Here is a 72,089-nt window from a genome sequence, read left to right as displayed (position 1 = left end):
CATATCTTTGTCTTTTGAACTACGTGAGTTGGTTGATATTACCCTTATTGAAATATGGAATTATTCAAAACGTAGCTATGACGCTGCCCAAATTTTGTTAGAAAATCATTATAAGACTTATAATCTCTAAGTATTCAAATCTTAATAACTTAAGTTTTAAAGCTTGATATTCTTTCTTGAATGTTTTGAATGGATTAGTAAAGAAAATTATCATAGTAGTTTGCTACTGAAACATGTGCACAAAATCTTAGACTTGATGTTCTTTCTTGAATATTTTGGATTAGTTAGTCAATAAAACTATCATAGTAGTTTGCGACTAAAACATGTACACAAAATCCTTGATTATTCTTGGACCAATCTTTGTAATAAACCCATTTTTATATAAAATTATAACTTTTTTATATAAAAATCATGTTTTGACCATTTTTGTACAAACGTTTTGTAAAAAATACATAAAACATATAATTTTTTTTAAATATATATGTATTATTACTCTTGACCACATTTCATTTAACCAAAGCCATTTTAATTTCATTTTTCATATAAAACTTAAATAAGCATTCCAGATTGTCATTATTATTTTATATAAAAACAAAAATAAAATATTCTTGGACCAATCTTTGTAATAAACCCATTTTTATATAAAATCATAACTTTTTTATATAAAAATCATGTTTTGACCATTTTTGTACTAATGTTTTGTAAAAAATACATAAAACAAAAAAAACACACACACACACATATATATATATATATATATATATATATATATATATATATATATATTATTACTCTAGACCACATTTCATTTAACCAAAGACATTTTAATTTCATATAAAACTTAAATAAGAATACTAGGTTGTCATTATATAGTTAAACATATGACAACCTAGAATGCTTATTTAAGTTTTATATGAAAAATGAAATTAAAATGCCCTTTGTTAAATGAAATGTGGTCTAAAGCAATAATACATATATATTTAAAAAAATAATATGTTTTATGTTTTTTTTTACAAAACATTTGTACAAAAATGATCAAAAAATGATTTTTATATAAAAAAGTTATGATTTTATATAAAAATGAGTTTATTACATAGATTGGTCCAAGAATACTTTATTTTGGTTTTTATATAAAATAATGACAAATTATGTTCATAAAAGTTTTTATACATAATGAAACACTAGTGGTGTTCAACACTTGATATAATGATATGTATGTAAATGACTTAAAGACACATTTTCGTGAACAAATGTTATATAACATCATTTGAAACCAAATATAGTAGAAATGGATTATTATGGTTTTCGTTTAGTAATTGTCTTTGTTGTATAATTGTGTTTTTAAACTATGTGATTTGGTTGATTTGACGTTAGTTGAAATATTGATTTATTTGTAGAATTAAATTATCATGATTTTCGATTAATAACTACTTTCTTCATATCTTTGTGTTTTGAACTAGGTGAGTTGGTTGATATTACCCTTGTTGAAATATCGAATTATTCAAAACATAGTTGTTACGGTGTCCAAATTTTATTAGAAAATCATTGTAAGGCTTAAAATCTCTAAGTATACAAATCTTAAAAACCTAAGTTTTAAAGCTTGATATTCTTGCTTGAATGTTTTGAATGGATTAGTAAATAAAACTATCATAGTAGTTTACGACTGAAACATGTGCACAAAATCTTAGACTTGATGTTCTTTCTTGAATATTTTGAATTAGTTCGTCAATAAAACTATCATAGTAGTTTGCGACTAAACCATGTTTACAAAATCCAAGACTTGATGTTCTTTCTAAACATACCCTTGATTATAAAAACACTTGGATTCAATGTTATAAACATAAATCTTTTTACTTGTATGTATTTTACAAGGGTCAACATGTTGCATTTTTATACTTTTATAATTCATGCGTCTAAACACACTTTTGATTACAAAAACATATAGAGTCAAAACCTATAAAGCTCACCAACATTACTGTTGATGTATTGTTTTCAAACGTATGTATCTTAAGGATCTTAGGAGCTGGAAGACACACCCTGTGTGTCATGGAATAATACATTTCTTTGGTTGGCTGATCTTTTAGGTCTTTTGTTTCATTTTGACTTGCGTTGGTAGAACTTGTTCTAGTATTTATCGGCTATTAAATTGACGAAAATGTAAATTTCTCGTACTAAATTTATGGAATAATGTAATGTTTGTATTATTCAATATATGTTGTGAATTGTGATCGAATGTTTACGTCGCAACCCGACGTTTCAGCCGTCAGTCGGGGTGTGACACAAATAGTTTTCGTAACTTTGATTCTATAAATGTGATGTTTTACCTTAATTAAAAATGAATTTTTTTTTGTGAAAATGGCACTTTACACTGCATATCCCTTAAGAGAAACACCCATCTGTCCCTAACACCCTTCTGTATCCTTCCAACCAACTTTTTTTCACATTAGCTTATTTCACATTAGCTTAATAGACATAGTATTTACTAAAGTAATTCACCCTTATTTGTATGCATTAAACATACATTTTAACTGTTGAACCTGGATTGCTTCTTTCAATTTCCTCCCCATAAGACCATAATTTTCCATAATATTCTGTAAGGGTCCAAACCTCTTGATCACCTTCGGTTTTAGTTGTTTAATAATTATCTTTTATCGGTGCAAAATTTTGTTAGTATAATACCCTCCTATACATGCATATGGCACAATTGAACCTTGCTTGTATTTTATATCATAAATATGGTCGCTCTTCAATGACTTGATTTAAAATGAGACCTCATTACTTATCCATGAAGCTTATAATCTAAATTTTTTTTTGGAACCGACAATTTTATTAAAAGGCAACCCCTTAACAAGGAGCTAAAGGGTGCCAAAAGTTAAGCCTATAATCTAAATAGGCAAACACCTTGGACACTTGTCATTTTTTCATGAAATTAGACACTTGTCACTTTCAGGTAATTTTAAATTATTTATTATCCGTATGTCACTTTTATGATTTTTTTATTCAAATACCATCTACCAAATGCCTTCTCATAATAATAATTATTATTTATATACTAATTATGTAGATTTGATCCTGTGTCGTAACCTTCTGTTTTAAACTTCCTATATTTAACTTGTATACACATAATAATTAGATTTATATATGTAATGCAATCCTCCTCTCTAATAAATGAAGGTTTTTTTTGCCACTTGTCAAATTCTCAAAAGTTTTGCCACATGTAATTTTGTGGTTTTTTTTAATAAATTAATTTCACATGTCATTTTGTGTTGCTTTGTATTAAATGAGATTAATTAATTAATTAATGCATTTATTCTATTGATTGTGTCACCCCAAACTTAAGCTAATTATATATACTTTCCAAAATAATACCATGTTTCTTATATGGTATTAAAATTTACCATATAATTACCAAACTTACACCAATTTCCTGACACATATTGATTGGCTGCTTCAAATTCAAACTTTAACTTAAATCATAGAAGTCAATTTATATGGATCAAAAGTCATTTGAAGTTTAAATGTAACCTCTTAAATAGTTTTGATAGAAAAATAATATATTACAATAAAAAACAAAATGAAAGTGACTCTATAATTGATAAATTCAATGTAATTCACTATAATCCATTTTGATTTAATACCATTTTTAGTTTTTTTTAGCAATTAAGCTTTTATTTTAATCAACTCATATAATACACGGGTCTCACACTTAGTAATTATAATAGATGAATTAATAAATGACAAAACTTCTCATTAAGAGAGATAATGTTTTCACTTGGCTTTTCTCTCTATCCACTTAATTAATTGTATTTTTCCTTTTATATCATTCGGAAACTACCCTTTTTTTATTGTTATACTTAAAATTGATTTCGACCCTTATTTTGATTTTTTCGAAATTTTAATTTGATTTTAAGCATTTGATTTGGAAACTCACTCCTTGATTTTGGTTTCCGACCCTTAGTTTTATGTTTTATTTATACTTCTGTCTTTTTTGCTTTATTTTAGTTCCGATATTATTTATATATGATTAAAATAAAGTATATGTGAATAAAAAATATATTTAGAATTTTGAAAAAAATAATCATATAGATGTTATACCAACACCATAGGGACGTAGTATTATGAGAGCCAGTTGAATATCTTGTTTTGATTTATTTAATGTCATGCCATATGGTAATAAAATTATTTAATATTTTATGAGTGGTGTAATCTAAACTTGTGTCACGGTCAGAAACACAATAACGGTCACCGACAACGATTAGAAATAGCTAATTTCACGATGCATTATTTAGAAAAAATTTGTGATATGTTTTAGTTTGAATAATTTTGTTGGACAACATCTTACCCGAATAGGGTGAATGTTTTTTTACCGCTACTACTGTATCGCAAGAACTGTTATTTAAACTCACGGTCCATAACAACTATTTTATTTGTGACCGTGTTATAGCAGCTTAGATTACACCAGTAAAACATTACTTTTTTTTGTTAGCGTATGACATAACACTTAATAAATCAAACAAATCTTTAACCGATTGTGATAATACTAAGGGGGTGTTTGGCAAAAAAAAAAATTATTGCTTGGTAGCTTATTGGCTAATAAGCTAATAAGGTAAAGTGGAGTAACTTATTAACAAAATAACTTATTAGCGGTTTCCCACCACAATAAGTAATTTTTTTTTGAACGACAACTTGATTGGTTAGGTGTTAGTGTTAATACTCCAATTCTTGTTAGCACCAATGATCGAACCTGGCATCCCCATTCTCCCATATTAAGAGGCAAAGTCTTTTTATCCAAACACTTTTTTTTTAACTTATAGCGGTGCGGAACCACTAATAAGTTAATAAGCTCTTTAAATAAGTTTAGCCAAACACCCTCTAAGTCTTTGGTGTTGGTATAACATCTGTATGATTTTTTATTTAATTTTTTCTTCAAACATTTAAAAAAATTGTTATTTATATATACTTTATTTTAATATCATATAAATAAAATCCGAATTAAAATGAAATAAAAATAATAAAAGAAAAAGAAAAAAATAAAACCAAATATAGATCGGGTTTCAAAACCAAAATCATGGATATAGGTTTCTAAATCTGATGTAAACAAGCCAAAACCAAAATCACGGAAAAAATCAAGTTAATTGGTTAAGGAATAATAATCAAGAAGAGGGTTTTGAATTTTGATGACCGATAATTTTAATGGGGAAAAATACAATTTTTTATGTGGATAGATAAAAAAAAAGGTGCAAGTATCAACGCTCTTTCAACGATACGTACCTTCCTTCCAATTTTAAAAATCTTAAGCTTCAGGTAAATTACATTGTTAATTTCCATGATTGTATAACGCCTGTGCTACTTTCTAGACATAAGCTGCAATCAGCCATGGTAAGTTTGGACGACCACTTCTTGATAGCCCAGGAAGCCTTCTTGATATTCCCATTTTGTATCAGGTACAACTCCCTTGGTTGGTTTGGTTATTGTCATTGTATGTGAAGTGGTGGCATCAGGAGCAAGTATGAAAGAGGCATTAGAAACTACAATTTGTCATGTAGGTTTGTTGATGTTATGATTGTTGAGTTTGATGCTTATTATAATGATTGCATTTTTCGTAGGGGTCTGTCATGCAATTATGATTCGTATTTCTTCCCTTTTTACCGTTAGTCACGATATTCAAATTAAACTATTTTATGACTAAATTTCTATTTATTTTTGAGTGCGTCTTTTGAATTTTCTAAGAAGGCTTTATGCTCTTCTTTGATTATGTCGTGCAAATAGGAGGAATAAATAGATCAACGTTTGGGTTTCTGCTCCTTCAATTGTTAGTGCTATAGTGCTCCTGTTTCTTCGGTCTTAGAGTTGGTAAATTTGCTCCAATAAATTTCATAATATTTTCTAATTTATTGGGAAATTTAGCGTTTATATTACACAGGTTCATATATTATTTCACTTCTTTGGTGGTTGGTCATGAACAAAACATCTAAGTTTCTAAAATATAATTATGTGCAAAGAAATTATTAATTATAACCTCTATTAACTTTCAAAGTTGTTTTACGATGTCCTAAGATTAATGAAAAAAAGGAGGTTAAGTATTCAAACATTTGATATTGAAGAAACAATGACATTTGCAAACTGGCTTTTCATATATGAAAAGGAAAATTGATGGTTTAAATGATGGCGAGACAATTATTAATAGCCCGGATGATTTTCTCATTACAGGTTATTGATCATATTGGTTCATTACTTGAATTTGTCTATCCTTATATTCTTCAAAAAGCCAAGAATCCGATTTTTTTCAAGAAAGAGCAATTCTTGCACCGAAAAATGAAGTCGTTTAAGAAATAAATGATAATTTGTTATCAATATTTCCGGGAGCTGAAAAATGAATACTTAATTTCATATAATTTGTCTATCCTTATGTTCACGGTGACTTTTATGAAAGTTTATACTCACTTGATGTTCTAAATGGTCTTAAATCGTCAGGTTTCCCAATTTATAAGTGGGTATTAAAAGTCGATGTTCCAGTTATGTTACTAAGGAATATTGATAATAAATGCAGTTTGTGTCAAGAAACGAGGCTATGGGTTATAACATTGGATAATCATGTCATAAAAGCTGAGATAATATCCAAGAGTAATATAGGAAACCGTATTTTTTATTCCACAAATGTCTTTGACGCCTTCAGATAAACATATTCCTTTCACTTTTCAAAGAAGACAATATACATTCAATGTATGTTTTGCGATAACAAAAAACAAGATTCAATTTGTGATTCAACTAATTTATTTATAATATGTCATTATTTTTTTAATTCGTATACAATGAATTACTTATTTATTCATAATGTTGTTTGTATTTATCTCTAAATTTTACTTAAAAAAATCTTTAATATTTACACTTTAATATTTAACTTTTATTTTAATCAACTCGTGTAGTATATGAGTTTCACACCTATTAACCTATAAAACCTAATAAAATTATAAACTGATAGGCCACTTATAAATTTAATGACCTAGAATAGGGAGAACTTCGTGTGTGTGTGTGTGTGTCTATATATATATATATATATATATATATATATATGTGTGTGTGTGTATGTGTGTGTGTGTGTTTCTAGAATATTATAATATCAAGCGTAATATCTAAAATATTCTCAATATACAACATGATAATAATCAAGAACAAGAAAAACTAACGAATCAATGTAGACACTACAGAGAGAGGGTTGAAGATGATGTGTTGTGTTTGTCAAGATGACAACATTCTAACCATTTAAAAGTAAATATTCCATCAATTTAGACTTTGGGACAAACGGTCAATTATTTTAATTATTCTAACATATAAAAATTGATTATAAACGATTAAAAATGTTGTAAATTGTAGGGTTGTAAACGAACCAAAAGTTCAACGAACCATTCAATGAGAAGTTCGTTTATTTAATAAATAACGAACATGGTCAAAAATTTACGTTCGTTTAGTTAAACGAATGAACATGGACAATGGTCTCGCTCATTCATTTATGTTTGCTAACGTTCATTTACATGGACAATGGTCGTGCTCGTTCGTTTGTTTGGTTAACTTAAACGGACAAACATGAACAAACCCTGTTCTTGTTAGTTTGTTTCATTTACAGCTCTAATAAATTGTTTTTGGACAAATATGATATTTTGAAGTTTTATAAAAAATAAATATGATATTTAGAAACAAAATAAGATTTGAAACCTAAATTTGATAAAAAAATAAATAAATAAATAAATAAAAAAAATTGGAAAAAAGTGATATTAACCCAAAATTTTATTGATACCAGGCAACCCACATGCATATTAACCAGTCATCTTGGACCCGCTCTTAATCAAGCTTTGATTGGAGAGTAATTACTTTGTGATGATAAGAAAAGGCTAGTCAAAAGAGCACCACAAAACGAAAGTAGCTTACCTCATATGACATCCCACTTACGTAAAGTGTTCATATATGTTCTGTCTATTTTATGCCAGGATGAATTATAGCATTTTTAATATAAGTCTTTTTTTATAACTAATTACTCGATGGTAAACTTTATAAATAATAAACAAAATATTGTTAGGGTTTTATTATTGAATCATAAAAAAGAACACATTTACAAAAAAGAGAGAAAAACAATATAAATAGGAAAACTAAAAAGATTAAACCTAGCTGTAGGGCTAAAGTGTCAAACATGGCCGAAACCAGAAAAGCCTAATAACTTTGTTATGTTAACATTCCCCTCAAACTCATAATGTAACAACAATAACAATAAGTAGTGAGAGTTTGTTAGACAAAAAATTAAACCGATGAGTACTCCAGGCTTTCATAAATATATAAATATTCTGCATTGTGGATGAAATATGATGAAAATAAATAGTTCCCTGCTGAAAGTGGTGACAAGTGAAATAACAATCGATCTCAATATGTTTGTCCACTCATGAAACACCGAATTTTTGGCAATCGTTATCGCACTCTCGTTGTCATAGTGCAAAGGGGTAGGATGATAAATACGAACACTCATATCTGCGAGAAGCCATCATAGCCAAACAATCTCGCAAGTAGAAACAACCATAGCTCGATACTCATATTTTGTAGATGAACGAGAGACAACATCATGTTTCTTACACTTTCACGGAATCAACGAATCTGCAAGAAAGATACAATACCCAGTAGTAGACTTATGGTCATCAACATTGTTATCCCAACCAACATCACTATAGGCATGCAACTCAAGAGAGGAAGTAGAAGGAAACTCCAGACTGTGAAACTGAGTACCATGAAGAGATCTCAAAATATGAAGAACAACTACCCAATGAGTCGTTGAAGGAGCAGTGACAAACTGGCTAACCACATTAACTGCATGAGCAATATCTGGTCTAGTAATAGTAAGATAGACGAAACTACCCACAATGATACGATAAAGGCTCGGATCTAAGAAAGGAACAACGTCAGTTGGAGAATACTTGACATTACTCTCTAGAGGGGTATTAGCTGAATAGTTATCCGAAAGTCAAGCGCGTTCAAACAAATCTGAGACATACTTCGTCTGAGATAAAAGATAACCCTTTGTATATTGAGAAACTTCAATCCCTAAGAATTAACGTAGTAAACCCAGGTCTTTCATAGCAAAACGGTTAGTCAAATCATGATTCAAGGATTCTATACTGTGACAACCCGAAAATTTTTTGCTTTGAAAACTCAGTCAGTCAACTCAACTGAGTGTCAGACTCATTGGTAGTGAGTTCTAGCCTGGTTAAAGGTCATTCTAAGGAGTTTTAAGCCTAGTACATTCAAGTTATGAGTGTTAGGAAATACCTGTTAGCTTCACTGTACAACACTAAAGCCCTAAACTCCAACATGTGGAGTTTACGGCCGTAAACATGGAGTTTACGGCCGTAAACTCAACCCTGGCTGGAAACTCCCCTATAAGACTCCATCCCTTCATTTTCTTTCATTATTTCATTTCCAACTCAAGAACACTTCCAAATCCTCTCAAGTATCATCGAGTTCATCATCTTAGATCATCAAAAACGTAAGTGTTCTTTCCTTGATTTGTTGTTACACTTCATCTTCTAGTTACACTCTTTGATTTCATCCATGAAAACATTCATTTTAACTAGATCTTCAAATCTTCAAGTTTCACCAAGAACACCAAGAACACACACTAGTGTTCTTGGCCAAAATCGACCATTTCAAGCCTCCATATCGTAAGTACTCTTCCCTATACTTGATATCTAGTTAAGACTCATGCTTAGAGCCTTGAAATCATCAAGAATGAAGGACCAAAAGGAGTTTACGACCAAGCCATCTCCCATGGCCGTAAACCCCTATAAGTGTGCCATTTTGGCCATAAACTCTTCCTAAGGCTTGGTATTGAGGCTAGAACACTCCCATGTGCTTTGTAAGACCTTGAATCATCACCAAACTCATCATTTAGAGAGTTTACGGCCCAAGAGTAAACACCTTGGCCGTAAACTCCAAGTATGGTCAAGTTTTGGACCTTAAACACATCTAGACTCTTGCTAAACCTTAGAACACTTGAACCCTTGAGACTCCTTACCTTTAAGACCCTAAATGTGACCATTTAGAGAGTTTACGGCCAGGAGTAAACTCCCTGGGCCGTAAACACCTCAACACTCTCCATTGAGTTGGTCTTTCTCATCCTTGTGTAGAGCAAAATTCCCTCAAGCTTCCCTAGCCTTCAAACACCCTCATATGCATATTTGACCATGAGTTTACGGCCGTAAACTCCCTTGGCTGTAAAAACATGGCCGTAAACACCAAACCATGGCCATAAACACCCTTTAGGTCAATCGCATGTGATTCCAACACTTGGTCAAAGTGTTTCCTAGTCCCGTGAGGTGTTTCCTTACATTTGGTTGCTTCCAAGCACTATATTTATGTCAATATATGCCAATGTATGTCATATAGGACTTGTTGTATCTCGGGACTTCATTCGTGGAACTTCTCATCCTTACACGCGTATTTGTTGAATCACCCACATCAGGTGAGTTCATACCCTGTAATGAATATTTTAACTGTTTTAAATGCTTTTAAGGGGGGGAATACAAGTTGAACACAATGATAATTGTGTAAATGTTTGCTATAAACATCTTTCAAAAGATTGCTTATGTTTTTTATAAGTGATCAAAACATTTCAAAAACTCTTTTAAAGTTATGTTACTTTATAGTTTCACAAAACTCCGTTTTTAAAGTACAAGCATAACTTAGTTGATAAAAGAGTCTTTTCAATAACAGTTCAAGTAAAACATTAGTAAACTATAATAGGTATAGTGTAGGAAGACACTACTCACTACTTCTAGTACAATGAAGAATACAAAGAGTCAGTTCATACATGAGTCAGAACACACTATTATGAGAAACATTTCACACTATACACTATACAAGAGAGTATACTATACACTAGTTCAGAGAGAACATTACTACACTATGACTTACTATACAAGCACTGTTATACGATAAATTAATGTGACACACTATTTAAGGATACAACAATACAGTGTTGTATCATATTGTAACCAGAGTCTCCTGGAGGGAGAGCGGGCATCTTGTGTATAGATCTATATGGGACAGACACTCCCACACCCTGACTGCTAGCTACAGTCCCAGCCGATAAGGCCAAGGGGTGACAAATGTCACCTCACTACATATGACACCGGAGGGTCATCTTTTATTCAGTCGTCGATCAACATGGTTACATACGAGTTCAAATTTAAACCTTTAATTAACCAACTTCGGATTAAAGGCAAAACGACTCCCCGGGGTGTATTGTACATTTAATACTACCTGGAGTCTGTATTTTATCACTTTATAGCCAGCAGTGTCACTGCTGAGGAAAAACATTATTTTCCCTATTACATTTACTTTGTGATCTTCTCACATATTCATTAATGTATAAACTATATTTAGATAATGATAGTCTCACTTAGGAAAATACACACTCATACAAGAAACAAACATACATAACATTTGAGGCCTTGGTAGAAGGCTACGTTTAGTAGAAAGGACCATAATGCTAACCTTATGATTCCTTAATGTATACATCAAAGGATACATATATATCAATAGGATCTGGCAGGTTATAGGATGTGTGCTCTCCGCTTCATTTCCTGTTCCTTGTTTGGTTGTGGGCTTGGAACAAATTCACCCAGTCTATTATCTATTCGATTCTAGATATATATGTCCAGTATACATTTAGTCATCATAAGGGTACCAGGTATGGATCAAGTCATAGGACACAGAGTCAATGCACAATTTTCTAGTACAAAACATACTTTCCAAATCAGAACTTTTGGTATACAAAACTAGAAACTTACCAAGTAAGGGTTTAATCCATTTTATTAAACCAGTATAAACTTAAAGGACGTTAGGTGATTAACCCTATAATACTTTAGTTTATACATGGCGGTTATATATCATTAATACCCAATAGGTAGTTGGATGTGTGCTTTCCGCCTTACTTCCTGTTCCTTGTTTGGTTGTGGGCTTAGGGCAGATTCACCCAATTAACTCTCTATCCGATATTAGATCATATATAGCGAGTATAAACTAAGTGATTATAGAAGTAATCACTGTGGTCACCATTTTATTATAAGAAATAAGGGTTTTCTTAAAGAATCTTTTCATTAAATATAAAGGAACCATTACAATTAACTCCATGAGTAACAAGTGAACACGCCAGAGTTATATACAACGATGATCTAACAAACAATGAGATGTGTGCTATCCGCCTTACTTCCTGTTCCTTGTTTGGTTGCGAGCATAGGGCAGATGCACACAGTCGATTGTTTGTTTACTCTGAGTTTTATATCACTTGTATCCATTTAGTACTCATAGAAAGGATTGTAGAATCATTTTTACGTATCTTTCATCAAAGTAGGAAATATAGGATTTTATAAGAGGAACAGGCGAACTTTTCTAAACAAAACTTACAACTTACTACATTTTTCAACTACATTTTCAACAACATTTTACCACAACGTTTTACAACTTACTTACATCACTAAAATCTTATGAACTCACCAGCTTAATTGCTGATCAACTCTTTCAAATAACTTGTATTCTCAGGAGCCTAGTAGACAGGTACTCGCGCTGGGAATTCAGAAGATGGAGCAATATAGCTTCAAGTCTTGATTGTTATTTGCTTATGTATTCTATGTTTTGTGAACACACACTTTGTAAACACTTTCTTTCTAATGAAATGGTTGCTCATTACTTTGCTTACTATGATGCATGTCTTGTGATACTAAACATGACGTCCTCCACCCCAGAACGTTTTCGTCGTTCCGGTTTTGGGGTGTGACATATACCATGATGATCATCACAAGTAATAATCATATCATTAACATATATGGAAATAATGATCCGCCTACACTTGTACCTTTAACAAACAAAGCAGAATCATGAAAACCATATTGAAAATCAAGATAATTAGTTACTATAGAAAATTTCTCAAACCAAGTGCGAGGGGCTTGTTTGAGACCATACAATGCTTTCCGATGACAAAAAATTCACCTAGCCAGTGAGCACTACTTGGAGGAGGAGACATGTAAACCTCCTCATGAAGATCACCATTCAAGAATGCATTTCTACCATCCATTTGATAAATCTTCTATTGTTGAATAGAAGAAACAACAATCAGAATGTGAACACTTGTCATTTTTACAACTAGAGCAAAAGTCTCTTAATAATCCATACCATATTCTTGCGAGAATCCTTTTGCAACAAGTTTGGATTTATAATGTTCAATAGACACATCGGACTTGGTTTTGATCATATATACCCAACGACCACCAATTTTGTGTTTTCCAGACAGGAGCATAACTAAATCTCATGTATGACTCTGATAAAGAGCTGCAAATTCCTCAACCATAACTTTTTTCCAAAGAGGCTCAGAGACGACCTCTTTGAAGGAAGCTGGTTCTATGAGATGATGTATATTCCTAATAAAGGAGGCAAAGGCTGGCGAGTAAGAGGAATATACAAATTCTGGAAGCTTGGTAGAATTTCGAGTACGGGTAGGTCTTAATGTGGAGGTTCTTGAGCAAGTGGGGGTTCTAGAGCAACAACAGGTGGGGGTACTTAAGCAACAATAGGTGGGGGTTCTTGAGTAACAAAAAGTGTAGGATCAGAAGCTGGAGGGCTAGTTAAAGTAGGGGAAGCATATGAAGAAATGTCATCACTGCCAATGCTAAATGGATCAATAACTCGATGTTCTGATTGGGTCACGTTGTGTGACTGAACAAGAGTGCTATAGAAAGGAATGTGTTCTAAAAAGGTGCAATGTAGAGAAAAATAAAATTTTTTACTTGTCGGATCGTAACATCGATATCCTTTTTGACCAATACCGTACCCAAAGAATACAAATATTTTGGAGACAACTTGATTCACTCAGCGTAAGGTCGTAAAACAAAGCATGTACACTAAAATACACGCTATTCAGAATAATTAGGAAGTTTTCCATCTAGTTTATCATAGGGAGACATCCACAAATTATGTGCAGTGGGAATGTGATTACTGACATATGTAGCGGTAAGCACAAATTCTCCCTAAAAGATACTAGGAACTCGAGAGAATAAAAGAAAGGATCATGCAGTTTCGACAAGGTGACATTGTTTTATTTATGAAATACCATTTTGTTGAGGAGTATATGTACATGATGATTGGCGTATAGTGTCATCAGATGTAAGTGACAAAGTAAAATCATTAGAGGTATATTCTCCTCCCAAATCACAACAAAAATATTTTCCAATAGCGGAGTGTTGAGTCTTGATTGTGGATCTAAATTCGCTATATATGGTGAAAATTCAGATTCACGCTTCATAAGATAAACCCATGTATAAGGAGTGTAATTGTATATAAAGGAAACATAGTAAGTTGATCCTCCTTTAGAAGAAACCGGTAGGGGACCCCACATTAGAATGCACAAGATGAAAAGGAGCAGTACAACAAATGACACTTATTTTTAACGGTAGAGCATAAATTTTTTCCAATTTGCAACCACAACAGTCAGAAATAACATGGCTGTCGAAATGACCTAAAACACAAATAGATGCTAAAAACTGTAAACAAGAAGATGACACATGTCCCAAACGTGAATGCCAAAGATATAAGACAGAAGACGAATCACCCAAATGAAAAAAGACATAAACACTATTGGCAGTGACATCAGACAAATCAACACTAATGGTAGCAACATCAGACATTTTGAGTTGATCTGAGACATATAGTTCTCCGAACATACGGTCGGTCCCAATTACTCTTTAGGAGTGAGAATCAAGAACACAACAGAGAGAAATGGTAAAGAAAACCCAATAACCAGATTTACACAACTGACTAATTGAGACAATATTTAAAGCAAGTGTGGGAATATAATAGACATCACTAAAAGATACATAAGGAGTGACAATCAAACCAACACCTTCTATAGGCATAGGTCTAGAGCTAGTAGACATGACTGAAACGGATGATCCATAAGACAAAGAAAAAAAGGATGAAAAGTAAGGTGACATATGATGAGATGCACTATAGTCTAAGATCCATAAAGACGAAGGAATACCTAAAGTACTAGATGAGGAAAGACCTGAATGAGATGTAGATGCAAACATAGTTGCATTATTGAGAGCAATTAAATTTCTGAATTGCTCAATAACTTGAGGATCCAACGTAAAAGATGACGTGGTAGTAGCATGAACATTAGTTTCTTGTGAAACGATGGCTGAAACAATACAGATGATATATCTTGTTGTTGTTTTGCCTTGTTCTGTCACACCCCCGGCTGGCAGCGGAAATGTCGGGACGTGAGACATTATTAATGTGGTACATAGTTATTGAATATATTGAACAATACACAAAGACCTAACAAATAGAGAACAAATAGTACTTCCCACCAATCCCCTTGAAGACTTCTTCCATTACACTGCCACTTATGTTGCTCATTTTCCAAAGAATACATGTGGTTTTGAAAACGTCAACATAATGTTGGTGAGTTCATAGGTTTTTATACCTTTAGAAATAATTTTGTATGATTATACTAGGATAGTTTATTTTTGTTCTTAAATATATTTACTATCTTTATTATATTAGTTTTATAACTCTCTCTTGTATTACTCTTTTCGTATATTTAGTATATAACTTTTCTCCTAGGATTTACCATCCCTTATCGCACATTGATGCATACTATAACTACTTCAAGACGTTCCCCTCTAGGTATTTTGAATAATTAAGGCTGGCTGAACAATGTTACAATGAATTCCTATAATCAAGTTTTTGACTTGATATTTGCCTCGCATGACGATTCATTGGATGTCGTAATATAGTTTAGAAAGTTATGCATGATCTGATACGACCATTAAGGTTGTACCTAAAAACCCCACGTGGGGGTGTCAGTCCCTTATAGATATATACATATCTTTCTCGCTCACTTAATATTAAACGATTATAGGCTAGGGTTAGCTGAAAACTAATCGACTAAAGGATTCATAGTATCGTTCTCATTTAACATAATTTTGTTTAGCCATATGGTATGCTTATTGTTCTTTGATCTTTTTATCCATAGTTTTAATCTCCATTGTTTTTGACTTGATATTTTCCTCGCATGACGATTCATTGGATGTCGTAATATAGTTTAGAAAGTTATGCATGATCTGATACGACCATTAAGGTTGTACCTAAAAACCCCATGTGGGGGTGTCAGTCCCTTATGGATCTATACATATCTTTCTCGCTCACTTAAGATTAAACGATTATAGGCTAGGGTTAGCTGAAAACTAATCGACTAAAGGATTCATAGTATCGTTCTCATTTAACATAATTTTGTTTAGCCATATGGTATGCTTATTGTTCTTCGATCTTTTTATCCATAGTTTTAATCTCCATTGTTTTGATTTCATTCCATAATTATACCAATACATATTTACTTATATATACACACACATATATATATATATATATATATATATATATATATATATATATATATATATATATATATATTGAATAGCAGAAGTGCTACTTAGTAGTAGAAACTCGGAGAGACGGAGATGAGACTATTTCATACCTGCTAACTCCTAGGATGAGAAGTGGGTGTGTGTGTGTGTCTATACATATATATATATATATATATATATATATATATATATATATATATATATATATATATATATATAATAGTTCGGTTAGGATATTCGAGCAGAGTAATGACTAGCTACTATGTTATCTTAGAGAATTGGTTAGCATAACGAATAGGTACTATGTTATCCTAATGATTTGATCAGCATAACGACTATCTATAATATTACCACAAAGTTTAGGCAGAGTATCTAACATTTATAATATTATCCTAAGACTTTGTACATTATAACGACTAGGCATAATATCAATCCTAACGTTTCATTTGTTTTGTAAATTACTAATATAATGTAAATAATAATATTTTACAAAATCAATAATATAATATTTTAACATGCACCCCCCCCCCCCCCCGGTAATACTTTTGAAAATCGTAAAAGTGGGGCCATGAACTCACCCTCAAAGCATGAATTGCAAATTTGGTGCAACGTCAGGACTTGGAAGCTTAGGGATTGCTCAGGAGAGGGAACCGCTCGATCAGAGAGAGTGGTCAGGTTTGAAATGGTGTGAGGAATGGGTCTATCAATCCTATCTATTTATAGAAAGTTTTTGAGGTGTGCGTCGTGCAATTTAGGGCGCGATCCATGCAGTGTGCATGTTGGCCCCATCTGTGTGTTGACACGTGTCACTCTCTCGTTGGGCCACGTCTTCCGTATCTTCGCGAATCCGGCGTCAGGGTTCGTGTCGTGCACATAGCTCGAGCCGCACACCCATCATAAATGTTTTTATAAATTTTGTATCTCTCTCGTACGAGCTCCGTTTCTGACGTTCTCTATACCCACACGTAAGTCTAGACGAGTACTACAACTTTCATTTAGATTGTTTTGGATAATTTCGACTATCAATTTTACTCTGTTGTTTTGTGGGGTGGTGATATTCTAAAATTATTTTACAAAAATCATAACTCCTCCATAGGGTCCACGGTTTTGGCATTCTTTGTCTCAAAATTCTTATCTCGAGGAGTACAACGATTTTCTTTTTTTTGACTTTAGCCAAAACTCAACCGATCTCTTTGTACTCTTTTTACATTGTAAAATTATTTACACAGTTGAATTTTATGTATGATAAAAATCATATCTTCTCCATACAAAGACAAATTTTTATGAAGTTTAAATTTTTGGAATCGCGCCGTCGAGTACTTACCGAATATATTAAAATTTCCTTATGTTGACACTACCTTTTGCACACTTATTTTCGAGCATTTTAGTCTAAATGATCGTATTTTATGAATAGATACAAGCATACCCGCATATATTTATTAATATATTATCATATTACATTATTATATTATTATAATTGTTCATTTTTACCAATTTCTAACGTCATTTGGTGACGTATTTTCCCTCAGTTGTCACATTCAATCGATCTTTTTGAAAAAGTGAGGATACTTGTTTTTTCATTTGATCTTCCTGTTCCCAAGTGTACTCTAGTCCTCGATTAGAGTTCTATCGTACTTTAACTATGGGAATATGGCTTTGTTTTAAGTCTTTGGACCTCTCGGTCCATGATTTTGATTGGCTCCTCGATGAAGTTTAGTTTGCCATTGACTTGAATCTCATCGAGGGGAATGATAAGTGTATCATCGGAGAGACACTTTTTGAGATTCAACATATGGAATATGTTGTGCTTATTGCTTGAGTTCTTGGGGTAACTTAAGCTGGTAGGCTACTAGACAAATCCTTGCAAAGATCTCAAAAGGTCCTATGTACCTTCGATTAAGTTTACCCCATTTTTGAACCTTATAACTCCTTTCCAATGAGAGACATCAACATTACCTTGTCTCCAACTTGGAATTCAAGGGGTTTTCGCCTAATGTGAGCATATCTCTTTTGGCGATCACGAGCAATTTTCAATCACTCTCGGATTCGCACGATCTTCTCTGATATCTCATGTATGATCTCTGGAACTGTTACCAAGGTATCCCCTGCAAGTTCCTTTGCTAGTTGAATGTCAACGACTTCTGCCCAACAGATCGGTGATAGTTATTGTTGTAAGAGAAATCAATGAAGGGCATATGAGTATCCAAATAATTTCCAAAGTTTATCACACATGCTCTGAGCATATCCTCCGGTGTCTAGATTCTTCTTTCTCTTTGACCATCTATTTGAGGATGGTAGGTCATGCTCATATCTAGGAGAGTAGCAAGTGATTTCTACAAGGTTTTCCAGAATTGAGAGGTAAATCTGCTATCTGTATATGAGATAATGGATAATGCTACCCCATGCAACTTGACTATCTCTCGAATGTATGTCCTGGTGAGTTTCTCCATTTTATCTATTTCCTTTATTGGTAGGACATGGGTAGACTTGGTCAATCTGTCAACCGCTGCCCATATATTGTCGTAGTCACTAGATGTCTTTGGTAGTTTCATTACAAAGCTCATCGCAATTTGTTCTCACTTCCACTCGGGAATTTTCAGTTGTTGTAGTAATCCTAAGGGCCTTTGTTATTATGCCTTATCTTTAGAGCAGGTCAGGAACTTGCTCAGATACGTAGCAATTATGGTCTTCATGGTCGGCCACCAATAAAGATTCTTCAAATCTAAGTACATTTTGTCTTCTCCAAGATGAATGGAGTATCTCGTTTTGTGAGGCTCGTCCATGACTAGTTTCCCAGTACTGCCGATTTTTGGAACCCAAATTCGGTTCATGAAGTATCTTGTTCCATCATCCCTGAGTTCGAGTTGTTTCTTTATTCCTCGTAGGCACTCTGTATCGATGTTTTCTTCCATGAGAGCCTCATATTGGGCATCTCGAATCTTTATGGTCATATTAGATTGGATAGTCATCGTAAGTGCCCTGACTTTACGAGGTTTAGCTCATTCTTTACAGCTCAAGGTATCGCCCACTACGTTGGCTTTGCCTGGACGGTAACATATCTCACATTCATAATTGTTCAACAACTCTAACCATCTTCTCTGACTCATGTTGAGCTCCTATTGATTGAAGACGTGCTGAATACCCTTATGGTCCCTTTAGACGGTTCATTTCATTCCGTAAAGATAGTGACGCCAAATTTTTAAGACAAAAACTACTGCTCCCAACTCGAGGTCGTGGATGGTGTGGTTATTTTCATGCAACTTAAGTTATCGTGAGGCGTAAGCTATAACCTTCTATCGTTTCATCAATACACATCCTACTCCTTGATGTGAAGTGTCACAATATACGACGAAATCATCAGTGCCTTTTAGAAGGGACAATATTGGTGCACTCCAAAACATTTCCTTAAACCTTTGGAAGGTAGTTTCCTGTTTGTCTCCCAAAACAAACTTTATCTCTTTCTGAGTTAAGGTTGTGAGAGGTTTGGCTATCCTGAAGAAATTCTCTATGAATCTCCGATAATAAACTGCGACGCCTAGGAATGGGCGCACTTCAGTTGGTGTCTTTGGCGCTTCCCATTTCTTTATTGCCTCTATCTTGGAGGGATCGACATGAATTCCTTTACTGCTGACCACATTGCTTAGAAAGTGCACTTTTCTAATCCAAAACTCACATTTATAGAATTTGGTGTACAATTTTCTTTCCTCAACAATTTTAGGATCATCTGTAGTTGTTGACCGTGTTCTTCTTTGGTTCGTGAGTAGATTAGTATATCGTCGATAAATACAATCAAGAATTTATCCAAGTAGGGTTTGTAAATACGGTTCATGAGATCCATGAAAATAGTTGGCCATTGGTTAAACTGAATGGCATGACCAAGAACTCGTAATGACCGTAACAAGTTCTGAACACGGTCTTTGGAATGTTTTTTCCATGACTCGGAGTTGATGATACCCAAATCTTAGATCGATCTTCGAGTAATAACTGGACCCTTGTAGTTGATTGAAGAGCTCGTCGATTCTAGGGAGTGGGTATCTATTCTTGATGGTCGGTTTATTGAACTCTCGATAGTCTATGCACATACTGAAGGATCCGTCCTTCTTCTTGACGAATAGTACTGGTGCTCCCCAAGGTGAGAAGCTTGGTATAATGAAAACCTTTGTCAAGAAGTTCCTATAGTTGGCTAGAGAGATCCTACATATGAGACGGTGCCAACCTATAAGGTGACTTTGCTTCTAGTGCCGCTCTTGGAACCAAATGGATTTGAAACTCTACTTGTTGTATTGTCGGCAAGTTGGGTAGATCCTCTAGAAATACATCAGGTTAGTCATACACCTAAGGTTCATCCTTGATCTCTTTCTTCTTATCCATCTCATCAACAACATGAGATAGGAAGGCATAATACTTCTTGTGCAGATATTTCTTGGCTTTCATGCAAGATATGATCCTAAGGTTCTTGCCGAGTTTATCTCCATAAATTATTAGTGATTTCCTGTTTGGTAAAGGAAGGCGCAAATCTTTCTTGAAGCATAAGATCTCGGCATGATGAGAGGATAGCCAATCTATTCCTATTATGACGTCGAAGATTCTAATATGCATGAGGTTGGTGTGAAAGGCGTGATTATTTAACGTTAGTATGTAGTTTTCTAATGTTTCTTGGATACCACCGATTTGGCCATTAGCCATTTCTACCATACAGGTTTCTCTAAGCTTACTGGATTGATGCTTTAGTAATTGTTTGGACTTCGGAGTGACATAGATTCTATCGTCACCCAAATAAAAAAAATATATATTTACGTACAAGTTGTTATTTCTGAACATATTAGTAACCACAGCTGGATCCTGGATAGCATCTCTGGCACTTGTGACAAATGACCTACCTCTGGTATTCCCTCATTGGTCTCCTAACTTCAGGAAATTCTTCTTAAAATGCCCAATCTCTCCGAACTCGTAACAAGCTCTACTCCTGACAGGCGACGGCTGTAGTGTCTCATTGATTCACAACATGTGTTGGTGCGGGTGCTAGGAATTCGCATTTCTAAACGAGGTAGCTCCTCTTTCCATAGTTGTTGTAGACCCAACAGGCACCGGTATGGTGATAGTAGCACTGGTTGCACCTTGGGGTATTCCCCATATACAATCTTGGGGTGATAGTAGCTATTGTCGTTGATTGAGTACCAACATATGCTTTCACCTTTCTTGCTTCTTCTCAGATGGTTGCCTCGACCTCCCCCTAAAATCTCTCCAAAATTTTCTATTATTATTCCCCGTCTCAGGGAGGTCAACCTTCTGAACCATAGTGCCATGACGTATTTCATGGTTAGTCAGGCTAAATGCCAGCCGTTTTGCATTATCATATGAAGATGGTTTATAAGCGGTGACTAATCTTTGGATGGGTTGGGGCAGACCCTGGATATTTCTTTCTATCTTTTGGTATTCCTGGGTGACCATTCTAGTGCAAAGGGTGGTGAGATCATTGAAACGGTTGGTGTAGGTGGTTATGCCAGCTTCTTTCATCGTCAGATTCCACAATTCCTGCTCTAATTTCTACATTTCCTCATGGGTAAAATATTCCTCTATCATGAGTTGTTTAAGTTCGCTCCAGTACATGGCCATAGTTTATGTGTAACTATTTCACCATGATAAGGCCACATCCAAAAAAGTGTAGGAATTAACGAATACTACCTTACAGTCCTTCGTGCATTAACTAATTTCGAATACTAACTCTATCTGTTTTATCCATCGTGTTAACTTAACTACTCTGTCGTTACCATAGAAATTTCGACTTATAATTCATAAAATCTTTATATGTATAGGGTCTTGGTGGACCTCGGTTATCACCTAGAGACCTATCACCTCCAGTTCCTCCACCCGATCTTATATTATTGACGACTTCAAAGTTTGCCATTGTGTTGGCAACGCGTTAGGCTACCAGTGCTTCTGTGACAGTCAGGTCAATAGTTATAGAGTCTAGGTTTGTCTGGGGTCCTTGGTTGCTTCGGATTTTTCTTGCTAGTAACATGTATCTGATCCTGTATTAGTTAGTATTAAAGTGGGTGTTAGCCAATAGGAACCCTTGTTAGTCGTTCATATAGGATATTAGTTGCGAGAGTTAGAATACTTTGTAGAAATTTCTTTACAAATTGTATGTGGCAAGATATTATGAATGTTAATCTGATAAGTTTGTTATATCACACAAAATCATTTCATAAAGTAACACATTTCTTTCATGAAATCTAAAATTTTCATATATACATATGTTTCGATTACATATACTGATTTTTACACTGTGATTTCAAGAATTAAACAAAATGTGTGGTTATGACAGGAAAAGTAAGGTATTTTACACCAAAAGAGATAGCAGGTGTACTACTAACTTGCTTACAAACTTTTCTGTAAACCCTAACCTAAAAATATCGCTCCTAGCAATCATTGCTAGAGCCATCTACCAGAACCCAAAATAAACAAACAAAAGCGATATCATCTGCGCTATCTGATGGTAAAGGACATCAACCATCATGTTGGATGCATATGCCCTCGCCTTGGACACTAAATGTTACATCCCCATATTTTCAGAATCGATTAAAACTCTTTCTTTATCCTTTAAGTTGTAGTGTTACGGAAAATCCTAGTCCAATGAAAAAAATGAGAGAACATAAGTTATTTCACTTTATTAAAATACCATGGATGTCACCATTAGTATCCAAACATAGGTTACATCATAAAAATAAAAAGTTCCTTAAATACTAATATAGACTCATATTTTATTCACTCAACATCCTAACTAGATTCCAACAGCCTTAGTTTTGCTACCTGTGATGCATATAAATTGAGTACGTGGGTTAGGTTATGGGAAACCTGGTAAGATGCATAGGGTTTTCAAGCCCATAATAATTTAATTATAATTAAATCATAATGACATTCTTACAAAGAAACATTGTAGGTGTATATAGTATGATGTAAGACCACATACTCTGCCTAATCGATTCTCAAAAATCCTAATTGAACGATCATGTGGAAGAATCACCTTACCTGATGAATCGTCTAAGCAACGTTTTGACTACACAACTAGGGGGGGGGGGGTCCTTGGCCAATCTAAGTGATATATAGGCAACCAATGTTTAGAGTAATTGATCAATATGGCATCCCCTTCTATCTACTTCCGTGGGTTATAAGTCCATACAAGTAATGTAATTCACTAGACCGCATAGAATAGTCAAGTGTTGTCATATACTCTGGTTGATGACCCATTCATACTTTCTAGTTGTCTGATCTAGACCCACCGTTTCTGGTCATCCAAGAAGAAGAGGACTACTACACTCCGCTCTCCTCTCCCACTCTACCCCAGAATGAGACCTATCCGATATCTAACTTATATGGAACTAAGTACTCTTTACAAGTCCTATTTTTATACCTAAACAAGACTGTAACTAAACGCAATCTATTTCCAACACAGTTCCTACTATGCAGTACTATTATAGCTATACAAATAGCATAGAGTATAATTAATACAGGCGATTCAAGGTTAGGGCAACGCTTCGCCTTAACACCTTATCCTTTTTAAACGACCTAGATTAAAATGGAACTGAGTCTTAGTCTATTTTCATATTCATCGTGATGATAATAACGATAGTCTAGATTCCTCAATAATCGCAATGTCTACATCAATATCTATCAAATAAGGAATAATTGGGTAGCATCATATTAGAGGTAGGGTCCATTTGGTATAAAGAGTATAGTATTTGGAAATCCCACTTTATACACCTCACTAAATCCAGCCTAGACATCAATCCCGTAAGGAGAGCAATCAGTATTTTGACTTGGAATCACTGATAAATCTTATTTATAGGTTCATTATAACGATTATGATTATAAATATAAGTTACACTTAAATTAGGATAAGTGTAACTTAACTTGCAATACTTTCTAACAATAACCGGTAATTATGCGTTTAGAACTTCGACCCAAAAGATTCAAATCTCTGGCTGTCTAATGCTGTAGGGCCTTGCTAAAGTAATCATGAACTAAGGAGTAAATGGGCTAAGGGTATGAGAGAGTTCTAGAGAGATTGGATGGAATGGTGGGAGAAATGGCTGCAAATGACGTCCTACTCATAGCTGGAAAATTGAAGGGAGGTTGCACTTCTTTCTAGGCGTGCCACACCACTTTTCAAGTGCATTGGTGTGGCTCCAATCATGGGTTGACACGTGGCAAATTTTGATGAGTTGTCGGTACATGCCGCACGCCTTGTTGGTGCGCTCCCAAGCACATGTATTTTTATTAGTTTTTTTTTTCAAATTCATAACTTCTTATTAAGAGCTCCTTTTTTATGTTCTTTATATCCATGCATAGCTATAGATGAGATCTAGAACTTTCATTTATACTCCGTCAGCAAATTATCAATTTATTTTTAAAGTTATATATTTTTAACAACAGTAGACTGTTAAAGTCTATATAAAAATCATAACTTTCTCATACGACATCCGTTCTTGACTGTCTTTATATCGACGGAATCATATCGACGAGCTTTGCAACGTTCATTTAGTTTGTTTTTCCTAATACTCGATCGATTATAATTTCGTTTTCTAAGTCGCATACTGCTACGTTGAAACTTCGAAAAATCATAACTTTCTCTCATGAAGTCAGATTTAGGCGTTTTTTACATGTACAAGTTTGCTTTTTCGATTACTAAGATTTTTTCAGTTTATTTATCCTAAATAATATTCTATTTTCAATATCCATTTTATCCTATTTATTACGTTTCCACGTTAGTTTTTACACAAATATCATATACACCTAATATCTAATAAATTCACAATAACACACACACACACACACACACACATATATATATATATATATATATATATATATATATATATATATTTATTTCAATAACTTACTTTTATTTATTCATAGAAAATTTCAATCTCTGAACGACATACATACAGATTCATAACTATGCATAGCAATAAACGCGGGTTTTACAATTAACTCCCCTTTAGGATGATTCCGTCCCGGAACCATGAACTAGCAAACAAATGTGGATAGCGACTCTTCATGCCACTTTTTGTCTCCAAGGTGAGATTTGGCCCCGCCGAATGTTTCCATCACAGTAGCACTAAGAAATTCATATTATGTCGTATTTTGCTTCCTCTTGTGGTCAACGATTGATTTAGGCCCTTCAACTAGCCTATTATTCTCATCAATTCTTAATTCTGAAATTAAAATCAGATCATATTCTTCTCCCAAGCACTTCCTCAAATAGCAAACATGAAAGGTGTTATAGATACCTTCCAGTTCAGATGGCAATTGAAGCTTATAAGCTTGTTTCCCAGTCTTATGAAGTACTTTGAATGGACTAATAAAACAGGGACTTAACTTCCCACATTTTCCAAATCTAATAAGTCCCTTCCATGGAGAGACCTTAAGTTACACTTGATCACTGACCTCAATCGTTATAGGTCGTTGCTTCATATCTACATAGCTCTTCTAATGTCTTTGAGCATCTAGCATTCTCTCTCAGATGATTTGCACTTTATCATCGACCTATTGAACTATTTCGGGACCCACAAAGTTTTTCGCTCCTGCTTCTAACCAACAAGACGGTGTACAACACTTCCTTCCGTACAATGCTTCGTAAGGAGGCATCTTGCTACTTGAGTGATAACTATTTTTGTAGGCAAATTCTGCTAATGGTAGGTGATCATCTCAGCTACTAGTGAATTTTAAAGCACATGCCCACCACATATCTTCTAATGTTTGGATATTCCTTTCACTTTGTTTGTTCGTTTGTGGATGATAGGTAGTCCTCAAACAAAACTTCATACCCGTTTATTTTTGCAGACTCTTCCAGAACCTGGAAAAAAATTGACTATCTCTTTCTGACACGAGTGATAAGGGTACTCCATGAATTTTAAAAATCTCCATCATGTAGGTTACTGCCAACTTCTTCATAGACTAGTTTTCTTGTGCGGCTAGAAAATGTGCACTCATTTTCAATCGGTCTACTATAACCCAAATCATGTAATGGCCCTTCTTCTTCCTTTGCAAATTGGTTATAAAATCCATGGTAATGTTATCCCACTTACCCATGGGTTCCGGTAGAGGTTCCAAGTCTCCATAAGACTTCTGATGTTGTGCTTATACTCTTGAACAAGTCACACATTTAGCCACGTAAGTTTCTACATCGACCTTCATAGTTGGTCACCAGTAACACGGCTTAAGATCCGAATACATTTTGCTGTTGCTTGGGTGTATAAAATACATGGTTTTATGAGACTCTTCCATAAGAAGATCTCGTATTCCGCCCATTTTGGCACCCAAATGCATATTTTGAATAACTTTAACCCTTGATCGTTTTCTTCGAATACTAATGTCTTTCGTAGACCTTTTTCTTTCTTTGCATCTTTAGCTAAATATCTTTTCTGAGCTTCTTTGGTATTTTCTATAATCGTTGAAATCATCTTAATTTTCAAAGATCTAGCTCTTTTCAATTATGGATTCACCTTTCTACTCAACGCATCAACTATAATATTTACTTTAACATGGTGGTAAAGTATCTCACAATCGTACTCCTTTAGTAGCTCCAACCGTGGTATCTGCCTCATATTCAATTCCTTATGTGTAAGGAGATATTGAAGGCTTTTATTATCTGTAAATAGTTTTCATTTGGTTTCGTAAAGATAATGTCTCTAAATCTATAGGGAAAAAACCATTGTTGCAAACTCTAGATCATTTGTTGCATAGTTTTGCTCGTGGGTCTTCAATTTTATTGAGGCATAAGCTACCACTTTGTCTGTTTAGGTAAGGAAACATCACAATCCAATTCTATAAGCCTGACTGAATACCGCAAAGTATCAATTGCTTCCGGTAAAACGAGGATTGGTGCTTCACATTGTCGCTTCTTTAATTCACTGAAAGCTTTTTCTTGCTTCTCGCTCCAAGAGTATGTAACTCCCTTTTTGGTCAGGGATGTCAGTGGAACCGCAATAGAGGAGAAGTTTTGGATGAATATGCGATAGTACCCCACCAATCCTAGAAATTTACGAACTTTAGTGGGACTCTTTGGCGTTTCCCATTTCATAGAAGCTTCTATCTTTGCTGGGTTGACCATTATGCCCTTCAGGCTAACCATGTGACCCAAGAATTGTGTCTCTCAAATCCAAAAGTCACAGTTAGAGAGGTTTGCATACAACTTCTCCTTCTTCAGGACTTCTAATACTTCTCAGAGATGTTTACTGTGATTTTATTGTTCTTGGAATAGATCAAGATGTCATCTATGAATACTATTACTGATTTATCAAGGAAAGGTTTACAAATTCGATGCATCAAATCCATGAATTTTGTTGGAGCATTTGTTTGTCCATATAACATAATAAAGATTTCGTCGCATCCATATCTCGTTCTAAAGGTTGTCTTTTCAATGTATTGCTCTCTTATCTTCAACTGGTGATAGACTAACATGATATCAATCTTGGAGAAGATGGTTTCTCCTTGTAATTGGTCAAACAAGTCATCTATCCTAGATAAGGGGTATCAATTCTTTATCTTAGCTTTGTTTAGATCTTGATAATCAATGCACATTCTCATCATACCATCCTTCTTTACAAATAGTACATGAGCTCCCTAGGGTGATAAACTACGTCTTATGAAAACTTTGTCCAATAATTCTTGGAGTTGTTTCATTAACTCTTTCCTTTCCATAGGCACCAAACGACACATTGCTTTTGCAATCGACGTCGTGCTTGGAAATAAGTCCATTATGAACTCTACCCGCCTCTCTGGTGGTAATCCTAGTAAATCATCTGGAAATACCTCAAGAAAGTCATGCACCACATGTATATCAGTCATTGCCTTCTTTTCCTTCTTTGCGTTAGTCACGCATGCCAATAATGTTGTACATCCTGTGATTAGGCATTTTCTATCCTTCATAATCGTAATCATTTCCAAACTTTATTCTGCTTTTATCACTGTACACCGAGAATGGCTCTCTCCCATAAGGATTGATGCGTACCACCTTCCTTCTATTGGATTTTAGTTCAAAAATAGTTTCAAAAAAAATCATAAAATTTCAAATGAAAGACTTCAAATTTTCGAACATAATAAGCTAGTTACAACAGACCAAATATCATATTACAAGTTTTTGAAAGATTTAAACAACAACCAAAGAAGATATGAAGAAATAACAACCTTTGTAGTTCTTTGGATCCTCTTGGGAGGCTAGGAAGTTGATGAAGAATAATGAACTTTAGAGACACCAACAAGAACTCAACTTGATGTAGATGCTAGTCCATAAACTCTCTTAACTCTTAAGCTTGAAATTTATAACCAATATGAACTTCAAGAGTGAAAAATTATGCAAGTGCTCTTCAATTAAGTGAATCAAAAACTAGATAGAACCTAAGTTCAAGAGCACTTACAGGTTTATGCATGCACAAGTAGAGCCAAATGAAAGCCTCATAAAGTGTATCTTTTACACAAAGGGTTTTAAGCCTTTAAGAAAATCCATACTCCTAAGACATGATGCCCCCATGCTTTAAAGAAAACTTTTAGTTTTTATTAAACTAATCAAAAGACCATCTTTCTTTTCTTCCCTCTCATTTTTGATTTTAAGATACAAAAAGAAGTCATGACTTTTATATTTTATAAAACAAGTTTGTAAAATATAAACTTTGACTTTTTGGTAAAAGAAAAAAAAATTTATCTAGTACAAAATGTTATGCATGATATATTAATTCATACCATATGAATTATGTAAAGTTAGTTGCTAACAAAAATTATTATTTCCATGAAATTGATAATATCTAATTAATTATAAAAGTGTATTGAATATTTATTAAAATCAATTTCTAATAAATAATCAATTGTATTGTAACGCCCCATTTTCACAAGCAAAAATTTTCATTTTATTTGAATAAATCTTCCCAATTATAAATCCATTATAGAGAAAACCGTTTATTCCAAATACATTTATAAATATTAGAGTAATATCAAAGCGTAAAATATTCATTGTTATTGATGAATCTGTACAGTCACACCTTCACCTTCCCATGATGACCGAATATACCTGAAACAATAAAAAACTGGGTAAGCACAAAGCTTAGTGAGTTACCCCCAAAATACTCGATACGATAAACATACAATCATGTATAACGATCGCTCTTCGGGCCTTTGGCTTGACTCGAATGCCTCGCAGGCCTTCAGTCTATCCGAGCTCGAATACCGGGGTTTGTTTGCCTACCGCCTCAACCCAAACGCTCCTTCCGAGCCTCAGTGCCTTCGGCTTATAGCCGACCCACACCGGGTATCTTGGCCTACAACACAAAGCAGGACCACCTGAACCCACCACTACCAAATATCGACATATAAACAACTAAGGATCAAGTGGGCACATAATACATGCAAACATCAATCATACAACTCACTACCGCCTACTAGTCCTCTCAGAGCATACAGTCCCTCTACCAGCTGACCTCCATGAAATGCGTAACCATAACTGACTAGAGGTGAGATAGCCGCCTAAACATATGATCCTACTCTTGAGCCACAACCAAATAAGGAACATGTAAGAAGGCCTAGTTCAAGAGTTACTAGCCTATCCTACATGACCACAACCAGTCCCTAGAGGACTCCACTAGATGATAACTAGAAAGTACATATAACATATAGTTCTACAAATCACTACAGCAAAGCAACATACTTGATACCCGTTGAGTTTTGTATACTACAACATCCTATGGTGCACATACAACCCTAAATGCTTTGGATCTATGTTTTCTCTAATTATACATGCAATATTGTTTCCAAAGCATTAAGCCTACAACTAGCATACAATTGACATAAACAACATAGAATTGAGTTATAGAGTTACCTATTTGTTGTAACTTGTAGTTTTGGCCTTTAAGAACTTAGTGCCCCAAATGTTTCACCTCAAATGGTTCACAACACACCTTGGACAAAGGATGAATTTTGAGAGAGTATTCTTGCACTAGAAATCGTCTCCATGAACTCTTGGTCGATTTTAGCTATGGGGTTCTCTATATATATGTTAGGAATCCAAGAGTCATGGGTAAACTCTAATCCATACTCTTGCGCTTATTATCCATGATCCATGATCCAAGTGGGCTAACTCTTTATGGATTCTTCCATAAACTTAGTCCATCATGTACCATAAGCCCAAAACATATATATAACTAATTTACAAAGTTAGTCCCCATTAATCTAATTAGTCTCTTTTGATCACTAAATTAATTCCAAATTAATTCTTGATCAATACTAATTAAAGCATATGATTTCATATTAATACATTAGAACTTATAATATATTAATAAATCATAAATAACCTCTTCTCAAAAGTCCATCCTATCAAATTGTCATGGTGATATGCAACCCAAATGGACCATGCTACTCTCGGGTCAAGTACATACCAATTATAGTTATGGGCTTAGACACCTAATCCAACAGTTTCCCACATGGATAAGTCTAATAACTATTATTGCAAGTACGACTCCAAAATCCCGATTAGCAATCGTAGCTCTTAAAAGCCGCTATCGAACTCTAACCTAGTCAATGACGCGTCCATTAGATAAGGGATCATATATTCCTCCATTCTAGATATCGTATGGACTGATACATGGATTATAATCATTATCTCTGTCCATCTGTTGTTTCCTGATTTCCGATTTATGATGACTGACTAATTGAACAAATCAAATCAGTCTAGGCTTGGCCAAGCGCTTCGGGTTTGCCATCACTAAATCATCGAAGGGCCCACATATATCACTTTTAAGAACTTAGTGCCCCAAATGTTTCACCTCAAATGGTTCACAACACACCTTGGACAAAGGATGAATTTTGAGAGAGTATTCTTGCACTAGAAATCGTCTCCATGAACTCTTGGTCGATTTTAGCTATGGGGTGCTCTATATATATGTTAGGAATCCAAGAGTCATGGGTAAACTCTAATCCATACTCTTGCGCTTATTATCCATGATCCATGATCCAAGTGGGCTAACTCTTTATGGATTCTTCCATAAACTTAGTCCATCATGTACCATAAGCCCAAAACATATATATAACTAATTTACAAAGTTAGTCCCCATTAATTTAATTAGTCTCTTTTGATCACTAAATTAATTCCAAATTAATTCTTGATCAATACTAATTAAAGCATATGATTTCATATTAATACATTAGAACTTATAATATATTAATAAATCATAAATAACCTCTTCTCAAAAGTCCATCCTATCAAATTGTCGTGGTGATATGCAACCCAAATGGACCATGCTACTCTCGGGTCAAGTACATACCAATTATAGTTATGGGCTTAGACACCTAATCCAACAGTTTCTTACATGGATAAGTCTAATAACTATTATTGCAAGTACGACTCCAAAATCCCGATTAGCAATCGTAGCTCTTAAAAGCCGCTGTCGAACTCTGACCTAGTCAATGACGCGTCCATTAGATAAGGGATCATATATTCCTCCATTCTAGATATCGTATGGACTGATACATGGATTATAATCATTATCTCTGTCCATCTGTTGTTTCCTGATTTCCGATTTATGATGACTGACTAATTGAACAAATCAAATCAGTCTAGGCTTGGCCAAGCGCTTCGGGTTTGCCATCACTAAATCATCGAAGGGCCCACATATATCACTTTTATCCCTCTAAGGGTAAAAGGAATGGATAAACTTCGACTTAAATGCTTGCTTGCACTTACTCATCAAATCACACACAATAATATGTTTTATAACACAAATTTACTGGTGCGTTTACATATGTCAATGTGCAACCGACTTGTAAAATACAAATCACACGTCTTGGTTTCAAGAATATAAGATATTATCGTCTCACAATCACTCGTGATAAAATCCATGAAGTGATTCAGATGAGCGTGGGTTTAATCCAATACTCGAATCTTATTCCAGGAGTACTCATGAACACTGTAGCAAACTTGTGCTATGTCTAAACGCCTTTAGACAACCTACAGACCCATTCATGACAGTCTAGCTTCAATACCTACTTCTAAAGTATGATTAACTGTGGATGGTTTAAAGAACCTAGTTATTCGGGAAGTCAAAACATGCAAAGTGAAACACAAGAATAATCGAATCCAATATGGTCTCAGAACTTATGAATATAAATAAAACACCTTTTATTTAATCACCATATTGATTACACATTATTAATTGTATAATGTTTCGATTTATCAACTTAATACTTGAATTAACACAATAGTTATCCCATTCTCCAAGCATGCACACTATGTTTACCTATGGTCATTTCTTTGTGAAATAGATCAATTGAAAAATTTCCAACAATGCTCATTTCACAAATCCAAATCCTTATTGCAAGTGTAAGAATTCCAAATTCTTGTTACTGCTAGAAAGTGTTAGATTCTAAACTATCATGCAGTGATTCTTTTGTTATGTCTAGGTACCAAAAGTCACAGAGACTCGACCTACGATATTAAAAAAATATTCCTTTGGAGATTGTTACAAGGCAATTCCATGGAAATGAAGTCTCAAATTTAAAGTAAAGTCTCAAATTTAAAGTACATTCCTTTGAACATCCTTCTTGCATAAAAGTTTCTAACCTTCTCATTTATTCTTCAACTCCCAATATGGAAACATTCTATATTTGCCATACGACAACTCATTATTAATAAACTCCTGTCTATTCATAATAATGTCAATATGGTCCATCCATTACTTTACTTCCAACTGTCCTTAAGCGACCAATCCTTGGCGAACCTAAGATTGTCCTTAACAGTGTTTAACAACTTTAGTCATATCCGGTTTTATCCATTTTCCCTCTTAATGCCCTAGGCATTTGGAAAATTAGAACACGAGAATATTATAGCATATGCAATCGATCCTATACCTGAAGCATATGGGATGCGATTCATAATGTCTAACATAAAGACATGATACTTGACCAGTCTTTTGCTATAATATTTCTATTTGCCATGTTCTCACAATTCGAATTATGAAGAGGGATGTCATAATCATAATCGAATTTGAGAACGTAATCAATATTTCCATATAGAATATCCTTATGTCGAATCTTTTCAACATAACATTCATATATGTCCTTGACTAAATTTGATTAAAACTCAATCTAAGCTTTTAGAATTGAAATGAAGTATAAATTCCTCTCCCTTAATTATAGCAAAACAACTTTTCAAACCCTGCAAGTTTGCGAATTGAAACCTTTGTTTTCTATAATTAACATTGCCAACTTGCAACACTTACCATAATAATTATGATCCCACTAGCATAATAATTATTATCTTCCTTGCATAACACTTATGCTCCCACTAGCTTTGACATGTACCCAAAAATCAGATGGACTTCTAGAAATCAATACTTATTGACTTTCCTTACCAAAGTTCAAATTTTTGATACGAGATGCTTCGATATGACTTTATCTAGGCTTCTCAAAATCATACACCTTTCCGTACATAGCTCATATGTGTCTTAACTATTCATAACTTACAACAATAAGTTCCGAATGTTCAGATTATTTGCCATTTCTCACAATTCGAACTATGAAGAGGGATGCCGTAATCATAATCGAATTTGATAATGCAAATATCACAATTGCTATCTCCTTAAAATCTACTTAGTGAAAGCGTTTCCTCACAATCATTTTCATGAATTGGAGAGAAACCTTACGACACTTAGATTTTATGATGTATGTGTTCCTATCCATGTGAATTTGTCATAAACATAATCACAAGACAAGGTTAGTGACAAATCCAAACTCATATGAGCTGAACTTGTTCAATCTTAATTTCATGCCACCTGGCAGCACAAGGGCCTACCATTGCTTCCTAGGTTGTTATGCAAACAACTGAGAACTTATAGAACTCACATGCATAGTCAACTTTAATTGGAATGGGCACAGAAACAAGAAAATGTCAACAGGATAGGTTAGAAACCTCAAGTCGTGTGCTAGTGATAAACAACAGGTTTTATTCTTGATTAGTTCTTAAAACTTGTCAAGAGATTTTAAGACTCCGACTGACTTCTTGACATATAAGACTCTCTTGTCAAGAACCATTCCTTTACCAATTTCCACCATGAAAAACGAAATTGAGTATTAAGTTTTAAATGAATTGAAATTCCTAGATCTTTTGAGATTCATTGAACTTTTCAATCGCATGTTTAAATCTCGATTGTGCACTTCAAGTTTGTGACTGGGATGTCGAGGATCACAAACAAGGTGTGAATAACCATGCAAATTAGCTTGGTACACCCAATGTTACAAATCACCTAATGAATGTGCCAGTTAACCACACACGCTCCATTGATCTATGATTAACATTAAGCTACCCTTTTCCACGCACTGTCAGTCCCAGATTAGTGTGTCGGTTAACCGCACACGCTCCACTAACGACTTAACAAGGTGCAAAGTGCAATTTCATGGGTTAGCACGAAATTCACATTTTTCCTAAGCAACTAAGATTGAGAATTTAATAAAAGTTTAGTTACTTTATAATTATCATTATACTTATAATGAGAATTAGAGTCCTATCTTACCCGTTCGGCTAACGACCTCCACCAGTCAAGGAAGCAGTGGGTGAGAGTGGACACGCATTAAACTTCTATTTTATAGGGAGTAACCTTATACCCCCATTATAGACCGACTTCGTGAATGAGGCCTACTAACGGTAAGATTGACTTATTCTTATACATATATATATATATATATATATATATATATATATATATATATATATATATATTATTAAATCTATAATATTATAAAGTATAAGGGTTGAATTTTAACTTTTAAAACTGTAGGGTTTGGAAATAAAGTATTCAAAAGTGAGAATTTACAAATTCCAAAATTTGAGGGCAAGTTTTGAAACGTGTCAAAACTTTTGGTTTCCATAACTTATGAGTTTAATATGGTTTTTATGAAAAACTTTTCATGTTCCATAACTTGAGGGCAAGTTATGGAAGTCTTTAAAACAATTCAAATTGACTCTTAAAAATGAGACCTTTCATTTTTCCATAACCTATGAGTTTTAATGACCTTTTAAAAGAAAACCTTTTCATTTTTCATAACTTGAGGACAAGTTATGGATATCATTAAAATCATTTCGATCATTATTTTAATTAACATAATAATCAAATAATACATACATGATCTAGTTAAACTCATAAGAACAAGCTAATTCATATCATCAATCTTCAAGAAATTAGCCTAACCATATAAACTAATACAAATCTTGAAATTATGACAATTATCTTTTAATTGGACAAGCATGATCATTACCTTATGAAAAAACAGATTTCATGGTTCAAAATACAGTTTGGGGTAATGATCCTAATCCAATTTCTGGCTAAAACTCGAAATTCTGCACACTGGAGCCCAACTCGGTGAGTACATGAACTGGACTCGTCGAGTTGGTCCATTTCTGAGTGGACTTGACAAGTCACCCAGTGGACTCGGCGAGTTCACCAGTCAGAATGCAGAAAAATGATTTTTCCAGCTTTGAAACTTAAGCAAGCATCAAATATAATAGAAAATAATCCTCGGCTCTGATACCACTGTTGAGTTTTGTATACTACAACATCCTATGGTGCACATAGAACCCTAAATGCTTTGGATCTATGTTTTCTCTAATTATACATGCAATATTGTTTCCAAAGGATTAAACCTACAACTAGCATGCAATTGACATAAACAACATAGAATTGAGTTATAGAGTTACCTCTTTGTTGTAGCTTGTAGTTTTGGCCTTTATGAACTTAGCGCCCCAAATGTTGCACCTCAAATGGTTCACAACACACCTTGGACAAAGGATGACTTTTGAGAGAGTATTCTTGCACTAAAAATCGTCTCTATGAACTATTAGAACATTAGGAGGCCGATTTTAGCTATGGGGTGCTCTATATATATGTTAGGAATCCAAGAGTCATGGGTAAACCCTAATCCATACTGTTGGGCTTATTATCCATGATCTATGATCCAAGTGGGCTAACACTTTATGGATTCTTCCATAAACTTACTCCATCATGTATCATAAGCCCAAAACATATATATGACTAATTTACACAATTAGTCCCCATTAATTTAATTAGTCTCTTTTGATCACTAAATTAATTCCAAATTAATTCTTGATCAATACTAATTAAATCATATGATTTCATATTAATATATTAGAACTTATAATATATTAATAAATCATAAATAACCTCTTCTCAAAAGTGCATCCTATCAAATTGTTGTGGTGATATGCAACCCAAATGGACCATGCTACTCTCGGGTCAAGTACATACCAATTATAGTTATGGGCTTAGACATCTAATCCAACAATACCAGGATACAAATCTAACGGATCTCCATAGCATAGCAACGTACTCGATATGAACAATCCAAGGAATGCATGACCCTGTATACTCATAGGTGAGATAGACACTCGAACATGTGATCCTACTCTAGAACCACAACCAAAACAAGGAACAAGTAAAAGTGCCTAGATCAAGAGTCCTTAGTCTATTCTACATTACTATATACAATCCCTAAGGCATCACTCTACTAGCAGATAACCAAAACTAGTGGGTCGGAATTGGTGCCTGTGCCATACAGGTATAGTGAGGCGAACTCACCTGAAATGAAGAAACCCGAGAACACTATGATATGCTCCTTGCTACATAGCTTGTTCTCACGGATCTAATAACATTAGAACCATATAAAATTTTAATCACCAATCAAAACCCTCAAGTTTGACCTAATGTCAAACTTGGTCAAAAGTAAACGGTCAACGGAGTCAACAAAAGTCAAAGTCCAAGGCTAGTTAAGTACGCCCTGCGTACTCAACTTATGCCCCATGTACATGGGATGGATTAGTATGCGCCCATCATACGAAAATTACTCCCAGCTACTCGAGCTGGTTCCATCCTTTTCATTAAGCACTTATTCCCTTAAGGACTTTTCACCCAAACTCAGATCTAGCCTCAGAACATTGTCTTAAGTGATAAACTTTCCACCTTTATGACTTTCCATGGCTAGGAAGGTCAAAAAGCTAAAACCCTAACTTATTAATCAATTAAGACATCACATCTGTTGCATGGAAGGGATAAAAGGACCAAGATCACATTTTTATGGTTCCTAATAGCTCCATAATAGATAATGTTTCCCACTTTATTCATTAGAATGGTCCCAATAAACAAGATCTAGCCTTTAAGTCATAAAGGGACCAAAAGTGAATCTTTTTCAACTTAATCCATTAAGTCCAAGTCTCCAACCTTCAGATCTGAATCAATATGTTGTTTAGATGGATAAAGTTTCCAACTTTATCCCTAACTAGGTCACAAACTTCCAAGATCTAAACTTTATGCACTTAAAGTGACCAAAATCTCATAACACCCAAAACAAGCTAGATCTAACAATTTCATCATCAAGATTCAAACTTTATATCTCGAGAAGAAAGTTCAAGGTGAAAATGTTCTGGATCTACAAGCTCCAATGCAACCAACATTTCTTTAATGAGTTCCTTCTTCTCCAAGGTGCACCAAGAACACTCACAGCACTAAAAACAGGGTTAAGGTTTCAAGAAAAGGTGTTGGAGAGGTGGAGGCTGAGAATGGAGTGGGTTTGGGGAAGTTAAAGAGCTTAAATAGGGCTCAAACCACGACAATAGGATTTAGGCACTGGTCACGTATGCCCAGCATACTCCTGGTACTCCTAGCATACGCGACTAACCCAAAAACCGTCATAACTTCAAACGGTCGTAACTTCTTCATTCCAACTCCATTTTCAACATTTTTTATATCCACGGAAAGATGTTGAAGAGCTAGACAATATTATCTAAATATCTTGGAATAAAAACTTCTTGAACAAAAATCTGCATTTCTTGTAAGAACTCGGCCTATGACTTTTCCCTTTTTACTATTCGACCCAAAGCACAATTCAAGGGTTAGATATCTCAACCATCATTTCATTCTTCCATAAGGTCTAATATTTACCTCTCTAAGGCCCAAAGCTTTTACACAATCGACTTCCAGCCCACAACCCTGAAATAAGAATTGACGGGAAACAGGATGTTACAATTCTCCCCCACTTGAATTAGATTTCTTCCTCGAAATCAGCTCTCGTTTCCACTTCACGATGCAACCCCTCACATCAGCCAAACTAACCGAAAACCCGCAGATTTGATTGGCTCGAAACCTCCTCGTCCAAACACTGTCATGCTAATCCAGCACATAAGTGTACCATCACGAAGAGAACCAACTGGTCAGATACCAAACTATGACATGCTCATACTTTGCTCCGATAACCCTGCTTAGCTATCTACTGACAACACACAGGCTTAAGCTTGATCCTTTAACTAATAAAGGCACGCAAGCCTACCCCGGATCCACTAACCAATAACAAAACTCGGGCCACCATAAATTAACTAATCCTACCAGGTCTTCGGGCCGTGACTCGGACCTCCAAGCCCTATCAAACAAGAACAGAAAAGGAAGCCCTCATCACATCCCTCGACCTGGGCTCTTAATACCCTATAGTCTAAAGCACAAGCATGCCCTACATATGATGCCACAAGTAAAACTGATACGACTTGAAAGAAAATCCAACAGATGACGATGATCTTGACGTAAAACCGAAAGATGTAGTTGCTGCGCAGAAGTCTTGAACTTGGAGAAATCTAACTGAGAACTGAACCTTGGCACAAGGTCTTCCTACTACGCGGTTCCATTCTCCCTACTTCAAATATACTGGAATTTAACAACTTCGCAGTCCGTAGGTTCCCTACTACTTGATGCCAACCATTGATATCTACATACATAGGAGAATCTAAACCCACACAACATTCACAAATTCCATCACGCATAAAATCGAGGATAAGATAATTAATCCATTTATAATAATAATTCAATTAAAACATAACGAACAAGACAATTACATTCAATTAATCATCCAAGGTTATAACTGAACTTCCAGACATAAACATGAATTACAGATAAATACCAATACTACAACAATTTCTAAATAGAAGAAATGCTAACTCAAATCTTGGTCTCCGAGACTCTGACCGTCCCAAGACGATCTTCAGGTAAATGCCAAGTTAGGGGTGAGGGATCCAACACCTCATCGAAAACGAGAAAAGGAAATCGAGCTCTGATGTGGCCTTCCTAGCCACATTGGAAACAAACTCGCATATTTCGGTTGTAATATCTACCAAAATGGCCCTCCTCACCACACCTGTAACGTACAAAAGATCTTCACTTCCCTTCAGTTGATCCTGAACTCCGGCTGGAAGACTTTGTCACGACCAGGAAATTCTATGCTTTTGTAATCATTATCAAGGACAAAATTTTAAACAAAATCTGGAAGCATGCATGATATTTATTCAATGATAACAAAATTACATCAAAAACTCTATACAAACACTTTAAATGGTCAACGAAAGATTGGAAACCCTAAAAATCCTGGTTTAACTCCGTTATGGACTACGATTTCCTTATTGGGCCTAATGGGCCAATAAGCTTCCAATTTGACTATTTTGGACTTGGAACCCTTAAATGGGCTCTAATTTAACCCACCTTCATGAGATTTAACATTTTGGGCCATATTGGGCCTAAAATGGAATAAACTACTCCAATAAGCCTTTTTGGGCCATAACTAACCTAATTAGCTTTAATGGGCCATAAAACCCATTCCCTCATGCTAGTTGGGCCGTGAACCATCCAAAGAAGCCCAATGGGCCGAAAAGTAAGTATGGGCCTAAGAAATTCGATCAAAGCCAAGAGATTAAGCCCAACATCATTCTCTTCATATCTCTAGGCCCATTCTCGGCCCAATGAGTAAAGAAAAAAAATGTATAATGCAAGAGTGATTAGTGAGGTGCCACCTCACTAATAACCATTAGTCCTCCATGCAAAATACACAACATACATCCATAAACTCTCAAGTTTCCATGCACCCATCATTTCAAGCTTCTCTCCCCTCTCTTCTTCTTATCTTCGGCCGAGAATCAACACACACACACATACATTTTATCAAACTCCTTTTAAGTATACATTCAAGAACACCTCTCCTCTTTCATCAAGAAATTTCGAGACTTAGAAGCATTTCATGGAGGTTTCAACCAAATATCACTTCAAGTTACACTCTAGTGGTAAGATCTTACAAATCTAAGTAACATACTTTCTTTTTGAACTCATTTATTCTTCTTACCACCTTAATTTCGTGATCATGCTCCCTAGAACCCATCTAAGTTCGAAATCCACTCAAGAAGCTTGCTAGAACCAAAAACAACACCATCTTCTTCCATTCTTCTTCAAAAACCGAGAACAACAAGCAAAGGTGAGTTCATTCCCCCTTGTTTTTGGTTTTTACTTGTTTTTGGGGGGAGAATACAAGTGTTATGTGTTGATCTATGTGTGTTTGCATGTTATATGTGATTTCCTTGGTTTAGGTTGTGAAAAATCATGTTATTAATTGCTATACTTCGAGATCCATAACAAAAGTGTGAAAGATTCATAAACAAGAACATAACTAACAACATAATATAAAGATCTAAGAGTCTTTATGGTTAAAGAAGTGAAAAACAAAGCCACAGATTTTATAAGGGTCATTTTTGCAAAAACAACAAGGATTAGGTTAAAAGATGACATTTTCGGTTTTTATGAGGGTAATATGGTATTTATTTAAATAAAATCTGATTTTATGAAAATAATACTTTTCAAGGGGTCAAAAATATAAATTTTAGCCTATTGGGCTTAAAATTGGGCCTCACGGATATTTGGGCCCAAAATTTCGAAAATGAAGATGTTTGGGGTTGAAATTGTAAATTTATTAAAGTATGAGTCTAAAATATAAATAAACTATTTCGGGGGCTGAAAATGATCTTTATTGCAAAAAGTTGGACTAAAATGCAAAGTTTTTGGAATTTGGATCTAAAGTGTAAACCTTACGGAATTTGGGCCAAAAGTGTAAATCTTTTTCAATAAAGGGCCGAAAATGTCAAATAATATATTTTGGGCTGAAGTTGTAATATAAATTATAATTGGGCCGGAATTGCAAAGAAAATGGTTTACGAACCAAAAATGTCATTTTTCATTAAAAAGGACTAAAAATGCCAGTTTTATTAAGAAAGGGCTGAAAATGTAACTTTATATGAAAAAGGGGCTGAAATGGTCAAATAAATATTTTAAGGTCAAATATGTTGATATTTAAACAATTGGGCCAAAAATATTAAATTATAGCATATGGATTTTTAACGATATATATATATATATATATATATATATATATATATATATATATATATATATATATATATATATATATATATATATATATATATATATATATAACCAAAGTTTCGTTATAAACCAAACGTCAAAGTATTTTTAACATTGCGAATAAATATTTAGCATACAACAAATACCTACACTACGAACTTAAAATCGATAAACTACAAATGATTCAATGATTGGGCCCAAAATCTTTTGTCCGTGCTATTGGGTCTTTGTGGCCCAATATGACGGTTATTGGGCCCAATATAATCAAAACATGTTTATTGGGCCTTGGTGACCCAATTACATGCCTAATGGGCCTTCATCAGCTTAAACATGTTATTGGGCCTTAGTGGTCCATTTGCATTGCTAATATGGCCCTAAACGTTTATCATATGCTCAATGGGCTATAACGTGTCCGTAGCATACTCTACAACCTATAATAACATACATGATTAGTGGGCCACCGTTGTCCTCTTTCTTGCCTGTCAGGCTTACTTCATATTCACATAAACATCATTCGGGTTGTAAAACAAGGTTATTCAATTTCATGAGATTTAGTGAGAAATAACGGGTGGCACCAATAAGTGTCGGCCGTAGCCTGTAGTTATAATCAGAGTCTCCTGGAGGGAGAGCGAGAGTTTGTGTATAGATCTATATGGGGGTGACTCCCCCACACCTGAGCTGTTCGCTACAGTTAGACTCGGCCAGTCTAGGGTGACAAAATCTTGATCAAAACCGGCTTTGGAAAAATGCGAAGACTCGGCCAGTCTAGGGTGACGAATTAGTCATTATTATGCATGGTTATAAAGACTCACATAGAGATCCAATACCATTTTAGTATTCATGGGAAATCATATTCATACACGGTGACGATGCAAAGTGATTCATACAATAATACAAAACTATCATACCATTTAAATTGGAAAACATCGGGTTTTCTGGGGAAACGACATTATTCATTTCTACATACAACAACTATAATACAAGGAACAATTATGAAGAACATTCACTTTTACATGTTTTGAAATCACATACATATGCACTTATGGGATCATCACATCTTTTTCACAAACAGTTTTTGTTACAAAAAATATCGGATTTTCTGGGTTTACAAACAATACAAACTAGTTTTATATCAAACATGCTTATGAACTCACCAACATTATATATGTTGACCGTTTTCAAAATAACTTGTATTCTCAGGAATTCGTTAGACTGAAGAACCTCCAAGTGTGTCTCAGGAAATTTCTTTTGTGTGAAATGTTAATCATCAGACAATTTATGTTTTGAAATATGTCATGTAAACAATGTACTTGATGTGAACAAGGTCAGTTGTAATGTATTAATGCATGGTGATGTTTATGTTATGTTGCATGTATATTCATTGTGATGATATTTCAATTTAAGTCACACGAACCCCCAGACATTTCCGCCGTCTGGTTCGGGGGTGTGACAGGTTGGTATCAGAGCTTTGTTTATAGTGAACTAGCATATCTAACCATACATGATATGCAACTATAAACATAATGGGAATAAATAACTCTGAACAAAACAAAAATCTCACACTTATGTGCGCATACTAGGTTAACGATCTAACAAACATCTAATAAAAGCTTCTGGAGGAAATCGAACACTATGATTAAACCTGGGCAGTTATGTAGTCATATTAGGGATAAATATAGCCTGATCAACTATATTTATTCAGAATATGACCAACATGTGTTCGGGAGTAATCATAGTGGGAAATGAATCCCAAAGCCTACCCTACTCTCCAAAACTCTAGGGAACCCAAAACTTAAACAACTAAAAAAATATGCTATGGGAAATATTCAAAACGTGATTTATTTTACGCACCCTCGTGCAGACAGTATGGTTGGTTTCCACCACCCTGGACATCCCTACTCTCCCAATCAGGGAAATAACGGATGGCTAGAGGAATCCGACGAGGAACCTGAAGAGGACCCCGTGGAAGAAGAGGAACCGGAAGAAGAAATCGAAGAGGGACCTGCAGAACCTGTGGCAGACATTGAAGAAGAAGAGTCTGGTGATGACAGCGACGATGATTCAGACACTGAGTCTGTAGTCATCAACCCCCCATACCCAGTGAGGGTGCCAACTCACCGAATGGGCCCTAACGACCCTACCCCTCCCTGGGGTATCGGCATTTGGAGATGGAGCAGACAACAGGGACAGCGACCCCCGTTTGGCATGGCTCGTGAGTTCTATGACTTGAGGGATGGAGGACCGGCTGACCAAGCACTTCCTGTCACGATGAGGCGGTTACGGAACACTGGTGACCTAGCCCACGACACAGCCGAGCAACTGAATCAGATGCGAGCCGCAGTGGCAAGAGCGGAACGAGAAACTCAGGAAGTAATCCGTTACTTTCATGTACGTCAAGCAATTTGGGAGGATCGACTACGAGCCACAGAATGACAAGTGGCTCGTCTACAGGGCGCATCCACGTCATCAGCCCTACCACCCGACATATCTCGGAGCACTCCGGATCAGTAGACCTCCCTACCAGGGTTATGTTTCTTTTATGCGCACTACATTATGTATTGCCGACTCTATGTTTAAGTGATCACACTACTCATAGAGTCGTTATACTGTCAAACTCTGTACCCTTATGTATGCCCTTTTTGGGCAAATTTTCATGTATCAAAGGCGGATATTATTAGTGGAAAATATTATGTGTTTTATCGTGATGTTGTTATCTGATATGTATTTTATATTCTTATTATTTGGTGTAAATCTATGGAACCACTTAGATGCACAATCGATTCACGGAATTCCCAACTTAAAAACGATGCGTACTCAACATCTTTCTGTTCCATGACAGAAAGATGCCGCAGAGACCAAACCATGGAAACAATCAACCACCGCCGCCACCAAAAATCAACTCAGTTGCATTTCAAGCGGCTGTATCGGCTGCAGTCACAGCAGCGCTGACGCAGTTTCACAATGGAAACAATGGTGGAGGCAATGGGCAGGGGGCCGGAAGTTCAAACAACGGAATGAACCAGGGCCTACCAAGACATGCTCCTACAAAGATTTCACCAATGCCAAACCGCAAACCTTTAATGGCACAGGGGGAGTAATAACCCTGAAAAGATGGATGGAAAAGGTAGAATCGGTGTTCGAGATATGCGGATGCCCTGAAGAATTCAAGGTGAAGTTTGCAGCATGTACCTTTGTTGATCAAGCTCTCACCTGGTGGAATGGACATGTGGTGGCTATGACTCTTCCGGTGGCTAATGCCATGCCATGGGCGGAATTGAAAGAAATGCTGATGGCTGAATACTGCCCGCGTGGCGAAGTTCAGAAAATGGAACAAGAGTTATGGAACCTCACAGTCCGAAACTTCGACATCGACGCGTACATATCAAGGTTTAGCGAACTGTCTCTGTTGTGACCTGGCATGATTATCTCAGAAGGAAAGAAGATCGAACGATTCATCTGGGGATTAAACCCCCCAATTCAAGGAAACGTGATAGCCGCCAACCCTGAAACCTTTGACAGCGCCAAGAGGTTGGCCAAGAAGTTGTACGACCACAACAACAAGAAGGGCGAAAAAGCAGGGGAAACTGAAAATAAGAAGGAGAGTGATAACAAGAAGGGAAAGAATAACAAGCGCAAGGGACGACAAGGCACATAGTCTTCAAAGAAACAACAAACAGTGACAGTTCATGCTACAACCACCCAAGTCCCCGCCACACCACATGCTCCAGCCTCATCTACCCCCAAGTGCCCCTAAGCAGTATTACGAAAATCTCCCAAAGTGCAACAAATGCAATCTCCATCACAATGGTGAATGTAGGGAGATGCATTGTACCAGTTGCAACCGAAAGGGTCATATGGCAAGATACTGTAGGACCTATCCTCCCCAGAACCAGCAATAGGGAAACAACAACAACAACAACAACCGCAACAACAACAACAACAACAACACCAACAACAACAACGACAACAACGCTGGGGCTAGCCACACTTGTTATGGATGTGGACGGACTGGGGATTTCCGGTGAAAATGCCCCAATGTCAACAATCAAGGAATGGAGGATCAGGAAGGTTTTTGACTTTGGGACAAGGCGAAGCTGGCCAAGACCCGACCGTTGTCACCGGTACGTTTCTACTTAACAACACATATGCATGCATCTTATTCGATAGTGGAGCGGAGCGAAGCTTTGTTAGTAACAAGTTTAAACACTTACTAAATCAACAACCCCAGAAGCTCAATGAAGCCTTCACGGTGGAAATGGCTAATGGGAAAACAGAGTCAACTAGGGATATTTATGTAGGGTGCACGTTAACATTTAACCACCACATTTTCCAAATAAACTTGATGCCTGTGAATATTAGGAGTTTCGATGTGATCATCGGCATGGATTGGTTGAGCCCCGATCATGCCGATATTATGTGCCGCGAAAAGGTCGTTCGCCTTCATCTCCATAACCACGAAACCCTAATCATATACGGAGACAAACCCGGTACGAACCTTCGTCTTATCTCATGTATTAAGGCACAAAAGTGTCTACAAAAGAAGGACTCTGCGTTTTTGGCTCACATTATGGATAAGTCCAAGGAGGAGGTTAATATTTAAGATATCCCAGTGGCTTGCGATTTCCCTGACATCTTTTCAGAAGATCTTCCAGGGATACCCCCAGAGAGACAGGTCGAGTTCTGAATCGACCTTGTGCCAGGAGCTACGCCCATCGACAAATCACCCTATGGGTTGGCTCCTACGGAAATGCAGGAATTGTCAAGCCAATTCAGCGAACTCTTGAACAAAGGATTCATCAGACCCAGCTTCTCGCCCTGGGGAGCTCCGGTTCTTTTTGTTAAGAAGAAGGACGGATCCTTTAGGATGTGCATCGACTATAGAGAGCTGAATAAGCTCAGTATCAAGAATCGCTACCCACTTCCACGAATCGACGATCTATTCGACCAACTTCAAGGAGCAAATTACTTCTCTAAGATAGATCTGTGATCCGGCTATCATCAACTAAAGGTCCGGGAAGAGGATATTTCCAAGACCGCTTTCCGAACTCGCTATGGACATTATGAATTTGTTGTAATGCCCTTCGGTCTAACGAATGCCCCTGCTACATTTATGGACCTAATGAATCGAGTTTTCCGTCCATTCCTTGACAACTTTGTAATCGTTTTCATCGACGATATCCTGGTCTATTCTCGAAGCGAAGAAGAATATAGACGGCATCTCCGACAAATCTTGGAAACCCTGCGAGCTGAAAGGTTGTACGCAAAAATCTCTAAGTGTGAGTTCTGGCTCCGTAGCGTCAACTTTTTAAGTCATGTTGTCAGCCAAGAAGGGATACATGTGGACCCTTCCAAGGTTAAAGCCATTGAAAGATGGGCAGTCCTAACGACACCCATAGAAATTCGTTAATTTCTGGGTCTCGCAGGCTATTACAGAAGATTCATCCAGAACTTCTCCAGAATAGCCAAGACTCTTACCACCCTTACACAAAAAGGCGTACCATTCGAATGGACAGAGAAGCAGGAAGATGCCTTCCAAACCCTGAAGAAAGCCCTCTGCAGTGCACCTGTACTATCATTACCAGAAGGAACCGAAGACTTTATAGTATACTACGACGCTTCAAATCAAGGTTTGGGATGTGTACTTATGCAGCGAGGAAAGGTGATAGCCTATGCATCCCGACAACTAAAGACACATGAGGTGAATTATACCACCCATGATCTCGAATTGGGAGTTGTGGTCTTTGATTTGAAGATTTGGAGGCACTACCTTTATGGTACAAAGTGCACCATTTTCAATGACCACAAAAGCCTCCAACACATTTTAAATCAAAAAGAGTTAAACATGAGGCAGCGAAGATGGGTTGAGCTGCTAAACGATTATGAGTGTGAAATCAAGTACCACCCAGGCAAGGCTAACGTGGTAGCTGATTCCTTGAGTCAAAAAGAATACTCGAATCGTCGTGTGAAAACTCTTTCGATAACCATTCAATCCCATCTATTCTCACAAATCAAAGAAGCCCAGTTTGATGCCATGAAGGCAGGAAACAAAACCAGCGAAGCGTTATGTGGAATGGAAAAGAACTTCGAAGTCAAGGAGAATAGAACATATTATTTCATGAACCGAATTTGGGTCCCTAAACTTGGGGGATTCAGAGAGATAGTCATGAATGAGGCTCATAAGACACGATACTCCATCCATCCGAGTTCAGATAAAATGTACGTGGATATCAAAGAACATTATTGGTGGCCTAACACGAAAGCAGAAATTGCCACTTACGTTAGCAAGTGCCTCACTTGCACTAAAGTGAAGGTAGAATATCAAAAGCCCTCGGGACTATTACAACAGCCGGTAATGCCCGAGTGGAAATGGGAAAGGATTACCATGGACTTTGTGACCAAATTACCCAAGACAACTGACGGATTGGATGCCATATGGGTGATAGTCGATTGATTAACAAAATCCGCCCATTTCTTGCCAATAAAGGAATCTTATAAGATGGAAAGATTGACCCGAATCTACATCAAGGAAATTGTGAGACTCCATGGAGTGCCAATATCTATCATCTCAGATCGAGATAGTAGATTCACTTCACGCTTTTGGAAATCACTTCAGAAAGCTATGGGAACACAACTCGACATGAGCACTGCTTACCACCCTCAAACGGACGGACAAAGCGAGCGCACCATCCAGACACTTGAGGACATGCTTAGAGCCTGTGTGATCGACTTCGGCAAATGCAGGTCACCTCTATGCTGGGTTGAGGTAGGTGACACTCAGCTAGCAAGAGGACAGACACCAAACAATGCTTTAACAGGGCCAGAAATCATACGTGAAACAACAGAAAAGATAGTTCAATCAGAGCTCAAATTCAAGCATCACGAGATCGACAGAAGAGCTATGCTGATAAACGACAAAAGCCCCTAGAATTTCAAGTCGGGGATCGGGTGTTATTGAAGGTCTCCCCCTGGAAAGGGGTGATTCTTTTTGCGAAACCGGGGAAACTAAACCCACGATACATTGGACCATTCGAGATTCTAGCCCGAATCGGTCCAGTGGCCTATAAGCTGCAGCTACCTGTCGAGCTCAGCAGCGTACACCCCGTGTTCCATGTTTCCAATCTGAAAAAGTGCTTATCCGATGAAACTCTTGTCATCCCATTGGAAGAAATCGAAATCAACGAGAATCTCCTGTTCATCGAGAAACTAGCTGAAATCATGGACAGGGAAGTGAAGCGTACTAAGAAAAGTCGCATTCCAATTGTGAAAGTTCGGTGGAACGCAAGGCATGGACCGGAATTCACATGGGAACGTGAAGACCAGATGAAGCAAAAGTACCCTCACTTATTCTCGCGTTCTCAAATCTAGCTTCAAAAAGAATTTCGGGACGAAATTCCCTCTAACGGGGGGATGATGATATTTATTCAATGACAACAAAATTACATCAAAAACTCTATACAAACACTTCAAATGGTCAACGAAAGATTGGAAACCCTAAAAATCCTGGTTTAACTCCGTTATGGACTAGGATTTCCTTATTGGGCCTAATGGGCCAATAAGCTTCCAATTTGACTATTTTGGACTTGGAACCCTTAAATGGGCTCTAATTTAACCCACCTTCATGAGATTTAACATTTTGGGCCATATTGGGCCTAAAATGGAATAAACTACTCCAATAAGCCTTTTGGGACATAACTAACCTAATTATCTTTAATGGGCCATAAAACCCATTCCCTCATCCTAATTGGGCCGTGAACCATCCAAAGAAGCCCAATGGGCCAAAAAGTAAGTATGTGCCTAAGAAATTCGATCAAAGCTACGAGATTAAGCCTAACATCATTCTCTTCATATCTCTAGGCCCATTCTCGGCCCAATGAGTAAAGAAAAAAATGTATAATGCAAGAGTGATTAGTGAGGTGCCACCTCACTAATAACCATTAGTCATCCATGCAAAATACACAACATACATCCATAAACTCTCATGTTTCCATGCACCCATCATTTCAAGCTTCTCTCCCCTCTCTTCTTCTTATCTTCGGCAGAGAATCACCACACACACACACATTTTATCAAACTCCTTCTATGTATACATTCAAGAACACCTCTCCTCTTTCATCAAGAAATTTCGAGACTTAGAAGCATTTCTAGGAGGTTTCAACCAAAAATCACTTCAAGTTACACTCTAGTGGTAAGATCTTACAAATCTAAGTAACATACTTTCTTTTTGAACTCATTCATTCTTCTTACCACCTTAATTTCATGATCATGCTCCCTAGAACCCATCTAAGTTCGAAATCTACTCAAGGAGCTTGCTAGAACCAAAAACAACACCATCTTCTTCCATTCTTCTTCAAAAACCGAGAACAACAAGCAAAGGTGAGTTCATACCCCCTTGTTTTCAGTTGTTACTTGTTTTTGGGGGGAGAATACAAGTGTTATGTGTTGATCTATGTGTGTTTGCATGTTATATGTGATATCCTTGGTTTGTGTTGTGAAAAATCATGTTATTAATTGCTATACTTCGCGATCCATAACAAAAGTGTGAAAGATTCATAAACAATAACATAACTAACAACATAATACAAAGATCTAAGAGTCTTTATGGTTAAAGAAGTGAAAAACAAAGCCACAGATTTTATAAGGGTCATTTTTGCAAAAACAACAAGGATTTGGTTAAAAGATGACATTTTCGGTTTTCATGAGGGTAATATGGTATTTATTTAAATAAGATCGGACTTTATGAAAATAATATTTTTCCAGGGGTCAAAAATATAAATTTTAGCCTATTGGGCTTAAAATTGGGCCTCACGGATATTTGGGCCCAAAATTTCGAAAATGAAGATGTTTGGGGTTGAAATTGTAAATTTATTAAAGTATGAGTCTAAAATATAAATAAACTATTTCAGGGGCTGAGATTGATCTTTATTGCAAAAAGTTTGACTAAAATGCAAAGTTTTGGAATTTGGATCTAAAGTGTAAACCTTACGGAATTTGGGCCAAAAGTGTAAATCTTTTTCAATTAAGGGCCGAAAATGTCAAATAATATATTTTGGGCTGAAGTTGTAATATAAATTATAATTGGGCCGAAATTGCAAAAAAAATGGTTTAAGGACCAAAAATGTCATTTTTCATTAAAAAGGACTAAAAATCCCAGTTTTATTAAGAAAGGGCTGAAAGTGTAACTTTATATGAAAAAGGGGATGAAATGGTCAAATAAATATTTTAAGGTCAAATATGTTGATATTTAAACAATTGGGCCAAAAATATTAAATTATAGCATATGGATTTTTAACGATATATATATATATATATATATATATATATATATATATATATATATATATATATATATATATATATATATATATATATATATATATATAACCAAAGTTTCGTTATAAATCAAACGTCAAAGTATTTTTAACATTGCGAATAAACATTTAACATACAACAAATATCTACACTACGAACTTAAAATCGATAAACTACAAATGATTCAATGATTGGGCCCAAAATCTTCTGTCCGTGCTATTGGGTCTTTGTGGCCCAATATCGTGGTTATTGGGCCCAATATAATCAAAACATGTTTATTGGGCCTTGGTGACCCAATTACATGCCTAATGGGCCTTCATCAACTTAAACATGCTATTGGGCCTTAGTGGCCCATTTGCATTGCTAATATGGCCCTAAACTTTTATCATATGCTCAATGGGCTATAACGTGTCCGTAGCATACTCTACAGCCTATAATAACATACATGATTAGTGGGCCACCGTTGTCCTCTTTCGTGCCTGTTAGGCTTACTTCATATTCACGTAAACATCATTCGGGTTGTAAAACAAGGTTATTCAATTTCATGGGATTTAGTGAGAAATAACGGGTGGCACCAATAAGTGTCGGCCATAGCCTGTAGTTATAATCAGAGTCTCCTGGAGAGAGAGCGAGAGTTTGTGTATAGATTTATACGGGGGTGACTCCCCCACACCTGAGTTGTTCCCTACAGTTAGACTCGGCCAGTCTAGGGTGACAAAATCTTGATCAAAACCGCCGTTTGGAAAAATGCCAAGACAGGCGAATTAGTCATTATTATGCATGGTTATAACGACTCACATAGAGATCCAATACCATTTTAGTATTCATGGGAAATCATATTCATACACGGTGACGATGCAAAGTGATTCATACAATAATACAAAACTATCATACCATTTAAATTGGAAAACATCGGGTTTTCCGGGGAAACGACATTATTCACTTCTACATACAACAACTATAATACAAGGAACAATTATGAAGAACATTCACTTTTACATGTTTTGAAATCACATACATATGCACTTATGGGATCATCACATCTTTTTCACAAACAGTTTTTGTTACAGAAAATATCGGATTTTCTGGGTTTTACAAACAATACAAACTAGTTTTATATCAAACATGCTTATGAACTCACCAACATTATATATGTTGACCGTTTTCAAAATAACTTGTATTCTCAGGAAATCGTTAGACTGAAGAACCTCCAAGTGTGTCTCAGGAAATTTCTTTTGTGTGAAATGTTAATCATCAGACAATTTATGTTTTGAAATATGTCATGTAAACAATGTACTTGATGTGAACAAGGTCAGTTGTAATGTATTAATGCATGGTGATGTTTATGTTATGTTTCATGTATATTCATTGTGATGATATTTCAATTTAAGTCACACGAACCCCCGGACGTTTCCGCCGTCTGGTTCGGGGGTGTTTCAGACTTGAACCGCTTTGCTATAGGATGGGATTGAACTAGAGCCCGATGCTGCTTTCTTGCCTGAGTCTCTATCTCAATGTCTCTCCTCCTCGTGGCATCCTGAAGCTAGCGAGGGTACTGTATTGCTAGGTAGACATAATCTGCGCAATATTCGTGTTGACCATACTCAAGTACCGGATCATCTTAGCCTGCTTAGAGGTAGCAAACTCAGGGCATAAGAGAGCCCTCTCCGTAAACATCTTGTTAATCTCCATCACCATTTTAGTAGTCTACCTCAAATCCAAATACTCTTAATACAACCTCTCCCTCTCTACCAAGGGAACATACCTCGCATGGAACATCTCTAAGAACTGCTCCTAGGTAACAATAGCTCTCTGCTCATAAGTGTAAGCACTAGTCATCAATCTCCACCAATCCTTCGCCCCCAACCTAAGAATGTTCAGGGCACACTTAACCTTCTGTTTAGCAGCTCAACAGAATGTGAAGAAACAAACCTCCGCATCAGACAACCATCTATTCGCTACAATCGGGTTGCCAACCTCATTAAACTCCAGGGGCTTCGTATTTTCGAAGTCTCGGTACTAGAAAGATCTCACCCCTCGAATCCTTGCCGCAGAAACTACCACAGTGGATGCAACAACAGCAGCATCCGAAAGAGCAGCGTACCAATCATCAAAAAGCTCAATCATGGCGGTCTTGATAGACCCAGAAACCTCCGGTGTAGACCTCCGAACAGCACCAACCACCTCTGTGGACATGATTTCCAAATCTGATCATCAATCAACATTGGCCTGTCTTGGCCACTCACTCTAGACCTAGAACCAAATCCTCTCATAAACACCATACTGAAAATAAACCATAATATATGATAATTCCACATTACACATTGCTACAATCACGAGACTAGACTCGATTCCTCGGGGTTTGTGACTTCCTTGCTACGCGTACCGGTGTTGTGCTTTCAGTAGTACGAGCCCATACTACCCTCCACAACTACCCATATTTGTCTCAAGGATCATCACAACTGCCCAACACAAGTACCACAACTAGGATACACATAAATCCTATCCTCACCCTCTCATAAGTGGCTAAAAACTCTGTATTTGGCAGACTACCCACGCATATACTCACCCATGCAACTTCCACCAACCCTGTAGCACTCGTGTATGTTAATTATACATAACACTGGATCCAATAGACAGTTGAATAGTTGATTCTACCCTAATCCCACAACCAAAAAAGGAACATGATATAAGACAAAACAAAACATTCTCATGCTATAAAATCTTAGTTATGTATGACTATGATGCATACACTAGGCAACTACAGTAATGATGTCAACTTCATACAAGATGCACTCCTAGGCTATCAGGCATCATACATCAGACAATTCTATCATGCAATTCCTGAAGATCCCTAGCCTATCACTAGCATGTTGTTTTATCATAAACATCATATCAATAAAATCAATAACTCATCGCATATAACAAGTATGGGTATTTAGTGAACCACTCTCCTGTTCAGGCTCTGGTTGACTGTACACACTACATCTTCTTGTAAACCAAAGTTAGATCAAGTTCCACGTTCCCGATCCTAACCCAACAATCAAACAAGAACATGGCAAGAGACCGAGCCCATGTCCTCAATCCAACCATTTTAGTATTAATTATTTATCAAAAACCTTTTGCAAAAACTCTCGGATCCTAGTTTGAGACTAGATTCACATAAGTGTTCCTTCAATTCGCTCAAACCAGGTGTTTGATACCAACTTGTAACTTCCCATTTTCACAACCAAAAATTTTAATTTTATTTAAGTATATATTTCCAATTATAAATCCGTTATGGAGTAAACCATTTATTCCAAATACATTTATAAAAATCAGAGTAATATTAAAGGATGGAATCTTCATTGTTGCCGATGAATGTGTCCAGTCACCCCTTTGCCTTCCCATGATGACCGATGATACCTAAAACAATAAAAAACTGGGTAAGGACAAAGCTTAGTGAGTTTCCCCCAAAATACCCCATACGATAAACATACAAGCATGCATAATGGCTGCTCTACGGGCCTTCTGTCTGACTAGACCGCCTCGCAGGCATTCAGTCTATACACCCTTGAATACCAAGGTTTGTTTGCCTACCGCCTCAACCCAAATGCTCCTACCAAGCTTCCGTGACTTCGGCTTACAGCCGGCCCGCACCGGGTATCTTGGCCTACAGCACAAAGCATCACCACCTGAACCCACCACTACCAAATGTCGACATATAAACAACCAAGGATCAAGTGGGCACATAATACAGGAAAACAACAATCATATAGCTCACTACCGCCTACTAATCCTCTCAGAGCATATAGTCCCTCTACCAGCTAACCTCCATGATATGTGTAACCATAAGTAACCAGATGTGAGATAGCCACCGAAACAGATGATCCTACTCTAGAGCCACAACCAAAGAAGGAACATGCAAGAACGCCTAGATCAAGAGTTCTTAGGATATACTACATGACCACAAACAGTACATAGGGAACTCCACTAGATGATAACCAGCAAGTACATATACGATATATTTCTACAGATCACTACAACAAAGCAACATACTCGATACCACGATACAGATCTAACGGATCACCATAACATAACAGCGTACTCGATATCAACAATCCAAGGAATGCATGACCGTATATACTCAGAGGTGAGATAGATACTCGGATAGATGATCCTACTACAAAACCACAACCAAACAAGGAACATGTCAAAGCGCCTAGATCAAGTGTCCTTAGTCTATTCTAAATTACTATATCTTGTCCATCTTAAGTCTTTTATTTTAGAAACACATTCCCAGTCAAAGTGAAAAGGCCTGGCATGGTCAGAATGTAATTTCTTCTGAGTAAGTATGTCTCATTCATACAAGATTAGGAATGTCACTATGGTCCCCACTAGTTCTTAGTAAACACACATGTTCTATTCATGTTGATATAAAAGCACACCTTTTGGTTTCATATTAAAATGAAGATTACAACATTGAGATGTTTTCTTTATATCCACAAGTGGATCTCAAGCTTTCCACATTTCGCTAGGATGACATGGATTAAGAAAACATCAAGCCTAATATGTATATGTGACAACCCGAAATTTCTATCTTGTACAGTTATTCTATTCAATCAAAGTCAGACTCGTTTCTGCTATCATTTAGCATTGTTCAGGGTCTGTTTGAGTGTTCTAAGCTTAGTACCATCAAAGTTAGGGTTTAGAAATAGGTTCCCGAAGTTCATCACTTTGCAAAAGGGCCAAACACTCCTTCATGAGGAGTGTACGACCGTACACATGGGTGTGCGGCCGTACACCCCCCCTCCGGGCTGCACACTCTCACGTATATAGGTGAGACTTGGCCTTCATTCAACTCTTTTCACACTCCTAAGCCGAGAAATCAATTCTCTCTCAACTATCATCAGATTTTTCATCTAGATCTTCAAGTTGTAAGTGTTTCTTCCTTTGATTTGTTGATTCATTACACTTTCTAGTGAAGATCCATGATTTCATCCATGAAATTACTTCTTTTGTTAGATCTTCAAGAGTTCTTCATTTTCACCAAGAACACCAAGAACACCTACTAAGTTTTTGGACCTTAAACACCCCTAAAGGCTTCTAAATCGTAAATACCTCTTCCTATGCTTGTTACTTACTAAATATCCACCTTAAAAGTCGTCCAAAACAAGATCATCAAGGAGTGTACGGCCGTACACACCTCATGTGGCTGTACACCCCCTTGTTTAGTAAATTTTGGCCTCAAACTCATGTTATACTCCAACACAAAGTCATGGACACTTAGGGGATGCAATATAGAGCCTTGTACCACATTGTTTGACAAGTTTTTCAAGGAGTGTATGGTCGTACACTCCATGGCCGTACACACCTGGCCGTACACACAAGTGGTCGTACACCTAGTGGCCGTACACACACTTATGTGGCCGTACTCCCATTTTAAGCACTCCTTTGTACTTCTAACACTTCAATCTAAGTGTTTCCTAAGTCCTAAGGTGTTTTCCTTACATGATTAGTTGTATAAACACTAATTATATACATATATGTGTGTCATTATATGCTTATTAGGATCTCTTGTGCTCAAGTCTTCACTTGATACTTAGCATCCTACAAACCGATCTTTCATTCGTATCACTCACTGCAGGTGAGTTCATACCCCTTAACTTATCTTTTAAATGATTTTAAATGCTTTAATGGGGGAGAATACAAGTAGAAACATTATAGTTATTATATATCAATCACATGTGATTAATAACTATCAAACAAATAGATTTCTTATACTTCAAACTGTGTTTTCAAACAAATTGCTCAAATCATTTTATCAAACTCTTTTAGACTTATATTTTGTCAAAACATGTCTATATAGATATAGTTATATAAGTAGGATTGAAAGGACTTACAACTGATGACTCGCCTCATTTCCTGTTCCTTGTTTGCTTGTGGACTTAGGGTATCAGTTGTTTGTCCGAAGGTCGTTTGAATCTTAGTTATATATCATGTGTATGTGAATAGATATAAAAAGTTCTTCTTTCAGTTCAATACCTTTGTGTAGCAAAGGTGTACAAACATGTTCATTCATACAAACAACATTGCTAGTAAACTATAATAGGTATTGTTTAGGAAGTCACTACTTACTATTTCTAGAACAATGAAACATACAAAGAGTCAGTTCTGAGTCAGTTGAAACATAATATAACGAGAAACATTACATACTACACACTATACACTTGAGAACATACTATAACGGGAGACAATACTCACTATAAGAGAAAAAGATAGAACATACTACACACTAGACATAGAGAACATACACTACACTAGAAGGTACTATACAAATACAAGAATACTATAACAATAATGTGAGATACTACTTCGTGGCTTGGCAATATACTGTTGCGTCACGTTTTGTACCCAGAGTCTCCTGGAGGGAGAGCGTGAATTTATGTATAAATCTCTACGGGACTGACCATCCTACACCTTGCTGCTAGCTACAGTGGGACCTGCAGGTCTACGGGTGACGAATGTCATATCATTTTGACGTCTCGAACATCGTGTTATACTATTCGATCAAGTATGGTTACAATCTTATCACATTTTACCTTAATTAAACAAACAAGTTTAAGGTAGTTGGTACATTGGTAGTCACCTAGATAAAACTACAGTGCATCTTTATTTTTCCCATTTCATTCACCTTGTGATCTTCTCACATAAACGGTAATGAAAACTATATTTTGGTAATGATAGTCATACTTTGGGAAAATACTCACTTTTACAAAAGAACAAACATAAAGTACAGTTGGGTCTTGGTAGAAGACTACTTTAGTAGAAAATATAGGATTTTCTAGGAAGTTTACAAACATTTACATCAAACACTTACAAACTTTTACATCAAACATTTACAATCACTTTCTTCAAACTAATACAAACAATGACACTAAAATACTTATGAACTCACCAGCTTTAATGTTGATCTATGCTTTCAAAATAAATTGTATTCTCAGGTCACCAGTACACAGGTACCGATGACCAGATTTTGAGAAGACGGAGCTTTCAAGACTCATCTTTATTTTGATTATTCATTTTCGGTGTCTTATAAACTTCAGAACATACTTGTATTAAAATTATACTATTAATGCAATGGATGATGTTGTTGCTTGTTTACTATTATGCATTGTTGTGATACTGTACATGACGTCTTCCGCCCCCAAACGTTTCCGCCGTTCTGGTTTGGGGGTGTGACAGATTGGTATCGTAGCTTTATTTATAGTGAATTGAGTATATCAACCCATAAAAGATATACAACTATAAACACAACGGGAGTATACATACCTGCATTCATACTAAAATCAGTGTCACTAGGACAGAACAAAAGTATTACGATTGTTGGACAGCACAAGTAGGCTTGAGGACATATAATCAGATCTGGGAGTGATATAGCCTGATCAACTATATCTTTCCGAGAAGTGATTGCATGTGCCTAGGAATGGTTGTGGCGTTGCAGCATGTCTAAAAACTTACCGACACTACTATAATGACAACATTAGAACAAAACATAAACTTAAAATACTATAGGAGTATTTTGTGTTACTATAATTACTTATGTGCAAACTAAAAAGGTCTTTACTAGTATGTCAATAATTGCTGAGAGGATACGCTAAGGTTATATGTGAGTAAGGTGTCATAGACTTCGAATCTGTGATCTTTGCTTTACTTCATGTTCCTTGTTTGGTTGTGGGCTTAGAGTTAGGGTCACTTATTCGAAGGTCTATCCTGTTTTGGTTACATATGACTGGTATGCACTACGCAAATGTTGGAGTAACTGGTAAGGATCATCTTATAATTATCTTAATTAGTACGTCTATTAATTATTTCTTTTACCCCTATTCTCGCGTAGATAACATGGCTGGATTCCATATCCCCGGCGACCGTACTTTCCCAACCAAGGTAACGGAGGATGGCTCGATGATGAGCCAGAAGAGGAACATGCAATTCCATTGGACGATGACTTCGCATAGAACTTCCCGGAGGATTCTAACTCTGAGCCAGAAGTCAACGATCAACCCCTCGTAGCTCCAAACCCAAATCCTAACCCTCGTCCGGCTTTTCAAGGCCCGACGCCTCTGTGGGTGGAAAGTTTGGAGACATGGAGTCAGGAACAGGGTCAACCCATTCCATACAACGGAGACACAAGTTTCTACAACGTGAGCAAAGGAGGCTCTGCCGTCAGAGTCCTGCCTATTCTGGTCCGCAGGGTTGCTCGTAACGAAATTCAAGGTAGGATAGCGCTCAACCGAATTGCGGAAGTTGATGCCAATGCGGGGGTCAATACTATCCGCATTCGTCATCTGGAAGATGCTCGCGAGAGAACTGCGAGAGACCATGAGTCTCTTTTGCAAGAGCTAGCTGTGACTCGGACTGAAGTCAAAGAACATCGCGTGCGCCAGCGAGTGTACGAGCGACGCCTTCTTGACATGGAGCGACAGCTGGCTGACTTAAGGGTTAGCCCAAGGGGATCCCGTCGCCAGTAGGGAATGCTCTGCTCAAATTTCCTTTTGTCTAAGGATTAGCCTTCTTATCTATGCTCTAAGTAGCACTTTTCCCTATAATTTCCTGTTTATCTTAAGACCTTGAACTTTCAGTCGATTAGGTCTTAGTTCTGTCAAAATTTTCCTATCCTTGTTTGATGTAAGACCTACTCCTAGGTCATTTTTCCCGAACTTGCTACATCTGTAATACCAATATTATTGACAGATATCTAATAACATGGAAATTATTATCCAAATGCTTTCATCTTTCTAGTACTAGATCGATATTCAATCATACTTTCAATTGTGTTGTTGGGCTATGGAGAGTTAGTCCATGAGTCACTCTCATCATTCTCTCTATTAAATTCTTACCAATATCTTCATCTTTGTGATTTTGTAGCTTCAGGATGCCTCCGCGTAGATCGAACAGGCGCGCTACTCCAATAACTCCGAATCAAACGCCACCACCTCCTCCTCAATACAACCCAACAACTATTCAAGCTGCCGTGAATGCGGCTGTTATGGTAGCCCTAGCACAATTCACCTCTACCGGTACTAGCGGGAGTGGGAATAATGTGCCTCCCACTACAGTCGAAGCTCCAGTGCGCTCTAAGGAGTGCTCGTATAAGGACTTCACCAGCTGCAAACCCAAAAACTTCAATGGCACTGGCGGAATCATTGCCCTCTCACAATGGTTCGAGAAGACGGAATCGATCTTTGAGATCTGTTCCTGTCCGGAAGGGAGCAAGGTAAAATTTGCCGCTTGCACCTTCGCAGACCGAGCCCTGACATGGTGGAATAGCCATGTCAAGTCACTAACTCTGATAGTGGCAAATGCCATGGGTTGGGAAGCTCTTAAGGAGCTCATGATCGAGGAATACTGCCCAAGGGGCGAAGTTCAAAAGATTGAACAGGAACTCTGGAGCCTAACCATGAAGGGCTCCGACATAGTCTCCTACACTGCCAGATTCAGCGATCTGGTAACACTATGTCCGGGAATGGTCCCTTCAGAAGCAAAGAAAGAGGAGAGGTACATCTGGGGGCTGATGCCTCCATTTCAGGGGAATGTCCTAGCTTCCAACCCCACTACCTTCGATGGTGCCAAGCGATTGGCACAACGAGTCATGGACCATGGGGTCCGTACCCCGTCAACAACAATCCTAGCCATCCCAGAACCCTCCAAAGTTGCTGACAACAAGCGAAAGTTCTGGGACGACAAGAAGAAGAACGTTGCGCAGAAAGCTGCCAAAAAGTAGCAGGTCGTAGCTGTTCATGCTGCAATAGCACCTGCCGCTGCTGCGCCGGTAAAGCAGTACGTTGGAAGCTTGCTAAAGTGCAACAAATGCAGCTACCACCACAACGGACCCTGCTGGGAAATGCAGTGCTCTAACTGCAACAGGAAGGGGCACACTGCCTGTTTCTGCAAAGCTCTGGCAAGGCCAATCACCCAAGTCGTCGGCGCTGGTGTGGGCCAGGCTTGCTACAGTTGTTGCGAGGTGGGCCACTGCAAAAGGAACTGCCCGAAGGCAGGGAACGCCGACAGAGTGGGAAGAGTTTTGGCTATAGGCCACGAGGAAGCAGTTGCCAACCCTACAGTGGTCACTGGTACGTTTCTCCTCGATAACTCATATGCATGCATACTGTTTGATAGTGGAGCGGAGAGGAGTTTCGTGAACTACAAATTTTCTCACTTGCTTAAACATAAATCACATGCACTTAAAGAACCGTTCACCATAGAAATGGCTAACGGAAAGACAGAGAGCACTAGCTGCATATACATAGGATGTACACTAGCACTAGATAGCCATTCATTTCCAATCGACCTCATGCCGGTCTCAATCAAAAGTTTCGACGTCATAATCGGCATGGATTGGTTGAGTTCTCATCGTGCCGACATTATGTGTTACGAAAGATTGTTCGCCTTAATCTTCCATCTAGTGAAACTCTAGTTATCTACGGCGACAAGCCCGGCACGAACCTTCGTATCATCTCGAGCATTCAAGCCAAGAAGTACGTGCGAAAGGAATGTCGCGCATTCCTTGCTCATGTTGTCGATGTGAGCCAAGAGAGGAAGGACATTAAGAACATCCCAGTGGTACGTGATTTTCCCGACATCTTTCTAGAAAAACTTCCAGGATTACCTCCACAACGTTAAGTCGAGTTCAGAATCGACTTAGTTCCAGGGGCTACCCAGTAGCGAAATCGCCCTATCGTCTAGCACCAGCTGAGATGCAGGAGCTCTCCAGTCAACTTAACGAATTGCTCAGCAAGCGATATATCAGACCAAGCTTCTCACCCTAGGGAGCACCGGTCTTATTCGTCAAAAAGAAAGACGAATCGTTCTTTATGTGCATCGACTACAGAGAACTAATCAAACTGACCGTCAAAAATCGTTACCCTCTGCCTCGCATAGACGATTTGTTCGACCAACTACAAGGGGCGAATTTCTTTTCAAAGATTGACCTGAGATCCGGGTATCACCAGTTACGAGTGCTAGGGGAGGATGTTCCGAAGACAGCCTTCCGAACTCTTTATGGACACTACGAGTTTGTAGTGATGCCGTTCGGATTCACCAATGCACCCGCAGTATTCATGGACTTAATGAATAGGGTGTGTCGTCCTTACTTGGATCAGTTCATCATAGTCTTCATCGATGACATACTTATCTACTCTCGTAGTAAGGACGAGCATAGTCAACATCTATGACAGGTCTTAGAAACACTGCGATCAGAGAAGCTCTACGTAAAGTTCTCGAAATGCGAATTTTGGATCCGAAGAGTCAAATTCTTGGGGCATGTGGTTAGCAAAGTGGGAATACACGTGGACCCTTCCAAAATCAAAGTCATTGAGAACTGGTCAGCACCAAAGACGCCTACATAAATTCGTCAATTTCTAGGCCTCGCTGGCTACTATCGCATGTTTATCCAGAACTTCTCTCGGATTGCAAAACCGCTTACAACATTGACCCAGAAGGGCGTGGCCTTTGACTGGGAAGAGAAGCAAGAGAAAGCGTTCCAAACGCTGAAGCGAGCCTTATGCACCGCACCGATACTATCCCTCCCAGAAGGGATAGAAGACTTCGTGGTTTATTGTGATGCATCCAACCAGGGGCTCGTCTGTGTCCTGATGCAACGAGGTAAGGTCATTGCCTATGCCTCAAGACAGCTGAAGACACACGAGGTCAACTACACTACACATGATCTTGAGTTAGGAGAAGTGGTGTTTGCTTAGATGATCTGGCGACACTACCTGTACGGTACGAAAAGCACTATCTTTACAGACCACAAAAGTCTAGAACACATATTTGAACAGAAGGAGCTCAATATGAGACAACGACGGTGGTTTGAGCTACTCAGTGACTATGAACGCGAAATTCGTTATCATCCCGGCAAGGCCAACGTAGTAGCTGATGCCCTAAGCCAGAAAGAATACTCTGGTCGTAGAGTCAAATCTTTGACTATGACTATCCATTCACACTTGTCCACACAAATTAAGGAGGCTCAGCTAGAAGCCTTGAAACCTGAAAATGTGGCAGGTGAATCCATGAGGGGGATGGATAAGAACTTGGTAGTCAAGGGTGGCGGAGCCTTTTATCTCATGGATCAGATCTGGACACCGAAACACGATGGTATCAGAGACTTGGTCATGACCGAAGCACACAACACTCGATATTCCGTCCACACAGGTTCGGATAAGATGTATCTGGATCTTAAAAACTTATACTGGTGGCCTAACATGAAAGCAGAGATTGCTACCTTCGTGAGTAAATGCCTTACTTGCGCCAACGTTAAGGTCGAATACCAGAAACCATCAGGTTTACTTCAGCAACCAGAGATACCTGAAGGGAAGTGGGAGCGGATCACGATGGACTTCATAACCAAGTTGCCCAAGACAACGGGTGGTCTCGATACCATCTGGGTGATCGTAGACAGGTTAACAAAGTCCATACACTTCCTACCTATCAAAAAGACTGACAAGATGGAGAAACTAAGAAGAACATACATTAGGGAGATCATACGACTGCATGGTGTTCCCATATCCATTATCTCTGATAGAGATAGTAGATTCACTTCGAGGTTCTGGCAGTCGCTACAAAGTTCCTTAGGAACTAGGCTGGACATGAGTACAACCTACCATCCGCAAACCGACGGAAAAATTGAGAGGACTATTCAAACTTTGGAAGATATATTGCGAGCCTGCGTGATAGACTTTGGGAAGGCATGGGATACTCATTTACCCCTTGTCGAGTTCTCCTACAACAATAGGTATCACACGAGCATAAAGGCTGCTCCATTTGAAGCCCTCTACGGCCGTAAGTGCAGATCCCCTCTGTGCTGGGCTGAGGTCGGCGATACTCAGTTAGCTAAAGGACGAGTTCCTGACAGCACTCTCACAGGTCCAGAGATCATTCGGGAAACGACAGAGAAGATCGTTCAGATTCGTGAATGATTGAAAGCCTCTAGAGACCGACAGAAAAGCTACGCATACAAGAGAAGGAAACCGTTGGAATTCCAGGTGGGCGACCGTGTTCTATTGAAGGTCTCACCCTGGAAGGGTTTGATACGCTTCGGAAAGCGTGGAAAGCTAAATCCAAGATACGTAGGGTCTTTCGAGATTGTCGCTAGAATCGGCCCTGTAGCTTACAAACTCAAACTACCTCGAGAACTCAGTAACGTACATTCTACTTTCCACGTCTTGAACTTGAAAAAGTGTCTGTCCGACGAGATCGAGATCAACGAGAGCCTCAACTTCGTGGAAGAACCTGTAGAGATCATGGACCAAGAGGTCAAGCAAACGAAGCAAAGGCGTATCCCGATAGTGACGGTTCGCTGGAATGCCAAGCGAGGACCTGAATTCACTTGGGAGCGCGAGGATCAGTTGAAACTGAAATATCCTCAACTTTTTGTCTAGTTATTTGTAATAGCTTATTTGTTTAAACTCTAATTTCGGGACGAAATTCTCTCTAACGGGGGGATGATGTGACAACCCGAAATTTCTATCTTGTACAGTTATTCAATTCAATCAAAGTCAGACTCGTTTCTGCTATCATTTAGCATTGTTCAGGGTCTGTTTGAGTGTTCTAAGCTTAGTACCTTCAAAGTTAGGGTTTAGAAATGGGTTTCCTAAGTTCATCACTTTGCAAAAGGGCCAAACACTCCTTCATGAGGAGTGTACGGCCGTACACATGGGTGTGCGGCCGTACACCCCCCTCTTGGCCGCACACTCTCACGTATATAGGTGAGACTTGGCCTTCATTTAACTATTTTCACACTCCAAAGCCAAGAAATCAATTCTCTCTCAACTATCATCGGATTTTTCATCTAGATCTTTAAGTTGTAAGTGTTTCTTTGTTTGATTTGTTGATTCATTACACTTTCTAGTGGAGATCCATGATTTCATCCATGAAATTACTTCTTTTGTTAGATCTTCAGGTGTTCTTCATTTTCACCAAGAACACCAAGAACACCAAGAACACCTACTAAGTTTTTGGACCTTAAACACCCCTAAAGGCTTCTAAATCGTAAATACCTCTTCCTATGCTTGTTACTTACTAAATATCCACCTTAAAAGTCGTCCAAAACAAGATCATCAAGGAGTGTACGGCCGTACACACCTCATGTGGCTGTACACCCCCTTGTTTAGTAAATTTTGGCCTCAAACTCATGTTATACTCCAACACAAAGTCATGGACACTTAGGGGATGCAATATAGAGCCTTGTACCACATTGTTTGACAAGTTTTTCAAGGAGTGTACGGTCGTACACTCCATGGCCGTACACACCTGGCCGTACACACAAGTGGTCGTACACCTAGTGGCCGTACACACACTTATGTGGCCGTACTCCCATTTTAAGCACTCCTTTGTACTTCTAACACTTCAATCTAAGTGTTTCCTAAGTCCTAAGGTGTTTTCCTTACATGATTAGTTGTATAAACACTAATTATATACATATATGTGTGTCATTATATGCAGGTGAGTTCATACCCCTTGTGCTCAAGTCTTCACTTGACACTTAGCATCCTACAAACCGATCTTTCATTCGTATCACTCACTGCAGGTGAGTTCATACCCCTTAACTTATCTTTTAAATGATTTTAAATGCTTTAATGGGGGAGAATACAAGTAGAAACATTATAGTTATTATATCAATCACATGTGATTAATAACTATCAAACAGATAGATTTCTTATACTTCAAACTGTGTTTTCAAACAAATTGCTCAAATCATTTTATCAAGCTCTTTTAGACTTATATTTTTTCAAAACATGTCTATATAGATATAGTTATATAAGTAGGATTGAAAGGACTTAGGACTGATGACTCGCCTCATTTCCTGTTCCTTGTTTGGTTGTGGACTTAGGGTATCAGTTGTTTGTCCGAAGGTCGTTTGAATCTTAGTTATATATCATGTGTATGTGTATAGATATAAAAAGTTCTTCTTTCAGTTCAATACCTTTGTGTAGCAAAGGTGTACAAACATGTTCATCCATACAAACAACATTGATAGTAAACTATAATAGGCATAGTTTAGGAAGTCACTACTTACTATTTCAAGAACAATAAGACACACAAAGAGTCAGTTCATACATGAGTCAGTTGAAACATACTATAACGAGAAACATTACATACTACACACTATACACTAGAGAACATACTATAACGGGAGACAATACTCACTATAAAGAGAAAAAGATAGAACATACTACACACTAGACATAGAGAACATACACTACACTAGAAGGTACTATACAAATACAAGAATACTATAACAATAATGTGAGATACTACTTCGTGGCTTGGCAATATACTGCTGCGTCACGTTTTGTACCCAGAGTCTCCTGGAGGGAGAGCGTGAATTTATGTATAAATCTCTACGGGACTGACCATCCTACACCTTGCTGCTAGCTACAGTGGGACCTGCAGGTCTACGGGTGACGAATGTCATATCATTTTGACGTCTCGAACGTCGTGTTATATTAGTCGATCAAGTATGGTTACAATCTTATCACATTTTACCTTAATTAAACAAAGAAGTTTAAGGTAGTTATACTACAATGCATCTTTATTTTTCCCATTTCATTCACCTCGTGATCTTCTCACATAAACGGTAATGAAAACTATATTTTGGTAATGATAGTCATACTTTGGGAAAATACTCACTTTTATAAAAGAACAAACATAAAGAACAGTTGGGTCTTGGTAGAAGACTACTTTAGTAGAAAATATAGGATTTTCTAGGAAGTTTACAAACATTTACATCAAACACTTACAAACTTTTACATCGAACATTTACAATCACTTTCTTCAAACTAATACAAACAATGACACTAAAATGCTTATGAACTCACCAGCTTTAATGTTGATCTATGCTTTCAAAATAACTTGTATTCTCAGGTCGCCGGTAGACATGTACCGATGACCAGGTTTTTAGAAGACGGAGCTTTCAAGACTCATGTTTATTTTGATTATTCATTTTTGGTGTCTTATAAACTTCAGAACACACTTGTATTAAAATTATACTATTAATGCAATGGATGATGTTGTTGCTTGTTTAATATTATGCGTTGTTGTGATACTGTACATGGCGTCCTCCGCCCCCGAACGTTTCCGCCGTTCTGGTTTTGGGGTGTGACAGTATAGATATCTCCAAGTAGATGTCTATTAAAAGAGGCGGTCTTTCTAGAAATCTATTTGCTATATATCAGATTAAGAATATCATTTATAGTAAATAATATCATTTTTGATCTAATCATAGCTACTTCTGAAAAATGTTTGATCATAGTCAATTTCATGAGTATTATAAGGACCATAGTCAAAGACATGAGTATGAGAAAATACTTTTATAACAAGTCTTGTTTTATATGTATATAGTTATCCTTGCAATGTATTCTTTCTAGAAGAATCACTTACTCCTTCTAGCCTTGCTATAGAGAGGAAGTTCAATCAAGACCATACTTGATTATCATACATGGATTACATCTAATGTTCAGGACTCTTAGTCATTAATCATATTCGACAACTGACATGGCATCTTGGTATTTGATGGATTTGCCAGAAACCATCAATAAAAGCTCATCAATGAGAGATTCCATATTTCTCAAATCATAGATGATTTCTACCAATGGTGCGAACAATTTATGTTTGTGAATAACTATTATTCAAGTTTAACAATCCCTTGTTAAAACTAATGGAAACTTTTACCACGTTCGGTTATGGCTCTTGAGTTGCTTCAAGTTTCATGTACCCCGCACTCACTTTGTCATTAGAAGCTTGTTTTCTACTAACTCAGCTATCAAAGGAATAATAAAACTTATTCGTGGTGAGTTTACATATAATAATCTAAGCCACATTTAGAGTATTATATAATATGTATTTAGTAGATTTTGGGTTTAAAAGATTTATTCGAATATAAGCTTTAAATCCATAAAACATGTAATAAGATATGGATGAAGCCTTTCCATACAAAATCTTGTAAACAAAATGTTATATCTACTTATTAGTTGATATTTGTACTCAAGGTACAATTGATAGTGTTCTAGGTGTTATCCCAATGAAATAAAAGGATGATATTTCTACCGATTACAAAGTAAATCATACCAAATAAGATTTAATCCATCCTTTATTATGATGAAGGCTTTAGATAGTTCGTCCTGGTTTGTATCTCAACTTTATATTTAGAAAACTTAAATAAAGGTTTCAAAATTATGTTTTACCATGTAAAATATAATTAAAACTATTATATTTGTTAATAAAGTTGATTTGGTATCTTGTCTTAAATCTTATACATTTATTAGAAAGGAAGTCATACACCATAGTGTATAGTTCCTTAATAATTTATTTTCTCTACTATCTAGTGAAAATATCATTAGGGACCTTTTATATATAAATAACTTTCATATATTTCAAATAAACTATATTATTTGTCTTCAAAGATCGCTTTCTTGAAGTTGGAATATGTTAATGTTATTTATATAATAAAGATAATAATGTCCAAGATGAGTTTGATTTAAAACAATTTTAAATCAAAAGTATTTTGCATATAGAACTTGTTATTTATAAAACATTAATATTTACTTTATAATTCTTATTAAGAGATCTAGTCTCATAAAAAGAATTTTAATCATTTCCGAATATGAAGGTGATCGATATGAAAAATGATTTAAGTAAATAGTCAATCATTAAAATAACTAACACATATATTTAGACAAGCTAAATTAAAACATACTTTGTTCCAAAACAAACATTGTTTTATATTACAAGTACATTATGTTCCTAGCATAATTAATGAACTAAACTTCGAGAGTGTAGTTCAAACTTGATTGTGCTCAGTTGGTTATTCTTCTATAAATATCTGCAAGCTATTTACAAACATTAGCTTAACATTTAAGTACCAAGTACTTGAGTGTTATATGCAATGTATGAGTTCTATATAGTAGATACTTGAAGTACTAGTTTCCTCCAGACTTTCTTTCCAAATAAGAGGGGCAGTTCCTCTTCTAGTGTCCGGTTTCTCCATTGTAGAAACAAGATCCATCAATGTGGGCTTTGTTTGATTTCATGGGCCTAAATGTGTTCCTTCCACAAACTTGAGGCCTTTTAGAGCACACATGGTAACTCTTTTTAGCCTTGGTTTCTTCCATTGTTTGAGTTGGTTTGTGGCATCCCCTAATTTCTCGGCCAGAAAAGACCGATTTAATTTATGCTTTTTAAAATAAAATCAGAGGAATCTTTTCAAAAGATGCTGCAGAATTGGTCCCCAAACAACATATGATAAAAGTTTATCAAAACCCTTCATGAAGAAGGTATATATTTTCCATATATATCAAAACCTCGGGATGTCATGTTCCGATACAGATCAAAAGCATAAACAAGACATTATAATCCTTACTACAGTTATTTACAACTACTGGCCTATAATCCAAAAATCTCTCGTCGTCCTCCGACTATGCTCGGGGTCCACTACTTGTAACATAAAAAGCTGAGTGGGTCAGGCTTGGGAGCCTGGTGAGCATATAGGGTTTTCAACCCAAAGTAATAATAAACTTATTAAGTTCACCAATCAACAATAACCCTGATTACCCGTTCCCGTTATCCTCACTTTACGTCCCTAAACACTTTTCACAAGGGACCTAGCCTTAAGAATATCATCGGGATGGACACTACTGCTAAGGGGTTTCCTCAGCCATACATGTCCTAAAGGCAACCATGAGGGGGATTGGAGTACAGCGAATAAACACCCAAGTTCATTAACACCTACAGGTTGCGGGCCTGCTAATGTTTCCCACTGGACTGTCTAGAAAGTCCGTGGTCGTCATCCAAACTCCGCTAGATGACTGAATCTCAAATCACATCGAGACCTCTCATCACTTTAGTTTATCACACACCAACTATCTACCCATGTTCTACCCAACATATTTGTAGATAAAAATACTTATACAGTTTAAAACTTGTATAAAACATCAACTCAACATTCACCTCAAATAAACAACTAATATATTTACACATAGAACGTATTATAAGGTAAATACTTCATATCTATGTGTAAAATGAAAGTGACTATACACTCACTTGATTTAAAGAAAATCGGGCAGCAATTCGTTTCCTAAAAACGATCGTTTCTAATAAAACCGAGAGTTTTATTCAGAAACCGGGCTCTGCGAGGGTCGGGCTTCCAAACCGAAAAGATAAATTTTCCGCGCTTCTTAGGCTCTTCGTGGCGTATTCCGGGGTTTATAATCGATACCGGGGCTTTGGGGGATGCTAAGATGAAGAAAATATGGAAAAAGGGGCTAAAAGTGACAATTTCCCAAAAGTACCCGAGAAGGCTCGCATGACCCTTCTATTTATAGGGGTCCAAAGTCGGTTCTGGTGGTGGGGTCCGCAGGCGAGGGTGCGCAGGTGGCTGCACGTGCGAAGGCCTCGTTGTCCTCTCCTGATTGGACCGAGGTCTAGTCCGAAGTAGGGGGGATCTGTGGCATGCTGCGAGGGTTCGGACATGTGCTAGAGGGTACGTGTCGCCTTCTCAGTGGACCACTTCGGATCAGGTCAGGAGCTCGGATGACTCAGCAGCTCGGACACGTGGCTCGCCTGACTCACCAATTTCGGACACGTGGCACGTTCTAAGCGAGGGTAGCGTGGCAAAAACGTGAGTAAGCGAATTTTCTCGTTTTTCGCGCCAAAACTTCTAAAATCCATAACTTTCGCATACGAGCTCCGTTTTTTGACATTCTTTATATGCACGCGTAGGTAAAATTACGATCTACAACTTTCGTTTAGACTTCGTCGGCTAATTTTGACTTTAATTTTTATATTATTATTTTTAACAGACCGGGACAGGAAATCCGTTAAAAATACATAACTTCTTCATTCGACGGCCGTTTTCGTCAGACTTTTTACCGTTGTGCTACTATTTACGAGACCTTCGATTCTAGTTTAGGTCGTGTCGGCTAAAAATCACTCGATCTAAAATTCGAGTTTTTAGCTGTCTACTGCTAAGCTGAAACTTCGAAAAATCATAACTTCCTCATACGAAGTCAGATTTGGGCGTTCTTTTTATACTTACTCTCAGTTTAACGAACACTACGAGTTTCGTTTAGAGCACTAAGGCCAAAAAGTAGTTTCTCGAAAACTCACTTTTTACGACATTTGGCCCCGTGTCGGTTTGTCGCGAAACTACGACAGGTCATAACTTCTTCGTTATAACTCGGATTTCGGCATTCTTTATATATCCGTAATCCTTGTCACGCCCACTACAAGTTTCTTAATAGATATCGGCTTTATCTAAAATTTAATTTTTGACGCTCATTTTTATTCGTAATTAATTAAACTCTAATAATTAAGCATAAAACACATAATTCACATAATATTCACATAATTTGTTTTCATTTCTTCAAAATGAGTTACAAAGGTTAACCTAGACTATAATGTCAATATTAATGCCTAGCCTAGAAACACGGGCATTACAATTCTCTCCCCCTTAGGATGATTCCGTCCCCGGAATCACACATCAGCAAACAAATGCGGGTAGCGACTCATCATGTCACTCTCCATTTCCCAAGTGAGATTTGGCCCATTCGTATGTTTCCAACGCACAAGCACTAAATCGACCATCTTGCGTCTCAGCTTCTTAGTCTTACGGTCAACGATTGCCTCAGGTTCTTCGATCAACCTCTTGTTTTCATCAAACTTTAACTCAAAAATGGGAATTATGTCGGGCACATCTCCCGTGAACTTTCTCAAATAGCACACATGAAAGGTATTATGAATACCCTCCAGTTCTTCCGGTAATTCTAGCTTGTAAGCTTGATTCCTGATCCTCTGAAGAACTTTAAATGGTCCAATAAACCTTGGACTCAACTTTCCCCTCTTACCAAATCTTATAAGTCCCTTCCACGGCGAGACTTTAAGTAAAACCGAATCTCCAACATCGAAGGATATCGGTTGTCTTTTCTTGTCAGCATAACTCTTTTGTCGATCTTGAGCAGCTAACATCCTTTCCCTTATCACTTTCAACTTTTCAGCAGTCTGA

Source organism: Lactuca virosa, chromosome 4 (genome assembly GCF_052849685.1).
Source record: "Lactuca virosa cultivar CGN04683 chromosome 4, Lactuca_virosa_CGN04683_v6, whole genome shotgun sequence".
Taxonomy (NCBI): Eukaryota; Viridiplantae; Streptophyta; class Magnoliopsida; order Asterales; family Asteraceae; genus Lactuca; species Lactuca virosa.
The sequence above is the reverse complement of the archived record's forward strand: the minus strand, read 5'-3'. Positions refer to the sequence as shown.